At 37.2% G+C, this 72089-nt stretch overlaps 2 protein-coding genes and 1 long non-coding RNA gene across 3 annotated transcripts; all 3 read right to left on the bottom strand.

The window, feature by feature from the left end:
- Positions 1 to 34239: 34239 nt before the first annotated feature.
- Positions 34240 to 34998, bottom strand: LOC131632564 (eukaryotic translation initiation factor 3 subunit G-like). Its single transcript, XM_058903304.1, has one exon. The coding sequence runs from the start codon at positions 34996 to 34998 to the stop codon at positions 34240 to 34242; it is 759 nt and encodes a 252-aa protein (XP_058759287.1).
- A 1679-nt stretch (positions 34999 to 36677) lies between these two features.
- LOC131632574 (uncharacterized) lies at positions 36678 to 37050 on the bottom strand. Its single transcript, XR_009293047.1, has 3 exons — positions 37014 to 37050; positions 36838 to 36924; positions 36678 to 36731 (listed from the first exon to the last, which is right to left on the bottom strand). It is a non-coding gene; the product is annotated as an uncharacterized LOC131632574 (long non-coding RNA).
- Positions 37051 to 38439: 1389 nt separating this feature from the next.
- Positions 38440 to 40904, bottom strand: LOC131632573 (alanine--glyoxylate aminotransferase 2 homolog 2, mitochondrial-like). Its single transcript, XM_058903313.1, has 8 exons — positions 40652 to 40904; positions 40159 to 40560; positions 39929 to 40072; positions 39603 to 39782; positions 39303 to 39528; positions 39107 to 39220; positions 38917 to 39003; positions 38440 to 38810 (listed from the first exon to the last, which is right to left on the bottom strand). Exons 1-8 carry the CDS (start codon positions 40886 to 40888, stop codon positions 38767 to 38769), a joined length of 1434 nt encoding a protein of 477 aa, XP_058759296.1. The 5' UTR covers positions 40889 to 40904; the 3' UTR covers positions 38440 to 38766.
- Positions 40905 to 72089: the final 31185 nt, after the last annotated feature.

The following is a 72089-nucleotide window of genomic DNA, read 5'->3' as shown; positions in this document are numbered from 1 at the left end:
CTAATTGAAAGAAGTTAAGAGATGTCTTACAGAAGACTACCTAGAAAAGGTTCGTAGAAAAGAATATGTCTTAGAGAAGACTGTCTGAAAGGGTTTGAAAAATAGAAGGGATAGGAAAATGTGTCTTAAAAGACTATCTGAAAAAGTTCCTAGAAAGGGTAAGGAGTGTTTGAACATGTCTTAAAGAAGACTGCATGGATAGAATGAGAAATGCCCTATAAAGGTTCCTGGAAAGGATGTGAGAGCTGTATTGACCCCATCTGATACTGAGCGATCTTTGCAATGCCCCCAGGTGATGGACTTGCCCCATGGGCTATTCAGCGTCTTTGAGAGATTCTATGGATCTTGATCAGATTGCCCCATGTAAATGGGATAAATGACGAGTTATGCCCCGTGTGCATTTCAGCTATCTCAGTCATGTGTGAGAGATGCTTCTTCTTTTGACAAGCTTTTTAAAAGCTACTTCGTCAGTCAGTAGGATTTTTAGACATTAACCATGCCCCATGCAACTTCTCCCTGATGTTAACATTTAAATCTATATAGACAAGTGTACTTTATAATGAAATGCAAATGCATACGTCTGTCTTGAAAGTTTGAAAATATTTTTTTGAGTAAAACAAAGTTTTTTTTTTTTTTTTGTAAGAAAGTGATATCAACTCAAGAGTGATAGTAGACCTTAAGGAGTCAAGATACCTTTAGTAACGCTATGCTTTCGAACTAACCATGCTTCAGTTAGGACTTTTAAAGGTTGTAACGTGGCCTGGTTCACGGTTTAAAGAAACAAAAGATAGAGGCTCAAAGTTTATTTGTACCCATCCCAATCTTCGTGATGTTCTCCAGTCCTATGCTCAATTAGCTATGCATTTAGTCTCCAAAAGAATTTGGGAATTGTGACATTGACATTTGTGATGGTTCAAAAACCAAAGGTTTATCTGCAAAGGCAATCATTCTCCTTTTTTGTAGTATTTTCCTTTTGTCGAAGGTACATGGTAACCTTTTTCCGACTTTGTTATCCCTAACTTTTTTGGACTGTTTGTTTTTAAAATTACAGTCAGCGGGATGCCCCATTGTTGCCTAAGTCTCCTTAATAGGTTTTGACTCAGCAGGCTTTTGCATTGCTTTTTTTTCTTTGCGGATATTGACTGCCAGGCTTAATCATGACGGAGAACCATCGGTGGTTATGTTCAAAGGAACAGTTTGGAATAATTAAGTTAACTGAGCAGCTACCCTACCCCAGGTTATATATTAAGGGTTTTATTTTGTATGAAGGAAAACTCCTACTTCTTTGGGCTCATAGGGGTTGACGAGGGATTAACATCCTTATATATCCACTATTTTAGGGATTGAACAAATGCCTGTACATCGTCAACACGGTCTGTTCGAAAGCGTAGTGTATGAAATTGTGGTATCGTTTTCGTCATTCTCCCTCAAAAGGTGTAAAACTTTCCACTAGAGTTGAATATCACAAACGAGAAAATCGAGTAAAAACACAGTTTTAAATATAGTGAGAACACTAGGAATGAATCAAGACAAACGTAAGCAATGCATTAATGATTTTTTTGGAAAGTACATAGCATATGTCCTAAGACTAATGTTTAAACAAACGGAAAGAAATTGCAAATGGAAACAAAACTAATGATCTAAGAAATCCTCCTTCTAGCCACCTATGGTGTTAGACTTGCTAGGATCTTCGAACTCAATGAGCCCTTCTTCAATCAAATCTTGGATCTTGTGCTTCAGGGGGCCACAATCCTCTGTGTCATGACCAGGACTATCTGAATGATAAGCGCACCTAGCATGATGCTTGTACCCGGGAGCGGGGTTAGCCGGAGCTGAGTATGGAGGCAGCAGAGTTACCAAATTCTGACTGAGCAAATGTTGTAGAGCTTGAGACAGCGGCATGTGCAATGGGGTGAATGATCGTTTTGGCTTGGACCTCCAGGGGCGTTGGCCACCCTGTTGTTTTTGCTGATCCTTCTGTTGTAGTGTTGGTGTTTGATTAACCAAGATCGCTCCGACAGTGTTGGGTTCCTTTTTTCCGTCATATGACTTCTTTGTGTGATAGGAACCTGAGGGTGCCCCTTGTATCTTCCCATTTTTGATTCCATCTTCAATTCTCTCACCAATGACTACCAAGTCCGAGAACCCTGAAGATATGCTTCCGACCATCTTGTCGTAGTATGGTCCTTGCAAAGTGCTCATAAATATGTCCACCAGTTCTTTGTCCATTAGGGGAGGTTGGACTCGAGAAGCCATTTCCCTCCACCTTTGGGCATACTCCTTGAATGATTCATCCTTCTTATGTGACATGTTTTGTAATTGCATCCGATCGGGTGCCATGTCCAGGTTGTACTTGTAATGCTTTAAGAAGGTGTTGGCCAAATCATTCCAGCTTCGGACAGAAGACTTCTCTAGTTGCATGTACCAGTCAATAGACGCTCCGCTTAAACTTTCTTGAAAGAAATGTATCATCAGCTTTTGATCGTGGGCGTAAGCAGCCATTTTTCGTACATACATGCGCAAGTGATTCCTCGGACATGTGAGTCCTTTGTATTTCTCGAAATCGGGAATCTTGAATTTGTGAGGGATGGTCAAGTCTGAGACCAAACTCATTTCGAAGGCATCCACATCGAAGACATCGTATCCTTCTATCACTTTTAGTCTCTCCTCCAGCGCCTTGATTTGTTCACTACCCTTGGAGTCTTCCTTAGAGTTAGGAACAGACTGTTGTGTTTGAGGTGCTTGGTCTGTATTGTCCGCCTCTTGCACCCCGTATTGTTGCTCCAAGTAATCATCATCCTTAGGGACATTGCTAGCAGGAATGCGAACTGTGCGGGTTGCCCCTTTGGTTTGTGGAGGAGGGAGAAATCCTTCTTGAGAGGTCTCTCCTTTCTCTTGGAATTGGATAGCTCTCCTGACAGATCGGACTTGAGGTCTGTCCTTAGTAGGGCCAAAGCCTGGAACAAATCCTAGCAGCGGGTTTTCGTCGTTGGGGATCTCATCCTGAACCAGGGTATCCCTAGACTGAACCTCTTTTGCCTTTTCTTTGTTGTCCATGAGGGCCTTCATGAATTCTAGCATCTGAGCCATACCTCCTTTAACCTCTTCTATACTAACCTTTAGTTGATCCACGTCTTCACGAAGAGCGGTTTGATTCTGTTCTAGCTGCTCCATCGATTTCTTTTGCTGAAATCTGGTTTGATAAGACGGTCGGGATGTTAGGTTATACTTCCCAATGGTCCCTTGCTCTGGAGATAGAAGAGAAATCTTCTCTTAATGCCATGAAAATGATGCGTATGCCATGCGTGATATGCTTTGTTTGTATTGATGCCTTTACCCACATCTATGGATAAAATCTTTTTTTATATCTTTTTTGGATAAGACATGATGCAAGAATGCAGATGAGGAATGATGCATGAAAACACAAAGATGTAGCAACAGACAAACAAAACAAAAACAAATCATATAGGGCAAGAACGCAAATCAAATCATAATATTTCAAGAAATCCAGGTTCATAGGTTCGACGTAGCGGCTCTTGGGAGCCAACCTTTTCATAGGGGGTTCTAGAAGGTCTCATGGGGTCGTTCGTAACCTCCGAGACTTTTTGTCTCTTCGGATTTTAGAACAACTCACTTTATCCATGAGGTTCGAATTTTTGGGGTAGGTTCTCGGAGAGATCAGCCAAGTATCCAGTCCTGCCCTCAACAAAGTCAAGCCTCGTTTTGGACATTTCCGAATCCTCAACCCACTCCGAGTGGAGTTATCAATGAGACTCGTAGGAGATTCATACTCCCCTGTTGATCTCAAAGTTAACCCCCACACTTAGGGTTTTAACACAACATAATGCCAGCAGTGTATATAAAAATATAACAATTATGCAATTAAATGCAAATATATAAACATATATAATTAAATAATTTTAGGTAGAAATAAATAAAAATAAAATGAAACACAAACCATAAAAATGGCGAATTAGCCAAACCCTAAAAAGTTTGCCAAAAACTTAAATAGTTCGCCAAACCTAAACCCTGCCAAAACCTAAAACCTATAGGAGCATAGTATTCACCATTATAGTGTTATCCCCAGCAGAGTCGCCAGCTGTAGCAACCTGCCTAAAAATTAGCCTTTAGAGAGTCGCCACCTATTCTGAAGGGCGAATAGGAAACCCTACGCAGATGTGAGATTCAGGGTAAGTTACTATATTCAGGTCGAGGGAAGGTGTTAGGCACCCTCAACCCTTTCCTATTGGCTTTGAATCTAAGGCAAAGGTTTGATGGCTAAGAGTATTAAGGTAAGGTTTATGCTAAAGAATTGAATAAGGGGAAAATTGAGATTTTAGGGTGGGGGACTCGCCTTGTTGCCAAGTGCCTACGTATCTCCTTATGGAGAATCAGAGTCAACGTAGTTCGGGGGGCGGGTTGTACGCCCTTAAGGTTTGAAATTTGATTTGAAGGTTTGAAGGCTTTGAATAGCCTATCGTAGATAAACATCTGTATTTTTGAATTTGAAGTTTGAAAAGTGTTTTGAAATATGGGCGTACAACCCCGATTTAGTATGGCACTATTAACCGCAATGATCAATAGGTTTGAACACCATAGTCAAAAGATTGAAAGTTGTATCGTTACCAATTTTAATCAATTAATTTGATTATTACTAATAACGAATTATAGTATTTTAATAATTTAATAATTAATTTGTATCGTTACCCCTCGTAATCGATTGATTCGATTAAAAAGAATAACAAGTTAGAAATGAGGAAATTGAATAGTTAATCATCGCAACCAATGAGGATGGTTGAAACCATTTAACTAAATAGAAATTATTTGTATTTTAATTAAATAAACATTTTAATTAAAATTATTATTGCCCATAGCGATTAATCGATTTAATCGGCACGAACAATAAATTGCATTTTTAATATAAATATCATGTACTAATTTATTTATAAAAATAAATATTATTACACAAATAAATATATTAAAAGAGATTTAATCAAAATAAATATTTAATTAAAATTGGTATAGTTTAATAGAATTAAGATTCCATGTGGGTATTAATGTGGTACATGGTATAGGGACTGAACCTCTGGGTGTGTTGGATCCAGCTAGTGGATGAATCAAGGGCCAGATTGAGAGGGCGCATGGTGAGTCTCGTGGACATGCGCGCATTGGATCAAGAAAGACTCTTCAGTTAAAAAATAATGTTGGAGGAGGGATTCGAACCCACGTCCCCCCCCTCACATACGCTCCTCTTCACCACCCAACCAAACACGCTCATCTGTTTGTAACACGCGCCCACATTATCAAGTAAAAACATCCACTCTGAATGGAACAACGCGCGCCAAATTTTGAAAGACCCAATGGCGTGTTGCCACGTTATCGTCTTCCCCACCCAGCCTTGAAATTCTCTGCAAATTTAGCTACGATTTTGCTGCAAAACACTTCGTAGCAAAATGCCTATAAAAATAGCGAATAGCCCCTGCTTACAAATAAATATTTCGCACCCCACCAGAAACACTCGTCTCAACCATGCGAACGCGTCCCTGCCCTCAATTTGACCTAATTTTGCCTAGAACGTAAACCCCTAATTCTAACCCTAAAAACCTTGTTCGGTCATTAATGGCAACAAGTAATCAGATCACGCAAGCTTCAATTTAATCACCCAGAAACAATCACAAGCATCATATAAATCACAACACATCAACAATTTATCACATGGATGCTTCAAATATGCCAATCGAGCCAAAATTTAGAACGACTTACCTCGGTTTATAGGAGAATATTCTGGGGTTGTTGTTGCAGCGTAATGATCCCCACACGTTCAGAATGATCCAAGGAAGCTATAGCAATGCTTGAATCCCCTTAAAACCCCTCCAATCTTTGAAACCGAATTCCACTTTTGAAGGTCTTTTCTTGTTCTTGCTCGCGCCTCTTTTCTCCAGAAATTCGTCCCCTAGTCTGTTGCCCTCTCTTCTCTACTTATAGGTGAAGTAATTAGGTTAGAAATAAAGGCCCAAAGATTATTGAATCAAATCTTGCAAGTTTCAGGAAATATGATTTTATTCTTGATTCATAAGTTACCATATTTGGCAAATATTGTATCAATCCTCTCCATTTGTTTTATGCACGAAAATTAGATATATTTTGGTCATAAATGTTGATTGAAATCACACAAAATACATCTTTTACCAAATTATTTGATTTTCCATTTGATTTAATCATTTAAAAGTGAAATAAAAATCCTAAAAAATCAAATAATATGTTTAATTTCGTGGCATTTCATTTTGGGCATGCTAGTGACTTGTGGATCAAGTTTGTATCATAAAACCATAGGCCCATTTGCAGATTTTCTCAATTTGAACCTTCTTTTTTCATATTTGATCCTCCAAAATCACCCAACTTTGATCAATCATATCTCGCTCAATTTTTGAGCTATGAAGGAGTTCTAAGACTTTTTGGAAACCTCAAGAGGTCCTCTACAAGCCACTTTGGAATATATTTTTCATTTGGAGCTTTTATCTTGATCATATCCTCTTTGGGAAAAAACTGCTTTTGGAGGATGCCTGAAAATGACCTGTAATCTTTTGCGTTGTATCTCTCAAATGAATCATTTCTAGCCTTGGCTTGTGAGAGACAAAGTTGTAGGGAACACAATTTCCTTCAAAATAGGCTTTGAGTGGGGCATTTTTGATGTTCCATGTGAAAGTTATGCCCAGTCAAAGTTGGGTTGACTTTCTCCTAAGAAACCCTAATTTGAACCTTTGTGTATTTGTTCATCTCTGAGTTTCTATTAATGGAATCATGATCATTCTTTGATCAAATGATGGTTATACTTCACATGCTTGATGTTTGACCCATGGTCCTAATTTGAATCATGCTTTGATTGCAGTTGACCTTCAGGTTTGGATCAGTTGACTGTGAATCTTGGGGATTGTTTGAGCAAAGCTTTGGCATTGAATCTTGAATTCTGAATTATTGTGAATGGAACATGGAGGGAAAATTTTGGGGTATGACAATTGACACCAATCCCCGGCAACGGCGCCAATTTGTTGAAAGTATTTGTGGGTAAATATTTTCGGTAATATATCGTATCCACAGGGATTGGTTTAATATCACTGTCGTTCTATAGTTGATTATTTTGAGTGAGAAAAGTTAATTGGATTTGTTTTATGATTATAATATTATCAAATGTAAACAATAATTTAAATGCAAATAATGAACGTTTGTTAACGATTAAGGAAATATGTTGAGCTTTAGGGTTCATCAACCTATTCCTATACAATTTATCAATTAATTCACAATGGAACAATCTTTTGAATTACTATCTTCACTTATCCTCAAATATGATTCCATGTCTGCAAATCAAATTAGATAAACTTCTACCGGTATGAGATTTGATCTCTCCAAATATCAATAGCGATAAGAGTAATAAAGCACGATAATTATGAAAACTCAATCACAATTCCATCTCTGCAAATTGAGATTGAATCAATATAGTAACCTAGGGCAAAAGTAGAACCTTTTCTTTCGATCAAAGATTCCACGATAATTTAATATAAAAGCAAGGTTTCTTATTGATAATAAATTCAAATAATTGTTCATAAGAAAGAATCAATGGTATTGTATATTCATAGGTTGACTACTACCTTAAACTCAACAAGAGGAATTTAGCTCTCCATAGACATGAAGAACACACAAGAATTAATAGAGGGATTCATCTTCATCAACGGAATGTCTTCGATTGGTAAAGATTTGGCCTTCGATTGTTGTTCTCGGCTGCAAACTCAGAATGCTCTCCTAATTTCGCTCACAAAAGATCTGCCTTTTACTTAGAAGCTAGGGCTTTTATTTATAAGTTTTGGGATTTTAACGCCGCGGCCGCGGCGCGGCAACGGATGTGCGCGGCGCGATAAAAAACAGAGACTTTGGCGCGGCGCTGGCTAGAGCTCCCGCGGCGCGCCCTTGTCAACCTTCATCTTTTTGCTTTGCCTTTGAGATGTCCAGCTTTCTTTCCTCTTCATGTTTTCCTAAAGCTCCATTTCAGCTCTAAACCTGCATCAATAATACCCACAAGTGATTCGATTTGCTTTACACATGAACTAAACCTTTTCAGTTCAATTCTCACTAAAAACCTATGGATCTATCACAATTTGCATTAGTTTAGAAAAGAAATTACTTATATTTACACATGAATTTACCATTAATTCACTCCTAACAAACTCTCCCCAACTTAGAGCTTTGTTTGTCCCTAAACAAAATTACTTACCTCCAACACAAATACCGACGACCATGCAACAAGTTTTTCAAAAAGGTTTCTTTCAAGTGGTTCAATTCAGTAACCAAGTCAAATACTCCTCCTCTTCCTGCAAACTCAGAACATACACACGAAACAAATTTTGAAAGCAAATTACCTCCAGAAGTTCAAGACACTACACAATTGTAATTGAATCAGCACTAATCACTCTCATCAAAAAGTATGATGAATAAAAGAGGGGTTAAACACTCATCCAAACAATTAAATCAACAAGAATCCATATCATACGTTCACCAAATTGTTAGCATCAAGTCCTGTGGAATCTGAGAATCAGAAGGTCTTTCTAGGGTTGTATGTGGTTTAGATTCAAAGAAAAGAAGATAATCAAGGGTTGTTTCTAATCTAGGGAAGCATCCAAATCATAACTCATTCCTTCTTCTCTATAACTTTAGCTTTCTCACCCGTTCATCTTTTTCCATTCGTAGCTCGATGTTTCTTTCTCTATTTTATTTTCAACAACTGTTAGATTCAAACGTTGTTCTCTTTTTTTTTTTTCATATAATTTTTTTTTCTTTTTTTCAAGCTACAAATTTCTTTTGTCCTTCACAGATTACCACCTGTACTTACTCTTCTTTTGATTGTGATTCTCCCCAACTTGGAGATCAACCTGTATCTAGATTATATGAATGCTCCCCTACTTTCTAAAAAGGTCAACGAGAAAACACATCACCAAATTTTATGGTTGATGGTCCAAAACTTTTTATTGAGATCAAAACTCACCAGGTGTATTCCTTGGTGCATATTATGATGCTTATCTTGACCTCAGGCTCAAAGAATGGTTAGCAAGGGATCACACTCTCACAGAAGAAAATAAGTTTTAAGATGGAATTGGCTTAAAGAAACTCTCAGATTCAAACAAGTGCCTAAATCACTTTCACAGATTTCCACAAACGATGCGACAAACGGTTTAGCATGATACAAACAAGTCAAAACAATTGATGGTCTCCTGCATATAGTAAACAATGGAAAGCTTTCCTCACAATGGTTAAGGCTAAGCCGATCCAATAAAAAAATTAAGTACCATAAAGAACTTCTGTTAAGTATTTACTAACAACCTAAGTTTAATGCACACATCAGGAGTTTGAGTTCGAAAATTCATACCTGCCTCGTCACTTTTATTGAAAAAGAAAGGGAAAGATTTCCACTCACTACCACTTTCATGCATGTTGCTCCATTGTTGGTACTTTCACTGTCTTGCTTGAGATTTTCATTATGCTACAGAAACTACTCATTCTAAACTGAGGACAACTAACAAAAATTAAAAAGCAACAATGACATAAAATAAAAAACAGAATGACAAAAAAAATAAAAAATCATCACGACAATTATCATAAACATAACAGCTCACTATCCTCCTCTGGTCGCTTCAGGAACTCATCTGGTCGGGCACCTGCACCCCCCAAAAGAAGAGGGTTGGGCTCCGGCTAACCACAGTATGCAAGACGACTGAGGGCAGGTTAGAGGAAAAACTCTGCTTTTGCATCACCGCGGCGCGCGCAGATATTCCGCGATGCACGAAAGCTTTTGCCAACGTGTCGTGCCTCGGTATGAGGTCTCGCGGTGCGGTGCTGTATTTTGGTTAGGTTTCTGTTCCTGCTCAATCACACTGGTCTGATGATACATAAAACTAAAATTAAAAACGAGAAAACAATAAAAACTTACTGCGTTGAGTTGCCTCCCAACAAGCGCTTTGTTTAAAGTCGTTTGAGCTCGACGGTCAACGCTTTCAAGGAACTAAAAATGGTGCATGTTGCTCCACTCCCCCGAAGTAATCTTTCAACCGTTTTCCATTAACGGTCCAACTCTCATTTGTCTTAGGATTCTCTACCACAATGGCTCCATAATTGCATACCTCTTTTACCATAAATGGTCCCGACCATTTTGACTTCCCTTTATTCGGAAATAACTTGAGTCCTGATTTGCACAAGAGCACCCTTTTTCCAAATTGAATTTCTTTGTGGCTGATGTTTGTATCATGAGATGCTTTCATTTTGTCTTTTTGAACTTGATTTTTCAGCATCTTTGAGTTCTTCTTCGGTGGCATCGATTTGGAAACTATCCTTCTTGTTCTTAGGATGCTTCTTGGCTTCGAAAAGATTAAACTTTACCTCTTCATCTTGCACCCTTACTTTCATGATCCCCGCATCCATATCAATCATCATTCGGGTGGTTTTCATGAATGGTCTTCCAAGAATTAATGGTACCTCATGATCTTCCTCCATGTCAACTACCACAAAATCCACCGGGAAAAAGAATTTGTCTACTTTTACTAGCAAATCTTGAACCACTCCATATGGTGAGGTGATAGACTTGTCGGCTAATTGCAATGTCATCCTAGTAAGCTTCGTCACAATATTCCCTAATTTCTTGACAATGGATAAAGGGATTAAGTTGATGCTAGACCCCAGATCAATCAACCCGTCACCAGTGAAGTTACCTCCAATATTTAATGGCAAAGTGACTCGTCCCGGATCAGATTCCTTTCTTGGAGTAGTTCTTTGGATTATGGCACTACACTGGGCATCAAGCAACACAGTCTCCTCATCTGTGTACTTCTTTTTCTTTGTGATTATATTCTTCATGAATTTAGCATACTTGGGCATTTGCTCCAACGCTTCGGCAAATGGAATATTTATATGAAGTTGTTTAAATATGTCCATAAACCTTGCATGTTGCCTAGCATTATCTTTCTTTGATGGTGCATGTGGGTATGGGAGGTGTTGACTCGGTATCACCTTGCTTTCCATCTTGTCACATGCTTTCTTCCTTTTGGATTGATCTCTTTTTTTCACTTCTTTATTCACCTCAGTTGCAGCAATTTCATCTTCCTCATCTTCCGCTCCACGATTATCATCTTCCTTCTCAACATCCTTGTTTTCAACTTCCTCATCAAGCACTTTTGCACTCTTTATTGAAGTAGCATTGCAAGTTTCTACACAAGTCATAGGGTTTTGAAAAGTTGAGACTTGCCTTACGTTTTGCTCGGCGAAGAATTTGGTAAGTTGAACATCTTGCATTTCCCGGTTTTGTTGAATGGCTAAAGAGAATTGCATGAATTGATTCATGGTTTCCTCTAACTCAGTGGGTCCTCTTTGATAACCTTGATTATAGTGTGAAAACCCTTGTTGTTGGTATTCATAGTTAGCCATATGATACCCCATCGCATCTTCCGGTGTGCACCATCCAATATCATGAAACTCATTAACTTGAGGTGTGAACTGTGACACACTTTGAAGGAGATACTCCATTTGTTGAAATAGGATCTCGTTTTGAGCATGAATCGCAGCATTTATATTTGGATCGAACATGCCGACAAACAAAATTCTACAAAACTAGCAAACAAGTGAAATAACAGGATAAAAAAAATAATAATAAAAAAATAACAATTAAAAGACTATTGCAATAACAAAATCTAAAATAAAGCAACTAACTAAAAATCTAAAATAAAGGAACTAAACTAAAAATCTAAAATTAAGTAAACAAAAAATCTAAAATTAAGTAACTAAACAAAAAATCTAAAATTAAGTCAAAAACTCAAAATAAAAACTATTGCAATGCGTGCAATATTGACACCAATCCCCGACAACGGCGCCAATTTGTTGAAAGTATTTGTGGGTAAATATTTTCGGTAATATATCGTATCCACAGGGATTGGTTTAATATCACTGCCGTTCTATAGTTGATTATTTTGAGTGAGAAAAGTTAATTGGATTTGTTTTATGATTATAATACTATCAAATGTAACCAATAATTTAAATGCAAATAATGAACGTTTGTTAACGATTAAGGAAATATGTTGAGCTTTAGGGTTCATCAACCTATTCCTATACAATTTATCAATTAATTCACAATGGAACAATCTTTTGAATTACTATCTTCACTTATCCTCAAATATGATTCCATGTCTGCAAATCAAATTAGATAAACTTCTACCGGTATGAGATTTGATCTCTCCAAATATCAATAGCGATAAGAGTAATAAAGCACGATAATTATGAAAACTCAATCACAATTCCATCTCTGCAAATTGAGATTGAATCAATATAGTAACCTAGGGCAAAAGTAGAACCTTTTCTTTCGATCAAAGATTCCACGATAATTTAATATAAAAGCAAGGTTTCTTATTGATAATAAATTCAAATAATTATTCATAAGAAAGAATCAATGGTATTGTATATTCATAGGTTGACTACTACCTTAAACTCAACAAGAGGAATTTAGCTCTCCATAGACATGAAGAACACACAAGAATTAATAGAGGGATTCTTCTTCATCAACGGAATGTCTTCGATTGGTAAAGATTTGGCCTTCGATTGTTGTTCTCGGCTGCAAACTCAGAATGCTCTCCTAATTTCGCTCACAAAAGATCTGCCTTTTACTTGGAAGCTAGGGCTTTTATTTATAAGTTTTGGGATTTTAACGCCGCGGCCGCGGCGCGGCAACGGATGTGCGCGGCGCGATAAAAAACAGAGACTTTGGCGCGGCGCTGGCTAGAGCTCCCGCGGCGCGCCCTTGTCAACCTTCATCTTTTTGCTTTGCCTTTGAGACGTCCAGCTTTCTTTCCTCTTCATGTTTTCCTAAAGCTCCATTTCAGCTCTAAACCTGCATCAATAATACCCACAAGTGATTCGATTTGCTTTACACATGAACTAAACCTTTTCAGTTCAATTCTCACTAAAAACCTATGGATCTATCACAATTTGCATTAGTTTAGAAAAGAAATTACTTATATTAACACATGAATTTACCATTAATTCACTCCTAACAAACTCTCCCCAACTTAGAGCTTTGTTTGTCCCTAAACAAAATTACTTACCTCCAACACAAATACCGACGACCATGCAACAAGTTTTTCAAAAAGGTTTCTTTCAAGTGGTTCAATTCAGTAACCAAGTCAAATACTCCTCCTCTTCCTGCAAACTCAGAACATACACACGAAACAAATTTTGAAAGCAAATTACCTCCAGAAGTTCAAGACACTACACAATTGTAATTGAATCAGCACTAATCACTCTCATCAAAAAGTATGATGAATAAAAGAGGGGTTAAACACTCATCCAAACAATTAAATCAACAAGAATCCATATCATACGTTCACCAAATTGTTAGCATCAAGTCCTGTGGAATCTGAGAATCAAAAGGTCTTTCTAGGGTTGTAATGTGGTTTAGATTCAAAGAAAAGAAGATAATCAAGGGTTGTTCCTAATCTAGGGAAGCATCCAAATCATAACTCATTCCTTCTTCTCTATAACTTTAGCTTTCTCACCCGTTCATCTTTTTCCATTCGTAGCTCGATGTTTCTTTCTCTTTTTTATTTTCAACAACTGTTAGATTCAAACGTTGTTCTCTTTTTTTTTTTCATATAATTTTTTTTTCTTTTTTTCAAGCTACAAATTTCTTTTGTCCTTCACAGATTACCACCTGTGCTTACTCTTCTTTTGATTGTGATTCTCCCCAACTTGGAGATCAACCTGTATCTAGATTATATGAATGCTCCCTTACTTTCTAAAAAGGTCAACGAGAAAACACATCACCAAATTTTATGGTTGATGGTCCAAAACTTTTTATTGAGATCAAAACTCACCAGGTGTATTCCTTGGTGCATATTATGATGCTTATCTTGACCTCAGGCTCAAAGAATGGTTAGCAAGGGATCACACTCTCACAGAAGAAAATAAGTTTTAAGATGGAATTGGCTTAAAGAAACTCTCAGATTCAAACAAGTGTCTAAATCACTTTCACAGATTTCCACAAACGATGCGACAAACGGTTTAGCATGATACAAACAAGTCAAAACAATTGATGGTCTCCTGCATATAGTAAACAATGGAAAGCTTTCCTCACAATGGTTAAGGCTAAGCCGATCCAATAAAAAAATTAAGTACCATAAAGAACTTCTGTTAAGTATTTACTAACAACCTAAGTTTAATGCACACATCAGGAATTTGAGTTCGAAAATTCATACCTGCCTTGTCACTTTTATTGAAAAAGAAAGGGAAAGATTTCCACTCACTACCACTTTCATGCATGTTGCTCCATTGTTGGTACTTTCACTGTCTTGCTTGAGATTTTCATTATGCTACAGAAACTACTCATTCTAAACTGAGGACAACTAACAAAAATTAAAAAGCAACAATGACATAAAATAAAAAACAGAATGACAAAAAAAATAAAAAATCATCACGACAGTTATCATAAACATAACAGCTCACTATCCTCCTCTGGTCGCTTCAGGAACTCATCTGGTCGAGCACCTGCACCCCCCAAAAGAAGAGGGTTGGGCTCCGGCTAACCACAGTATGCAAGACGACTGAGGGCAGGTTAGAGGAAAAACTCTGCTTTTGCATCACCGCGGCACGTGCAGATATTCCGCGATGCGCGAAAGCTTCTGCCAACGTGTCGTGCCTCGGTATGAGGTCTCGCGGTGCGGTGCTGTATTTTGGTTAGGTTTCTGTTCCTGCTCAATCACACTGGTCTGATGAGACATAAAACTAAAATTAAAAACGAGAAAACAATAAAAACTTACTGCGTTGAGTTGCCTCCCAACAAGCGCTTTGTTTAATGTCGTTTGAGCTCGACGGTCAACGCTTTCAAGGAACTAAAAATGGTGCATGTTGCTCCACTCCCCCGAAGTAATCTTTCAACCGTTTTCCATTAACGGTCCAACTCTCATTTGTCTTAGGATTCTCTACCACAATGGCTCCATAATTGCATACCTCTTTTACCACAAATGGTCCCGACCATTTTGACTTCCCTTTATTCGGAAATAACTTGAGTCCTGATTTGCACAAGAGCACCCTTTTTCCAACTTGAATTTCTTTGTGGCTGATGTTTGTATCATGAGATGCTTTCATTTTGTCTTTTTGAACTTGACTTTTCAGCATCTTTGAGTTCTTCTTCGGTGGCATCGATTTGGAAACTATCCTTCTTGTTCTTAGGATGCTTCTTGGCTTCGAAAAGATTAAACTTTACCTCTTCATCTTACACCCTTACTTTCATGATCCCCGCATCCATATCAATCATCATTTGGGTGGTTTTCATGAATGGTCTTCCAAGAATTAATGGTACCTCATGATCTTCCTCCATGTCAACTACCACAAAATCCACCGGGAAAAAGAATTTGTCTACTTTTACTAGCAAATCTTGAACCACTCCATATGGTGAGGTGATAGACTTGTCGGCTAATTGCAATGTCATCCTAGTAAGCTTCGTCACAATATTCCCTAATTTCTTGACAATGGATAAAGGGATTAAGTTGATGCTAGACCCCAGATCAATCAACCCGTCACCAGTGAAGTTACCTCCAATATTTAATGGCAAAGTGACTCGTCCCGGATCAGATTCCTTTCTTGGAGTAGTTCTTTGGATTATGGCACTACACTGGGCATCAAGCAACACGGTCTCCTCATCTGTGTACTTCTTTTTCTTTGTGATTATATTCTTCATGAATTTAGCATACTTGGGCATTTGCTCCAACGCTTCGGCAAATGGAATATTTATATGAAGTTGTTTAAATATGTCCATAAACCTTGCATGTTGCCTAGCATTATCTTTCTTTGATGGTGCATGTGGGTATGGGAGGTGTTGACTCGGTATCACCTTGCTTTCCATCTTGTCACATGCTTTCTTCCTTTTGGATTGATCTCTTTTTTTCACTTCTTTATTCACCTCAGTTACAACAATTTCATCTTCCTCATCTTCCGCTCCACGATTATCATCTTCCTTCTCAACATCCTTGTTTTCAACTTCCTCATCAAGCACTTTTGCAATCTTTATTGAAGTAGCATTGCAAGTTTCTACACAAGTCATAGGGTTTTGAAAAGTTGAGACTTGCCTTACGTTTTGCTCGGCGAAGAATTTGGTAAGTTGAACATCTTGCGTTTCCCGGTTTTGGTGAATGGCTAAAGAGAATTGCATGAATTGATTCATGGTTTCCTCTAACTCAGTGGGTCCTCTTTGATAACCTTGATTATAGTGTGAAAACCCTTGTTGTTGGTATTCATGGTTAGCCATATGATACCCCATCGCATCTTCCGGTGTGCACCATCCAATATCATGAAACTCATTAACTTGAGGTGTGAACTGTGACACACTTTGAAGGAGATACTCCATTTGTTGAAATAGGATCTCGTTTTGAGCATGAATCGCAGCATTTATATTTGGATCGAACATGCCGACAAACAAAATTCTACAAAACTAGCAAACAAGTGAAATAACAGGATAAAAAAATAATAATAAAAAAATAACAATTAAAAGACTATTGCAATAACAAAATCTAAAATAAAGCAACTAACTAAAAATCTAAAATAAAGGAACTAAACTAAAAATCTAAAATTAAGTAAGTATACAAAAAATCTAAAATTAAGTAACTAAACAAAAAATCTAAAATTAAGTCAAAAACTCAAAATAAAAACTATTGCAATGCGTGCAATATTGACACCAATCCCCGGCAACGGCGCCAATTTGTTGAAAGTATTTGTGGGTAAATATTTTCGGTAATATATCGTATCCACAGGGATTGGTTTAATATCACTGCCGTTCTATAGTTGATTATTTTGAGTGAGAAAAGTTAATTGGATTTGTTTTATGATTATAATACTATCAAATGTAAACAATAATTTAAATGCAAATAATGAACGTTTGTTAACGATTAAGGAAATATGTTGAGCTTTAGGGTTCATCAACCTATTCCTATACAATTTATCAATTAATTCACAATGGAACAATCTTTTGAATTACTATCTTCACTTATCCTCAAATATGACTCCATGTCTGCAAATCAAATTAGATAAACTTCTACCGGTATGAGATTCGATCTCTCCAAATATCAATAGCGATAAGAATAATAAAGCACGATAATTATGAAAACTCAATCACAATTCCATCTCTGCAAATTGAGATTGAATCAATATAGTAACCTAGGGCAAAAGTAGAACCTTTTCTTTCGATCAAAGATTCCACGATAATTTAATATAAAAGCAAGGTTTCTTATTGATAATAAATTCAAATAATTGTTCATAAGAAAGAATCAATGGTATTGTATATTCATAGGTTGACTACTACCTTAAACTCAACAAGAGGAATTTAGCTCTCCATAGACATGAAGAACACACAAGAATTAATAGAGGGATTCATCTTCATCAACGGAATGTCTTCGATTGGTAAAGGTTTGGCCTTCGATTGTTGTTCTCGGCTGCAAACTCAGAATGCTCTCCTAATTTCGCTCACAAAAGATCTGCCTCTTACTTGGAAGCTAGGGCTTTTATTTATAAGTTTTGGGATTTTAACGCCGCGGCCGCGGCGCGGCAACGGATGTGCGCGGCGCGATCAAAAACAGAGACTTTGGCGCGGCGCTGGCTAGAGCTCCTGCGGCGCGCCCTTGTCAACCTTCATCTTTTTGCTTTGCCTTTGAGACGTCCAGCTTTCTTTCCTCTTCATGTTTTCCTAAAGCTCCATTTCAGCTCTAAACCTTCATCAATAATACCCACGAGTGATTCGATTTTCTTTACACATGAACTAAACCTTTTCAGTTCAATTCTCACTAAAAACCTATGGATCTATCACAATTTGCATTAGTTTAGAAAAGAAATTACTTATATTAACACATGAATTTACCATTAATTCACTCCTAACAACGAGCCACTTTGTTTACTCCGTATTTGTACCAGAAGTGAGAATAACCCCGAATCCATGGTGGATTCGCTCATTATTTGTATGATCCCTATAGATCCGAGCGGACTAATAGGATAGGCGGACTCACTAAGATTTAGTAATCTCATCCCATTCCAATTATTTATTTTCAGGTGGCTCGAGGCAAGATCGCGGTAAGGGAAAGATGGATTAGATCATTTTGGCGATGCTTGGATGTTCCTTTTAGTTCCTTATCGTGCTTACTATCTATTGTATTTTGGATATGTACTGATATGATGTACTTATATTTTGGCCATGATACATTCGGCTTATGTATTTGTGTACTTCTATTTCCGCTGCAAACATTATGTAATTGTTGTCTTATGAACCATTTTAATACTTTATGCATATTATTCTAGATATATATGTGTGGGGTGTTACAGTTGGTATCAGAGCAGGTCGATCCTCGACTTTGCTAAGACGCATCATAATGCCGTACAATTCTGCCTCATATGTGTATAATCAGTATGATTCCTTATGTCTTATTTATGGCATTGAGTCTGATCAACTTGATTCCATGTGTAAGACAGACAGGGAGATGGCTGAGCAACGCAGAGGTCCCGGAAGGCCCAGAACTAGGAATGTGGTGCCCGAGCAAACATCCGGAGGTGCAGGCGCGCCTTAGCAACAGATGATGCAGCAGATGATGCAGCAGATGATGCAGCAAAATCAGATGATGGCCCAAATGATGCAAGGCATGCAGGGACAACAACCTCCTACTCAAGTTCCCGTTCCTCAAGCTGCAGCTGGACCGGATTTTTGTGCCTTCTTCAGGATGGATCCTCCAGAGTTTGTTGGCGGACTTGATTCTCTTTTAGCTCATGACTGGTTAGCTGGTATGGAAAGGGTATTCCAAGCTATTCAGTGTATTGAAGAAGAAAAGGTGATCTTTGCTACCCAGAAGATGAAGGGACCGGCTCTTAGGTGGTGGAACACTGCATCTACCTATTTCACCACACAAGAGATTCCTAAGGATTGGCAGCACTTCAAGGTGGCATTCTTGGAGAAGTATTTCCCTAATAGTGTGAGGACTCAGAAGGAGCGTGAATTCCAGAACTTCAAGCAAGGTGACATGTCTGTTTCTGAATATGCAGAGAAGTTCGAAGACTTGGCTGATTACTCCCGACAAGCTGTTTATGCTCCAGATGAACTATGGAAGATTGACCAGTTTATGATGGGTTTAAGGGTCGACATTGCTCATAGTGTTTCCCAAAGAGAGTTCACTACTTATGCTGAATGTCTAAGACAATGCTATGTTGCTGAAAACAGCTTGAAGAGGGTTCAAGAAGAGAGGAATCAGAACAGGGCTAACTTTAGGGAACAAGGAAGATCTACTCAACACTTGAGGCCCCGTAATCCTCCACCAAAGAAGAAGCAGGCTTATGGTGACCAATCGGCTCAACCGCCCCATTGTCGCAAGTGTGGTAGGAAGCATACCGGAGAGTGCAAGTATGCTTCAGTGACTTGTTTTAGATGTGGCGAGCAGGGCCACATAGCCCCACAATGTCCACAAAAGAGGATTCCTGAGAAGACTGCAGGTCGTGTTTACACTTTGGATTCAAGAAAGGCCAAGGGAAACCATAATCTCATCGCGGGTACGTGTTATGTTAACAATCAGCCCCTATGTGTTTTAGTTGATTGTGGAGCCACTCATTCTTTTGTCTCTACCGAGTGTGTTTACCGACTTGGGTTGGAAGTTACTCCATTACTCAATCCTATGATTATTTCTTCGGCAACGGATGATACCGTGGAAGCGAGACTAATTTGTAAGGGTTGTTCGGTGTCCTTTAATGGTCGTGACTTCCCGATAGATCTAATTTGCTTACCCCTCAAGAGGCTTGATATTATACTAGGGATGGATTGGTTGTCTCTTAACTCGGTGTACATTGGTTGCAAAGAGAAGGCCATATTCATTCCTACTGAAGAGACTTCTTCCGACGATGCAATTACCAAGTTGATAGAAGGTACGATCAGCGTGGTTAATTATCTCTTTTCTCAAGAAAGATCCTTTCTTTTAGTTCTTTCCAAGGAACCTTCCGTGAGAGTTGAATTGTCAGAGATTCCGGTGGTGTGTGAATTCCCTGATGTGTTTCCTGAGGATATCACTTCTCTTCCTCCGGAAAGGGAAGCGGAATTCTCAATTGATCTTGTTCCTGGAACAGCCCCAGTTTCCATCACTCCTTATAGGATGTCTCCTATTGAACTCAGAGAACTGAAGAGCCAATTGGAAGAGCTTCTTGCTAAGAATTTTATCCAACCCAGTGTTTCTCCATGGGGAGCTCCTGTTCTTTTGGTAAAGAAGAAAGACGGAAGTATGCGTCTGTGCATCGATTACCGTCAGCTGAACAAAGTTACCATAAAGAACAAATATCCTTTACCACGGATTGATGACCTCCTAGATCAGTTGAAAGGAGCCAGTGTGTTCTCGAAGATTGATCTTAGGTCAGGATACCATCAAATCCGAGTGAAGAGCTCAGATGTGCCTAAGACTGCATTCAGGACTCGATATGGTCACTATGAGTTTTTAGTTATGCCATTTGGTGTGACTAATGCTCCGGCAGTTTTCATGGATTACATGAATCGAATTTTTCAACCATATCTGGACCAGTTTGTGGTGATTTTCATTGATGATATTCTTGTGTATTCCCGTTCTCCCGAAGATCATGAGGAGCACTTGCGGATTGTGTTATCTACTCTTCGAGAGAAGCAATTGTATGCCAAGTTCAGTAAGTGTGAATTTTGGCTATCCGAAATTAGTTTCCTCGGTCATGTCATCTCAGGAGGAGGCGTGGCAGTGGATCCTTCTAAAGTAGAAGCAGTGGTGAATTGGGATCGACCAAAGAGTGTGACTGAAGTCAGAAGCTTCCTAGGTTTGGCAGGTTATTACCGAAGATTTATTATGGGGTTTGCTAAGTTAGCCTTACCGTTGACAAAGCTTACGCGAAAGGAGATTGCTTTTGAATGGAATTCCGAGTGTGAGCAGAGTTTCCAGAAACTTAAGAAGAAGTTGACTACTGCACCCGTATTAGTGATTCCGGATCCAAACCGATCCTATGAAGTGTTCTGCGACGCTTCTAAGAAAGGTTTAGGCGGAGTATTGATGCAAGATGGACAGGTGGTAGCTTATGCGTCTCGGCAGTTGAGGTCTCATGAGGAGAATTACCCGACCCACGATCCTGAGCTTGCTGCAATAGTTTTTGCACTCAAGGTGTGGCGACATTATCTATATGGCGTTCACTTTGAGATGTTCAGTGATCATAAAAGCTTGAGATATCTTTTCGACCAGAAGGAGTTGAATATGCGACAAAGGAGATGGATGGAGTACCTTAAAGATTATGACTTTGAAATGAAGTATCATCCAGGAAAGGCTAACAAGGTGGCAGATGCCTTAAGTAGGAAGGAATTTCGAGTTGCGGAGTTGATGATGTTAGAACACGGATTATTGGAAAGGTTTTGAAATCTTAACCTTCAGTTTGAATGGATGCCCAATGGTGTGTTGATTAGTAACTTGAGCATCCAGAATGAACTGCGAGAAAGAATTCGGATATCACAGGGGTTTGATGAGCAATTGCAAGCAAGCGGAGGCATGTCTGATTTTGTGAGAGCACCTGATGAAGTAATCTTGTTTAAGCAACGAATGTGTATACCGAACGATTCTGAGTTGAAGCGTTTGATTCTTGATGAAGCACACAAGAGTAGATTTTCTATTCATCCTGGATCGACCAAAATGTATCAAGACTTGAGGAAGGACTTTTGGTGGCTAGGAATGAAGAAGGAGATTGCAGAATATGTAGCACAATGTCCCATTTGTCAACAAGTTAAGATTGAGCATCAGAGACCAGGAGGAATGTTACAACCACTGGAGATACCGATGTGGAAATGGGATTCTATCTCCATGGATTTCATTGTGGGATTACCTCGTACTCGAGGCGGACATGATTCTATATGGATCATAGTGGACAGGTTGACTAAGTCTGCTCACTTTTTACCTGTAAAGACAACTCACAAGGTGATTCATCTCGCAAGGCTTTTCATAGCGGAGATTGTACGGTTGCATGGTGTGCCATCTAGTATAGTGTCCGATCATGATCCAAAATTCACTTCAAGATTTTGGAAGATGTTTCATAAGGAATTGGGGACTAGACTAGATATGAGTACGTCTAACCATCCTCAATCCGATGGACAGACGGAGGGGACAATTCAAACAATAGAAGATATGTTGAGAGCTTGCATTCTAGAAGAAGGTGGGAGTTGGAAGGATCATTTACCGTTGGTAGAGTTCGCATATAATAACAGTTACCATGCTAGTTTGGGTATGGCTCCCTATGAGGCTCTATACGGGAGGAAGTGTCGATCACCTCTATGTTGGGCCGAAGTAGGGGAGAAGAGTATTCTTGGACCGAAGATTATACAAGAAACTACCGAGAAAGTTAAGATGATTCGGAATAACCTCAAAAAAGCCCAAGACCGACAAAAGAATTATGCGGACAAACTGAGGAGGCCTTTAGAATTTGAAGTTGGTGATCATGTGTATTTGAAGGTCACTCCAAGATTGAGGTTGGGAGGACCGTTCAAAACACGAAAGCTCAGTCTGAGGTATGTGGGACCATATCAGATTATGAGCCGGGTAGGTGAAATGGCTTATCAGTTAGCATTACCGCCTTCACTATACGGGCTGCATGACGTATTCCACGTATCTCAGCTCCGAAAGTTTGTGCCCGATACTTTCCATCCTATTCTTCCAAATTCTGTTGAAGTAGAACCAGATCTTTCCTATGATCCTCAACCTTGCCGTATTTTAGAGTGTGCTAGCAAGTCTCTACGGAGCAAGGAGATACCTATTGTGAAGGTGATGTGGGATGAGACGCGTCCTGAGGAAGCTACTTGGGAGCTTGAGTCAGAGATGCAGGAATCCTATCCTCACTTGTTTTGGTAAGTTTTCGAATTCGAGGACGAATTCTATTTAAGGGGGGAGAATGTAATACCCGATATTATATGTATTCACTCTTTATTATTACTAATGGGATTGGTATAAAATGAGATGGATAAATATGATATATATTTCTACTAATTGGACTTTTGTGCTAACTAAACCTATTAGTGGCAATAGAAGGGGTATAATGGTACTTTCACTCTTAAATAGAACTTAGGACATGTTTGGTTGATCACTCTCTTCTTTCCAAAACCAGAATTTTGTTTTAGTAGAGGAAGAAGAAACAAAACGTGGAAAGGGAGAGGAAGAGGAGAAAGTTCCAAACTTGGTCCAAAGCTCACTTGCATGTAGCAGATTCTGTCCAACCCTCGCTTCTATCATCATCTCTATCTTGCTTTTAGCTCTATCATCATCTTCATCTCCTCCCAAGGTGAGTCCCTAGTTAGTAGACTTGGGATTTGCATGTGGGGATTCAATTGGGGTTTAGGGATTGTGAATGAACCTATGAATCAATGATGCTAAATCTGTTTGCTTTGCTCTAATCATTGCATGCTGATGTTCTTAATGGTATTTGTATGATGAAATTTCGTTTGGACTGTTATACAAGTGTAGAGGATCAACTATAGGTTATTTGGGACTGGTTTAGAGCTCCTAAAATGCAGAAGAAATGGTTCTGGTACAGTGTAACCGGTTACGGGTTTTGGTGTAACCGGTTACGCTGTTGAAAATTGGGAAATCTGGGCATTTTGCGTGTCCATAACCGGTTACGGGTTCTGGTGTAACCGGTTACACTGGGCAAAATAGGAAAAATCAGCAATCTTTGGAAATTCATAACTCCCGTTTCGTGTATCCGTTTGACGCGTACCATATATCGTTAGAAAGCTAATTAAGTGTACTATCTAGGAAAATTAGCCTTAGTGTCTAAATAATATTCTTCGATATATCTGACGCACCTTCAGTTAAGTGCGACACTGATAACATGTGAAGTATGTGTATTTAGACCGAATTTTCTACATTATTCTTGATAGTTGTGTTATGTCATTGCGTACTATGCTGGAAATATGAAAACTCAGTCGTTTTGGTTAAACGATTGGATTGTTTGCCTTGTTTGTGACCTTGACATTATGTCATATTTCTGTATGCTTGAATCGAAGTGGCCGGAAGGCTAGATTGGGATGCTGCTCCGACTATGTAGTCTATGAGCCCTCCCGGACCGTGTAGTCCAATGGAATGACCCGTTCATGTGTATTGTTCGATATGGTGTGCATCTGAGCTACCGTTGTAGTGTGCTCGTGAGTTTCCGTACGGGGTTCTACTCACTTGGCGTTAACACACTCGCGTGCTCGGTATGGTGGGGTTATGCGGCCATGTAGGCTAATGCATAATGTGGTAACTCACTCTAGTGAAGTCACGTAGACTAATACTAGGCTTTCGCCCGATGGGCTCAGGCGTCAAGGCGGCGGTTTGTACTCGGCGTAACTCACTAGCGTGAAGAAGGTTAACGGGGCAATTACGCCAATTAGGCTAAGGTCATCTCGCGGCTATTTAGGCTTGTGTGAACCCCCGTTTAACCATCTTGCAGTGTGCTTGTACAAGTCCCTTGACAATAGGCAGGAGGTTACTCATCGAGGATGCATTTATTCCATAATATAGCCGAGGTTTATTTACATTTCTGGATTCCCCGTGTGTGGATGCGGGTTTGCATACTTGTTTGCTATGCAGTGTGTATTTGTTTGAGGCAAGTCCAATGGTGGACGAGCCACTTTGTTTACTCCGTATTTGTACCGGAAGTGAGAATAACCCCGAATCCATGGTGGATTCGCTCATTATTTGTATGATCCCTATAGATCCGAGCGGACTAATAGGATAGGCGGACTCACTGAGATTTAGTAATCTCATCCCATTCCAATTATTTCTTTTCAGGTGGCTCGAGGCAAGATCGCGGTAAGGGAAAGATGGATTAGATCATTTTGGCGATGCTTGGATGTTCCTTTTAGTTCCTTATCGTGCTTACTATCTATTGTATTTTGGATATGTACTGATATGATGTACTTATATTTTGGCCATGATACATTCGGCTTATGTATTTGTGTACTTCTATTTCTGCTGCAAACATTATGTAATTGTTGTCTTATGAACTATTTTAATACTTTATGCATATTATTCTAGATATATATGTGTGGGGTGTTACATCATGAGTTGTTTCTCTGTTTGTTATCTTCTCATACTCAACATGAGAGATAGCATTTAACAATATGGTCCTTGACTTGTGATGATTCTTGAATTCTTTCTTTTGGTCATCACTCATAGCTTGTCTTGTAATCTTGACTCCACGAGTGTTTACAGGATGTCTGTAACCATCCAACACCAAGTCCCATAAGTCACCATCTTGACAAAGAAAGTAGCTTTCAAGTCTATCCTTCCAATACTCAAAATTCTCACCATCAAAGACTGGTGGCCTATTGTAACCATTGAACCTACTGCTTCCATTGTTACCCTTGTTTTGCTCAGGAGTAGAAGTAGAAGTAGTTGTTTCAACCATTTTGATTTGTGTTTTTCTCCCTGAATCTTTTGTCTAATACGGTTAAGTGCTTGCACCTAGAACTGGCGCTCTGATGCCAATTGAAGGAGTGAAAAACACTTAGAAAGGGGGGATTGAATAAGTTTAACTTCTCAAAAATGGTAGATAAAAATAAAGAACACAATTATTTTTATCCTGGTTCGTTGCTAACCAAACTACTCCAGTCCAACCCTGACAAGGTGATTTACCTCAACTGAGGATTTAATCCACTAATCAAACTTGATTACAATGGTTTTCCACTTAGAAACACTCTAAGTCTTCTAGAGTTTCCTGATCACAACTTGATCAATCTAGGAAATCCTTTTACAATCAATGTAAAATAAATTATACAAGATTTTAGATTGCTTCTAATAAAGCTGTAATCACCAAGTGATATTTCTCTTAAGTTCTAGTTCATAACACTCACTAAAATATTACAAAGAGTTGTGAGGTTGAAGATGAAGTTCTTCTTTGCTTTTCTTGAAATTCAGTTTGACAGCATTTTGGTATTTTTGCACAAGAGTGTTGTTGCTGCTTCTAAATCAGAACTTCTATATATAGGCACTGAGAGGAAATGACCGTTGGGAGCATTTAATTCTTTGCGAGAATAGTACAATGCTACATTTAATGTTTCACACTTTTGTCAACTACCTCGAGCCATGCTTTCACTGCTTTTACTGACTTTTCCTTTTGTCGCTTCTAACGTTCCTTTTGTCAGTCAGAGATTTGACGTTATAGCCTTTTGTACTTGTAATTTCTTCTGGACTCAGAATGTGTAGAATAGACGTTTGAATATCAGAGTCTTCAGCTTTGGTGCAGATTGCAGCTTCTTTCTTCAGACTTTGAACTGCTTTGAGCGTGATACCATCAGAGCTTCAGAGCTTTGCTTCTGACTGCCATCTTCTGATGCTTTCTAGATCATGTTCTGATACTGCATCACCATCTTCTGATGTCTTTCCAGACCATGTGCTGATGAAGCCATCCAGAACTTCTGGGTCAGTGCTTCTGAATGTTGATTTGTGCATACTCTTTTATACTTTTCTTGAAATGGAAAACGTGAATAATTAGAGTACCACATTATCTTATACAAAATTCATACATAATGTTATCATCAAAACTAAGAATATTGATCAGAACATTTCTTATTCTAACACTCATGTGAAAGAGTCAAGAGAAGCATAGCGTTTGAAATATCCCAATATAAAAAAGAATACCATTCCTATGGGAAGGTTGATATCAGACATTCTGACAGAGAGTGGTCTGATTGATACTCTGAGAGCAGGTGGCACTTTTCAAGATCTGACTACTGTTTGTGGGAGTACTCTAACTGCCCACACTCTAAGGAGAATGCATCTGATTGGAAAGGTGACTTCTAATCCAAAGGTGATTTATGATATTTTGACCAGAAGAACTTCAGTTGCCGATTTCCCTCTGATCTTCAAGGAAGAATTATCAGTATCTGTGCAACTCTATCTGGAGTCATGTGTAAGAGACCAATCAGAAGTTGATCCTGCATGGATTCGTGGAAGAACTCTTCCATCTTTGGATTTGTTAAATAAAAAGGATAAGAATAAGAAACAGAAGAAGTTGAAGAGAAAGGTTACTGATGAAGGTCCTGCTGCAAAGAAAGCTAAGAAGCAGAAGAAACCTTCAGGTATTGTTATCTCTGATTCTGTACCTAATAATAATTCTGAACAAGTATCAACAGAATCCCTGAAAATACCCAGAACTTCTGAACAGTTTCAGAAGCTCATAAAAGATATTGATAATGTAGACACCTCTAGTTTATATTCTCCCTCTGACCTTCCTCCTCAGAAAATACCACCATCTTCTGAACTTCCATCTTCTCCACCACCTCAAAAAGAAATCGTCCAATTCATTCTGAATCTATTCTAACCCCCCAACCTCTAAATGTTATCTTCCTACCAATTCCATCAGAAAATATTTTCTCTACTAATCAACCAACCTCCTCTATTCCTAAACCAATCTCACCCATTGCTGACCGTTCATCACCATCCACTTTTTCTGACCCTCTTGTTGTTGTCACTGACTCTGACAATGAAGCAGAATCTTCACCCCCTCCTTCCTCTTCAAACACTTCCTTGTTTGATAGAGTTTCCGAACCATATTCTGTTTCCAACCCCTTTGATCCAATAACCATTCTCAGATACAACCCTTCAAAACCCTCTACTGATATACGTTTTGAATCATTAAAATACAAGGTTAGAACAGGTTTAGACAGCCTGAAGGTTGCTCATGATTCCATGTTGGATCATGTAGTTGCTAGAAAGCTTTGGAAAGCTTTTGCTGATGAAGTGCAAGTAGAGTTTCTGGATCTCCAGAAGGATTGCCTAGCTGCTTCTCCTGGTCCTGCTGGACTATGCTTGGAGTACATTCCTGGCGTCTACTCTCATCCAATCACTGACTGGAAGCCTCTGGAAGAGAAGCCTTTCATTGATGAAATGGAAGTGGATAATTCCTTGGCTATGGTTGTCTGGAATCCTTTTCCATATAAAGTTCTAACTGGAGATTTTTAGTTTCTATTCAACTGGTTCAGGGAGAACCCTTTGGAAGAGAATCCTGACATGGTGTATCTAGTGGTTGAGTATCCTGCTGAAGAAGAAGAAGAATCTGAAGAAGAGAAACAAGTTGAACAACATCATGCTGAAGAAATTCAAGTTCTCGTTGAAGAGGAACCAGTTGCTGAAAATCAGATGATTCAAGCTTCTGATATTCCTACCTCTTCTGCTGGTCCTTCTACTTCTGTGCTAATGAACACTCTGAAGGATCTTCAAGTGAACCAAGCTTTAGTGTTCAGTCGCCTGGACAAGCAAGATGAGACTAATGAAGAATTCAGAACTTGGATGAATAGACAAGAAGAAACCTCCAAGAAGCAAGCTGAAGATACTGCTGAGATTAAGAACCTTTTGGCAGCTTTGGCCTCCAAGCTAACCCAGTCGTAGTCTGTGTCTTTGTGTCTTAGTTAGCTTTCTTTGTTTTTGCATATGTTTGTTTTGCATCTGCTTTGTACTCTCCTTCTGATCAATCAACGAAATCATTTCTTTCTTCACTCTATATGTCTTTTCATCTGAATCTTTTATATCTTTTTGATGTTATGACAAAATGGGGGAGAAGCGTGCTAATTGAATTGATTTATAATATCAGTTGCTGGGCTTAAGTCTCAACATTCCTAACTATTATTTGCAAGTTTTCTGTCTCTAATAGTTTTTGCAGGAATGTGATACTCTGAACAAGCTCAATATAGAAAGAAGCAAAAATGAGGAGAAGCAAATTTGAGAAAGAAGCATATCTGAAGAAAATCTCTCAAAGAGTTGAAGCAATCAAGCCAAATCTCTCAATACAGATCTTGCTCTGATTGCTCCCATACAAGAAGTTTCAAGATCAGAAAGAAGTTATGCTCTTATTCAAGTTATGATCTGATACAAAAAGCAATGAAGCTATGATTCAAGCAAGCCTTCTTAAAGCTCTGATAGAGCAAAGTGGTCTCAAAGAGAAATTCAAAGCTCTGAAGCTGTCGAATGGAAACTCTAAATTATTTAAAGTTCAAAGTTCAACGTGAAAGTCTCAAATGAAATGGAAAAATACTCAGCGAAGTCTTTTATTTATAAAATCTTCTAGTATTAATTTCACGGGGAGATTGTTAATCTCAGAGGGAGACATATTCACACACTCTGATTAATATGCTTTATGCTAAATCTGTGTATTGTCTTTTTCATCTGATATTCTGGATACAAATTCATATCAATTCTGTATGTTTTTGTCATCATCAAAAAGGGAGAGATTGTTAGAACAAGAAATGTTCTGATCAATATTCTTAGTTTTGATGATAACATTATATATGAATTTTGTATAAGAGAATGTGGTACTCTAATCATTCACGTTTTCCATTTCAGGAAAAGTATAAAAGAGTATGCACAAATCAGCGCGTTCAGAAGCTCTGACCCAGAAGTTCTGGATGGCTTCATCAGCACATGGTCTGGCAAGACATCAGAAGATGGTCCTGCAGAATCAGAACATGAACTGAAAAGCATTAGAAGATGGCAGTCAGAAGGAAAGCTCTGATGGTATAACGCTCAAAGCACTTCAAAGTCTGAAGACAGAAGTTGTATCTGCACCAAAGCTGAAGACTTTGATATTCAAACGTCTATTCTACACATTCCGAGACCATAAGAAATTACAAGATGAAAAGGCTATAACATCAAATCTCTGACTGACAAAAGGAACGTTAGAAGCTACAAAAGGCAAAGTCAGTAAATGCAGTGAAAGCATGGCTCGAGGTAGTTGACAAAAGTGTGAAACATTAAATGCAGCATTGTACTATTCATGCAATGCATTAAATGCTCCCAACGGTCATTTCTCCTCAACGCCTATATATAGAAGTTCTGATTCAGAAGCAGCTAGAACTCTTGAACAACTCTTGTGCAAAAGAACTAAAACGCTGTCAAACTGAAATCAAACAAAAGAAAAGAAGAATTTCTTCTTCAACCTCACAACTTTGTAATATCTTAGTGAGTGTTAGATCTTAAACTTAAGAGAAAAATCACTTTGTGATTATAGCTTATTAAGAAGCATTTGAATCTCTTGTAATATTATTTTTTACATTGATTGTAAAAGGATTTCCTAGGGTGATCAAGTTGTGACCAGAATACTCTAGAAGACTTAGAGGGTATCTAAGTGGAGAACCATTGTAATCAGTTTGATTAGTGGATTAAATCCTCAGTTGAGGTAAATCACCTTGTCAGGGGTGGACCGGAGTAGTTTAGTTAACAAGGAACCAGGATAAAAATAATTGTGTTATTTATTTTTATCTACCATTTTGAGAAAGAACCCTTATTCAATCCCGCCCCTTTCTAAGTGTTTTTCACTCCTTCAATGATGATTGAGGATGATGATTTTGTGATTGTGAGATTGTTTATTTTATGTTATTTCTTTTGTCATGCTACTTTTAGTTTATGTTGATCTAGACTTAGGAAGTTTTAGTTTAAGTATGTTAAAATATTTTGTTCCACTCGTATGTGGATGATATTTTTTGTATTTTGGTGGCCATGGGTGCCACTCGAACATATTTTGTAGGCAACTTATGCCTTTGTTTAATTAAGTTGAATGTTTTAAGTATTATGTTCTTTTATGGGTAATTTATGCCCTTGTTGTTTATTTTAAGTATTATTTTTAGTTGTTGTTTATTATAGTATTTTGTCTTTAGTATTGTCATTTAGCTTGTTTAGGTATTATTATTATTATTATTATTATTATTATTATTATTATTATTATTATTATTATTATTATTATTATGTATAGTGTATATAAATAAGATTTCTTTTATGTCAAGTTAGTTTAGTTATAGTTTTGGTTAATTATAGGTTAAATTGTACATATATTGTATATAGTATGTATATAAGATTTTTGTGTTTGTCTTTGAAATAGAGTTATGCTCTAAAGAAGTAAAGTTGTGCCAAGGTGTGTCAACATCAATTTTGGATGGTGATGATAATACTCTTGATGATGTACATACTAATGTAAGGATTTTCTTTTCTTTGTAGATTAGAATATGACTATGGATTAGGAACTTTACACAAAATTTTGAGTCACATTGCATTTTGTAAATCTTGTTTATGTTTGAATCAATCTTAGGACAAAACTGGAAATGTGAGAGGACTTCCACTTTGTACAAAATTACGAGTGTTCTAGTATTTGGTGTTAACTCAAATGATTCATGTTTAATCTTGCTTTTCTATGAGACATTAGAAATTAGAAGGGATCGAGGCATATTTGTTGAGCAATACGAGAAAAACCACCATAAAAGAAAAAAAGCTACCCGTGAGTGGGTGATCAATTGTAACCGATTTTGAGCTTTGAATTTTTTTTGTCAAGTGAATCAAAGAACAATACGAAAAAATTTTGATGAAAAAGAAAGAAAAATCTTGATTCACTTGAGAAATTTCTTTGGTAAACACTTAACCCAATAACAATTGAACCTTGAATGGAAAGCATTGATGTCTTGATAGATAGAAATGTTTAAAGTTGGGGAGAGAGTCTTACTAAAGATAAAAAAATGGTGGTACAATGCATTCTAAAAAAAAAAAGAGAAAGAAAGAGAAAGATGAAAAAGAAAACAAAAATTAAAATGTAAAAATCATGAAAAATAAAGAATGCATTGTATGAATGAGGAACAAAAGGGTAACAAGTACATTGTAGTTGTGTAAGTAAAAAAATGCTTTCTATGATCATTCACCCTTTTAGTTTCAATGGCCGTGTACATATATTATCACTTGTTTGGAACCCAGGCCAAGTTACAACTGATTAAAGCCCTCAGTGATCTTTATTTCTATTGTCTCGTGTGCAGAGTATAGATGAATTTATGAATTGTTTTGGATGTGCACCATTGCTAGTGAGTGTGATAAGTCCCTTATGTTACCATTGCATTTGTCCTTCATATTTTTTAAAGTGAAACTTAGGAGATTCATTCATGAACATTATTTCCTTAATGCAATTGTGTTGAAATGTTTTGTGTTTAGAATTTGGTTCATAGTCATATTGGAATCTTGTACAAGCAAGGGAGAATTATCTTGTAGGTATGTAATTCAAGTTTGAACCATTCAATTTGTGTTGCTAACCTTTTGTGAATATTATTTTTGTGCTTGTGAGCTAGCTTTGTTTGAGGACAAACAAAGGTTAAAGTTGGGGAGAGTTGTTAGAATCCTATTTGTAAATATTTTGTTCATAGATTTTGTGGTATTTCTCAACTCTTTTACCAAGTTTTGATTCCTTTTAGTTATGATCTTATGTAAATAAATAACATTTTGTTTGATTTGTACATAGTTATGTTTGATGACTTTTCTTTAATCTTTTTATAGGTATTGATGCTTTTGGCAAGCTTGAATTGAAATGTATTGATGGAATGAGCTTGGAAGGAAGTTTGGAGGCTAAAAGAGGGATTTTTGTATCAGTTGGTCCGCTTAGCGGGGCTTGGACGCGCTTATGCAATCAAATTCAATAACCCAGCTGCAAGCGGACAAAAACAGAGGCGAACCAACTTTTTGAGTCCGCTTAGCGGAGCCATCTCGCTAAGCGGATGCTGAAGACAAATCAGATATTTTGGAGCCTCCGCTTAGCGGACCTACTTTTTAGGCACTTGTGATTAGCTACTTAAGATGATATTTTTGGGATGTTTACCTACTTTTTAACATAACACACTTTTGTAATACAAGTTAGAGCAAAGGAGAAGAGAAGAGAAAACCATTTCAAGTGTTAATTTCAAGATTTCTAAGCATCTTTCTTCATCTTTCTTGAGTTGGATGCTACTAAATCTTGGTTTGTTGCTTGTTTGTGAAGCTTCCATGGCTATAGAAAGCTAAGTTTTATCCTGTGTCAATATTAGTGGTAGTTAGTTTGTAAATATGTATTTCTTTTAATCTTTTGTTTATTTACTTTTCATGCTCTTTACATCTAAAGTTACCAAACTGTTACCCAACCTTAGCTCAAAATACACTAAATTGTAGAACGGCGGTAGTATCACACCAATTCCTGTGGAAACGATAAAGGAAGTACTTACCCTTTCTAACACCTAGCTAACACTTTTTAGAGAAGAGTGAAACGTTTGGTACACCTCTAGCTCAAGAATCTTGGTCTATGATGGATGCAGGTAAAATATAACTTTTTTTTATAAGTTTTTATAAATATACTTTATTTTTTAAATATAACTAATAATTTTTTCTTTACTTAAAAGCTCAATGGTAGGAATATCATGGTTCATGTGCTCCTGAACTTCAACATTTAGCTATGATAGTTCTCAGTCAAACAACCTCTGCCACAAACTGTGAGGGAAATTGGAGTACATTTAGCTATATTCACACAAAGACAAGAAATAGATTGAAGTACAAAAAATTGCATAAGCTTGTCTTCACACATTACAACATGAAGTTGAGAATGAGGGATAAATTAAGGAAGATCCGCGAAGAAATAGAAGCAAGTTTTGATCCGATAAATCTTGACTATCTATTTCAAGAAGATCTGTTATCTCAATGGATAGAAGAGAGGGAAAATCCATTATTGGATGGAGTTCAAAATGCATAATGGTTGTCAATAGTTGATACAAATGATGAAAATGTTGATGATAATAGTGAATCTAATGATAAAGGTGGTTTAAGTCCACCATGCAGTAATAGTGGTGATGGGGGTGGTAATGAAGTGGATAATGAATGTGAAAACGAATGTTGAAGTGGGGCGGTGATGATGAAGGAGAAGATGGAGAGTAATTAGAACTTGATCCATATCATAAAATACCACCTAGTTATAGGAACTTGAATGATATAGATCGTTCTGACAACTCACTACTTGACACAAGAGGAAATTTGTCACAATCTGGAAGAAAGGGGAAAAGAAAAAAAATGCTCCACTTGAAGATTCCCCCTCTTCTAGTATTGCTCATAGTTTTAGTGATTTTGGGATTGGTGATTCTTCACAAAGTAGTCAATAATCGTATCCTCCTGTTTATCAGTATCCTTATTTCAACTCCTATACATATACATGTACAGGTTCTTAGTATGTACTTCCTAATTGTCGGTCTCTCTTTCGAATCAATGGTGTTTGTGTTGCATTGAAAAACTAAACATTATTATATTGAAAGATCACTCATCGTAAAAGAAAAAGAAAGTATAAATTTAGTATTTGGTTTGTCTTTTTTCTTCAGTTTATAAGCAGAAATTTGTAGACTAGGACCTTCTAGGTAGGGGTGGCCCATTCAACTCTCAGAATGAGACTATCGTAGCCATATCCGTTGAGTTTGTTAATAGCCCTCTGAGAATATTCCCTGCTGACAAAGTTAAAAAAGCCAAAGCCTCTACAAATGCCAGTCTCTTGATCTATGTCAACATAGACCCTGACCACTGTACCAAAGTAACTGAAAAGCTCAAACAAATCACCCTCGCTTGTGTCCTCCGAGAGGTTGGTTACCCGAAGAGAATTCTTATAGTTCCTCCAACTCAGGTATGGCTCATCTACTAGCCTTGGAGGTATATCAACAAACCTTTCAACAGATATATATGGACAGCTTTCACTCCAATGATCAGCGTTCTTCCCACAAGCCGTGCATACCATATAAACAGCACCTTCATTGAACTTGAACAGAGCAGATGTGACAATATTCTTTGCACCCTCCTTGCTGGAACCAACAGGTTTGGGGCGTTCCAGTATGATTTCTTCCGTGGAAACCATCGTGAGGCATGCATCATCATCTTCTTCAACGGCATCTCCAAACTTCAGCCACGAACGGCGTTCGACGGCGCATTTGTTGAGACGCGCGGTGCCGAGTTTTCGGATGCGAGTGGTTGTCGTGATCTTAACCTTATTACCATCATCACCGAATTGGTACTCAATAACCTTCTTGATTCCATTTTCGTCAGGACCTATGACCTGACGCGGAGGTAAAAGAAAATCGAGATCTTCACCGTCTTTTTCTTCCAATTCTCGCTTCGACGCCATTTTTTTCTCGATTGGGATATTTGGGTTTAACCTAGTTCTCTTACTTTTTTTTTTTTTTAATTAAAGTATGTAACAAAATAATTTTACACATGAGTTTTTAAATATTACTTTTTATTAGACTAATTAACTATTATCATTTTTAATTCAATTGCATTTAAATTGTAAAATTTGGAATCGAATGAACTTTTCATTGTCTCATTGCTAAAATTATTTTGTTACGTTCTACATTTTTGTTTAAAAATAAAATAAGAGTAACATTTGTTTGATAAATATATATCTTATAATATTTTTTAGATTATTATAAATATATTTTATAATATTTTTTAAAATATTATTATTATTTTATAATATTTTTTATATTAATTTATATGATCTCTAAATTAATATAAAATATTCTAATGTATCAATTAATCGAACCGACCAAATTCGTAACCGTAAATCGCTAGATTTTCGACAATCTTAAAATATATTTTCATTTTCTTCATCAACAAAGATTTTAAAATATATTTCAATATATATATATATATATATATATATATATATATATATATATATATATATATATATATATATATATATATATATATATATAGGGTTTAATGGATATGCACTTACAGTGTAAAACAGTTTTACACTGCCATCCAATAGAAAACAAACAATTTGCCATGTCATTAAAATTTTTTAAAGATAAAAGTGTGGTGGAATTGGATATATGGTTGTGATTGGTTGACAGTGTAAAACTATTTTACACTGTCAGTGCATCACCCATTTTCTCATATATATATATATATATATATATATATATATATATATATATATATATATATATATATATATATATATATATATATATATATTTATTTAGGGATGTGCATGGGTAACAAACTAATGGGAACCATGGTTATGGTTTATAAACCAAACCTGTTGTCACAAAAGCCACGTTGGAATTTATAACAAGTTTCGAATCCGTTTAAAATAGGTTCTTAATGGGTTTTAATTTTAATCTAAATTATTTAATTAAATCAAAATTTTATTCTCTTAAATTTAATATAAACTTTTACATTTAACAACTTAAAACAAATTATATGAGAGTATAATCAAACACGTTTAATTAAGTTAACATTAATTTCATTAATTTGGAATGATCAAAATATAGTTTTTATTTATTATAAGTATCAATCTATTATTTTCTTATATGGAATACAATAGTATTTATTTACTAAAAATATGCACATTTTTCCTAGAAGCACATCTTTAACCAAATAAATAACAGAAGCAGCATATCATATCACCTAGTCTACTATATCAATCAACAAATTTCTGCTTATAAACAGAAGAAAAAAGGCAAACCAAATATCAAATTTATACTTTCTTTTTCTTTTACTATGAGTGATCTTTCAATAGTAATGTTTGCTTTTCAATGCAACAAAAACACCATTGATTAAAAAGAAAGACCGCTAATTAGCAAGTACTAGGAACTACTGCAAGAGTCTTTAACAATTGATCAATCATTGTAGAAAAAAAGAGTTGTCAGATAACAAGACACAGATAATAAGAAGACACCCAAGAAAATAAAAAGTGTACAAACACATACGATGATAACTTTTTTATTTTATTGATTTCTCTTTTACATTACATTTTCACGTATGTTAGGCTTACATAAGGCATGGAATCAGAACTGCATATGCTTTACATCCTTGACATTGTGTAGTCCATCACATCTACAAGAAAATCTACAATTATGAAGAAAATAGTCTGAATTAGCAAACAAAACAAGAACAAAATAGAGTATCATGAATCAAAAGAAAATTGTGATGCTGCTAAATTATAACAACCAACCTGCATCTTCCGTAGTGAAGCAAAGTGGAGGTGTAATCCTTAAAACATTTCCATAAAATCCACCTTTCCCAACTAGTATTCCCATATCTGAAAAATAGAAAAAACACGAGAACGAGATATAACAAGTTGAGTCAAGCGCAAAGTGCCTAAAAAAGATAGAACCATTAGAACTAGACCTTTCATTTGTTCAAGGATATGCAGACTTTCATTTTTTCACAGGAACTGACGGCGATGATCCAAGGGATAAATCCCGTTGTGAATTCTAACGATATTATTATCTGGCCCTTTGATATTTCTAGAATCTTTTCTGTTAGGTCCTGCTATGCCAACTGTAATCAGCCCGTCGAAGAGAATGAAATAGGAGCAGCGACGAAACTTGGATTAAGCATTATTTGGGGAGCTCACATTCCTTCGAAATTGAACATTTTCGGCTGGAGACTCTTGCAGAACAGATTGGCTACTAGGAAGTAGCTTTTGAGAAGAGATATTATAACTCAAAACAATGATGCGGTTTGTGTTTTCTGCCTAATGCAGGAGGAGGATTTAACTCACATTATGCTTAACTGTCATAAGTTGAAGTCTTTTTGGAGGAAAATCCATATTTGGCTGAATGTGGATATTCTGGTTATGCAAGACTGCTGCTGCCACTTACTGAAGTGTATTGATTTGCTTAGGGGTAACATGTCTGGCTGCAGAATTTGAGCTATTTGGTTGACAATTTGCTGGTGTATTTGGAAAGTCAGAAATGATATCGTGTTTAATAACGCAGTTTTGGACTAAGAAGAACTGTTTTTTGCGACTTTGTGGTTTTCATGGTGGTGGCTTGCTATTGAATCAATGGATAGAATTTCTTGTAACTTTTACGAATGGTTTAAAAATCCGACGGTTTGTATTTAATTTCCCTGCTTTTATTTGTTTCGGTTCTCCTCTTGTAAGGGTTGCGGTACCCCTAGTACCTTTTATCTCAATACAAGTGTTGCTTAATAAAAGAAAATGGAACACTAAGAATAAATCTTTTGTTGCTTGATCTAGCACTAAGGCAAAATATCATGCTTTGGCTATCACCACTTTATAGCTACTCTAGATGGAATCTCTTCTCATTGAGCTTGCACTGCCTTTCTCTCTTCTTACTCTTCTTTGTAAAATCATAGTGCGCTTTTGTCACATAATTCAATTTTTCATGCCATAACGAATCATATTAAGGTCCACATTCATTTCGTCTAAGAGAGAGTCATACAAGAAGTTGAAGATCAGCCGTGTATAAGTTTAGCCACTCTCACTAAGCCTCTTGGTATGGGAGTTTTCAGTGACCTTCTCACCATGCTCAAAGATGCTTCCTAGATCCCTCCTTGAACTTGTGGAGGAATACTAAAAAATTTCTCAAGTTACACCATTTTATTTTATGCATGCATAGAGTTGCATCATATATGTGCAGTAGAAATTCAATAAAGTGCAGTGCACCATGCATGTGTATGTGTAGTAGAGAAGCATGATTGCATCTCTTGAATAAATACAAGTGCCATGGCTTTATAATAGACCAAATCATTAAGCATAATGCAATAAAGTTCACAAATTTGTCATTTGAGAAATAAAACGACATTTACAATTTTAGATAACTTGGGTACCCCGGTCCTCTTAGACAATAACACCGACAAATAGCATTGACATGGCTACCAAGTTTAGAGGTAGGAATTTTATGAAAACAATTTTTTTTCTCTCATTGTTAAGATTGAATAAGAAAAGACCCTTATCTTTTCCAACTACTACAAGAGTTTTTGACAATTGATCAATCATTGTAGAAAAAAAGAGTAGCCAGGTGAAGATATTTTTTCTGATTTTGCTTTTACATTACATTTGCACAGATGATAATTAGGCTTACACAAGGTATCACTTTGATCCTACAAATATGGAATCAGAATTGCATATGCTTCACATCTTTGACATTGTGTAGTCCATCACATCTACTAGAAAATCTACAATTATGGAGAAAATAGTCTGAATTAGCAAACAAAACAAGAACAAAAAAGAGTATCAAAAATCAAAAGAAAATAGTGATGCTGATGAGTTATGAGAATCAACCTGCATCTTCCTTAGTGAAGCAAAGTGGAGGTGTAATCCTTAAAACATTTCCATAAAATCCACCTTTCCCAACTAGTACTCCCATATCTGAAATACAAAAAACACGAGAACGAGGTATAACAACTTGAGTCAAGCGCAAGTGGTTGGTGCGTGGAGTGTCTTAAAAAAGATAGAACCATTAGAGCTAGACCTTTCATTTGTTCAAGGATATGCAGATTTTCGTCTTTCGCAGGAGTTTTGAGCTGCCGATCTTTCACAAGTTCAACCCCTAGCAACATTCCCCTTCCCCTTACATCTCCAATTACTACCATAAAAAAATCATGTTAGTAGTACTAAAAGTATTGATAATCCAAACAAACAAAAGATGAAAGAGAAAAGAACCTTACTCTCGTGCTTTTCCTTTAGTGAGTTAAGACGGTCCTTTAAATACGATCCAACAACATGTGTATTTTGCTGAAGTTTATCCTTCTCAATAACATTGAGAACAGCTAATCCAGCAGCAGAACAAACAGGATTTCCTCCAAATGTGCTAAAATAGTACGCGTATTTCAGAACTTTTGCAATCTCAGGAGTTGTTACCACTGCTCCAATAGGCGCACCGTTTCCAATTCCCTGATAGAACGTAGATAATAATGTTAGCATTTTCTTCAAACCAATGCTGCTTAATCCTAAAGAAACGCGTTTACCTTTGCCATCGTAACAATGTCAGGGAGAACTCCGTGCGCCTCAAAGCCCCAAAAATGGCTACCAGTTCGACCAAAGCCTGACTGAACCTCATCAGCTATAAAGAGTCCTCCTGCTTTTTTGATCATGCTATAAACTGCAGGCAAGTAACCTGGTGCCAATTCTATCCCTCCACCCACTCCCTGTGTCAAGCATCAACCTTTCACTATATAATATGCACTCTTTTATGTCATAGTTTATTATCAGTTCTCACGTGTTTGTGTCTGAGTCTGTGTTTGTGTCATTATCCTATCGTGGTTTGTATCAGTACTTCATATAGTAGTATTACCTGAATGGCCTCAGCAACAAAGCCAGCGACACGACCACAAGTTCCATAATCAATTATATCTTGAACATCATTTGCATATTTTGCTCCATCCAAACCAAAAACTCCTCGGTACGGATCGGGGTTAAGGACATGGTGAATTCCAGTCTACTACCATATACACAATAACAAGGATAAGAGATAACAATTCACAACAAAATACCACAACTATAATAAGAGACGAAAATCGGCACCTGTACAACATTAAACTTATGAAAAAACTGAGCAGTGACACCCATAGTTGAGGTTGCATTTCCATGGTAACCATTTCTTATGGAAATCACATCATGGTAGCCAGTGTACAGCCTTGCCATCATCAAAGCCAACTCATTGGCTTCTGTCCCGGAATTTGTGAAGAAAACAACCTTAAGTTCTCCAGGCATTTTAGCAGCAAGTGCTTCAGCAAAATCAACAACAGCATGATTCAAATAAAGAACAGTAGTGTGCTGTAAAAGCCTAGTTTGGTTAACAATTGCTTCAACAACATCAGGGTGACAATGACCACACAAAACAGTAGCAATTCCACCGAATGCATCAAGGTATCTTCTTCCATTTTCATCATACACATATTGCATTTTACCCTCCACCAGATTTAACTGCATGTAACCATTGAAACCAAAATAAGTATAGTTTTTTGTGCAAAAACATTTGATTAAAGAACACTCTTCTGAGTACGAAACTGCTTACTGGGTGAGTGTAATAGGTGCCAACGAAGGTCGGGAGATACTGTTTTCTTCTTTTGGAGAGATCGGATGCTGAAGGGCCATTGTAGGGAGCAGGAGTGTGACTAAAGTGGGGGATTTTGGGAAGAGATTCGACACCATCTTCATTGCTTCGAGTTCGTGTTACGGTGGTGAACATACGACGTTGCCACCTGCTAATTTTGTCCCACGTTATTTGTTTAGTAAGTTGTCGTAGTTGCATCCTTAGCAATATTCCGTGTCGTGTGTTCAGACTTAATATATTATGTCTGGCAAGAGTGATGAAGCCTTTTTCACACTTCAATTTAGGATTTGTTTTGTTTTGGAGTGAAAAAAATTTGATTTCAAGTTAATTAATGTTGTAAAATTTATTCTTATAGAGTTGAATTTAAAGTGAATCTACAATATAAAAAAATAAGCTGGTCTGGAAAGTTCCATATTGCCACTGCTGCTGTTTTGTGCTGCCGCTTGGGATATTCTGCAACCAGCTTCGCTTCAGCTCTAAATAACTCTTCCAACATTCTAATGTTCCAATGCATGCTCCTTTTTTTTCTCCTATTATACCTAATTTTTACTATTTAGATATAAAAAATTATCATATAAACTAATTTATTTTGCTAATTTTTGAGAGAGAGAAAAGACATCTATATAGAAAATAAATTTTGATGAAATCTTCATATTTAACTAAGTTTCTATAATATTTTTAAGAAAAAATTTTCATTTTCAAAAAAACATTATTATAATATACCTAAATTATTTATCTTTTATTTATGAAGTTAAGAACAAAATTATAATTTATTTTTTATAAACCAACTAAAAATTTTTTTTTTTTTTTTATATTTTTAGATTTTTAAAAATATTAGCAGAGAGGACTCAACAGTTATCTAATTTATTTCAGTTTTACGGGTATCATACATTTTTTTTATTCATTTAATTATTATTTTTTACAGGAATCGGATATTTTTCTATATATTTAGATTATTATTTTTTCACGGGTACCAAACATTTTTCTAAACATTCAATTATTATTTTTTCACGGGTACCGAACATTTTTCTATATAATTATTATTTTTTCACGGGTACCAGACATTTTTCTAAACATTCAATTATTATTTTTTTCACGGGTACCAGACATTTTTCTTTACATTCAATTATTATTTTTTCACGGGCACCAGATATTTTTTCAAACATTCAATTATTATTTTTTTACGGGTACCAGACATTTTTCTAAACATTCAATTATTATTTTTTCACAGGTACCAAAATTTTTTCTATGCATTCAATTATTTTTTTTTTTACGGGTACTAGACATTTTTCTATACATTCAATTATTATATTTTTACGGGTACCAGACATTTTTTCAAACATTCAATTATTATTTTTTTACGGATACCAGACATTTTTTTAAACATTCAATTATTATTTTTTCACAGATAACGAAATTTTTTCTATGCATTCAATTATTATTTTTTTTCACAGGTACCAGACATTTTTCTATACATTCAATTTTTTTTCACGGGTACCAGACATTTTTCTATACATTCTATTGTTATTTTTTCACATGTACCAAATATTTTTCTAATAAAAAAAATATACATTTGTAACAGAACCCGTGCGCACGCACGGGTTTGTTACTAGTTATATTTGAATTAGGGATGACAATGGGTCGGGTCGGGTGCGGGTTTCACACTACCCAAACCCGCACCCGAACCCAAACCCAAACCCAAATGCTGTTCGGGTGGCAAAATAACACTCACGCCCACACCCGTTGTGATAGACTATGCTAAGCTAAATTTAGATCTATGTGACATAAGAGATAAAAATGATAAAACAACTTTTTCTGCATAACATTCTACAGCCAGCACATAACAATATATAGCTAGGGTTCAGCAACACTAAATGGGCCATGGGCCCTTACACAACCAAAAACTTAAAAATAACAATACTTAAAATAACAATAATAATACTAACTGCACCCCTATTTCGTAATAAAATCTTTCAATAGTACTGATTTCTTCTTTTCCCTAATGGGCCTAATTATCTTCTTAACAATACTCCCGGGCCCATGGAGAACCTTGTCCTCAAGGTTCGTAGTTGAAGAAGGGAGGTGTGAACATGCTGAAGATGGGCTGGAGCTGTAAGGACGATTGGGCCTTGAGGTTTGTGGTAGTGAGGTCCGGTCCATGTGTGGCTTAGGATAAACAGACAAAGGAGATAAGGGCAAATCTAGAATGGTAGATTTTGTGGCAGAGGAAGTGATAAGATTTGGTGAGTTGGTACCTTCTAGAGCCACGTGCTGTGTCTTGGAAGTTGAGGAAGGGAAAGCGTGTATTGGGAAGCGAGAAAACGCATGCGGGCCAGCTGTATTGAAAGAGACGTTAGATTGCGTGGAAACCGAGTGAATGGGGTTAAGTGGGGAACTTGTAACTTTTTTCAGATACGCTCTTTCATTTGCTTCCAACTCTTTAGTTGAACTCTCCTCTTGCTTTCTCAGAGAGTCTTCCTCAGATTCATAAAACCTCTTACGTTCTTCTTCCCCTAAGGCAACCATAGTGTCTTCCTTGTCCCCTGTTGGTTCTGAGTCCCGTAAATAAACGTCCTGAGCGAGAAAACGGAGATCCTTTTGTGAGAGAGGGTGAAGATCGGAGGGCATGATGTCTCCATGAAAGGGTCTCAGAAGGGAGACGTGAATAACCGGGTGAACACGCGATGAGGAAGGAAGATCGAGCATGTAGGCTACCGATCCAACACGCTTGATGACGCGGAAGGGGCCAAAGAATCTTGGTGAAAGCTTTTGTGATACACGGCGGTAGACGGTGTTTTGCCGATAGGGTTTGAGCTTCAGCAACACCAAGTCACCAACACCAAAGGTACAATCTCTTCTGGTTATGTTGGCCTGTTTTTCCATCTGCAATCTACTTTTTTTTAGATGTTGTTTAAGCCGTGTAGTAATCTGTTCTCTTTGTTCCATGGAGAGACGCAGGGAATCATCTGTGGCTGATTTGGGCAAGTAAGTTTGGAGAGAAGGTGGATCGCGACCATATAAAGCCCGGAAAGGAGTCATTTGTATGGCGGTGTGAAACGATGTGTTATACCAGTACTCTGCCAGATGCAAAAACTTAAACCATTGATGGGGGTGATCGCTGGCCAGACAACGTAGGTAAGTTTCCACCGATCTGTTTACTACTTCCGTTTGTCCGTCGGTTTCAGGATGATAAGCCGTGCTGAATTTCAGGGTGGTACCTTGTAGCCGGAAAAACTCCTTCCAAAAGTGGCTAAGGAAGATGGGATCGCGGTCAGAAACTATGGACTTAGGGGTGCCATGGAGCCGGAAAATTTCTGTTGTGAAACAAGCTGCGATATCTTTGGCCGAAAACTTTGAAGGAAGACCAATGAAGTGCACAAACTTAGAGAGTCGGTCGCAAATGACCCAAATGACCGTGTGACCGAAGGAGTTGGGCAGATGAGTGATGAAATCCATCGTCAAATCCTCCCATACTTCATTCGGGATTGGTAAAGGTTGTAAGAGTCCTCTCTTCTTTTGTGTTTCATTTTTGTTATGTTGACAGGTGCTGCAGTGTTTAATGAAGGTCTTGACTTGTAGGTAAATTCCTGGCCAACAAAAAGAAGACTCTATTCGAGCTAAGGTAGCTTTAACACCAGAATGTCCCCCAGTTGGTGTAGAATGATACTCTGTAACAATGCTGTGACGCAACTGTGGTAAATCAGGTATATAGACTCTGTTTTTGTAGTAAAGTAACCTGTTAGCCACATGATACAAATTAGTTGGTGTACTATTCTTGAACAGCCACTGACCTACACTGTCATTTTGATAAAATGTTCTGAGCGTGGCTAGGAGATCTGGAACTGGTGAAGACAGAGCAAGCAAAAGAAGACCAGTAGATCTGATTTTTTCATCCTCAAACTGCCGACTCAGAGCATCAGCTACTCGATTTGAACTACCAGGTTTGTAAAAAATGTCAAAGTTAAATCCCTGCAACTTAGAAGTCCATTTTTGCTGTTCTGGAGTCTGGATCTTTTGTAACAATAGGTTTCTTAGGCTTTTTTGATCTGTGTAGATGATGAACTTTTGCCCAATAAGATATTGACGCCACTTTTTGACAGCTTCTGTTATGGCGAACATCTCACGGACGTAGACTGAAGATGATTGCATTCTGGGGCACATCTTTTTACTGAAGAAGGCAATTGGATGACCGCTTTGGGACAAGACTGCACCGATGGCCACTCCCGACGCGTCTGTTTCAATTATAAATTCTTTTGTAAAATCTGGTAGAATTAGCACCGGCATGTCGGTCATATGTTTCTTCAATTCTGTAAAGGCAGCATGGGCCTCTGAACTCCATGTAAACTTAGTGGAACTCAGCAAATCGGTGAGAGGAGCGGCGAGAGAGGCGTAATTTCGAACAAACCTTCGATAAAAACCGGTGAGGCCTAAGAAACCACGGAGGGTCGTGAGTGAACGAGGAGGTGGCCAATCCAAAATGGCCTTTACTTTTTCAGGATCAGGTGAAACACCACCAACTGATATGATGTGCCCAAGATAATCAATTTTGTTAACAGCAAAGACACACTTAGACAACTTCACATAAAAAGAATGGGAGTGTAACAAATCAAAAATCACCTGCAAATGAATTAGATGATCATTAAAGTTAGGGCTGTAAATAAGAATGTCATCAAAGAAAACCAACACAAATTTGCGTAAATAAGGTCTTAATAAGTCGTTCATTGCTGATTGAAAGGTAGACGGGGCATTTGTAAGGCCAAAAGGCATTACTAAAAATTCATAATGCCCATCAAAAGTGCGAAAAGCTGTTTTATACGTATCTTCCGATGCCACACGGATCTGGTGATAGCCAGAGCATAAGTCTATCTTGGTGAAAATAGTAGCAGAACCTAGCTCGTCGAGTAGTTCATCGATAGTTGGAATTGGGAATCTGTCTTTGATTGTCACTGCGTTTAGGGCTCTATAGTCAACACAAAAACGCCATGTCCCATCTTTCTTTTTGACCAGTAAAACGGGTGAGGAGAAGGGGCTAGTGCTTGGGGTGATAATGCCATTTGTTAACATTTCTTGTATTAATGTTGTCATAGCATCCTTTTTTGAGTGTGGGTAGCGGTAAGGTTTCACGTTGACTGGGGGGGTGTTTGGTAGTAAATTTATGTGGTGATCATGGGCTCTTTGTGGAGGTAGGCCATTTGGTTGTTGAAAGATAGGCTGATATGTGGTTAAAAGCTGAACAATTTTTGGGTGAAGGGTTGCTGAAGGTAAAACTTCAGTTGTGGTTGGGGTTTCGGTTGGCTGCATGATAAGGAGGTGGAATGAGGAAATGGCTTTAGTATGGACAAGTTGACATATTTGGTGAAAGGAAGTGGAAGTTGGGTGGGTTGAAGAGTCGCCGTTTAAAGTTATGGGTTGATGTTGATGGTTAAATGTGATAGATGGAATTGAAAAATCAGCTTGTATAGGACCTAAAGTGCGCAGCCATGCCATACCTAATACCACATCTGCGCCTTCAATTGGTAAAAGATAAAAAGGAACTGTAAAGGTCTGTTTTTGGAGGGTGAGAGGCACATTGTGGCAGATTCCCTCACAATGTAAGTGAGACCCATTTCCCACCATAACAGAAAATTGAGAGATTGGTGTAGTTGGTAGATTTAGGTGATGAGCAATTCTGGGCTGCATGATGTTATGAGTGCTGCCCGTATCCACTAAAACCATAACTGGCACTCCTCCAATACTGCCTTTGAACTTTAGAGCTTGGGGGGAAAATTGTCCTGTTATTGCTTGAGTAGACAGCTGGAAATATGTATCTGGCAGTTCTGTTTCTTCCTTAAATTCAACATTATCCGTAGCTGTCATCTCCTCATTTATATCTTCATCCGCTAGTAACAATAAGAAGCGGCTGGAAGTACACTTATGACCGATAACAAATTTTTCATCGCAATTAAAACACAATCCTTGGGCTCTTCTTTCTTGTAATTGGGCTTGTGAAAGGCGTCTAATGGGAAATTTAGATGGGGGGTTTGTTAGGGAATTGGATTGGGAAGGTTGATATGGTGTAGAGGGGTTGGCTGATTTGGAAATTGTGGGGTTTGGGGCTGCTGTAGCTGGTTTTTGTGATGAATAGGAAAACTGTTTGAAAGGTTTGGGTTTGGAATCCTTAAGTTTGGATTCGATAAGCTTGGCCAGACCAATGGCTTGGTAAATTGTTGTAGGTTTAAGTATGGCTATCTCATTTCTAATTTCTGATTTAAGGCCAGAAATAAAACAATTTAAAATAGCATCCGGAGATAAACCAAAAACCTTGGTGCCTAACTTTTCAAAATGAGTTTGGTATTCCACTACTGACCCTTCTTGCCTCAATTTAAATAATTCAGCTTGGTGATTTTCATAGGAAGAAGGACCAAAACGTAATTCAAGTGCTCGAATGAATGAATGCCAATCAGTCAATAAATTAGTTTGGTGCATCCACTTAAACCAAGATAATGCATCTCCTTTCATGTAAAAAGAAATCAATGACAACCTATGTTCAGGTGGTAAATTGTAGAAACTAAAGAATTGGTCGGCTTGAAATAACCAATCTAAAGGGTTGGAACCGTCAAACAAGGGAAGTTCAAGTTTTGGGCTTCTTAATGGGGGTAAAGGGGGAATATTCGTGTAAGGGGGTGTGGTAAAAAGGGGGGTACATAATTCTGGGCAGAGGGTGTACCGTGTGGTGTAGAGGTGTAGGGTGGAAAGGGGGGCGGTGGTGGTTCTGAGTGAAAATGAGATGCAGGAATAGTAGGTTGTGGGGGGTTAATAGTGACTGTAGCAGAATGTCTAAAAGGGGTGTGTGTGGGGGTTATAACATGTGTAACAGGTGCTGTTACCATGGAATGAAAAGGTGAGGTTTGTGTGATACCTGATGGTGTGGCTGCAGAATTCGCAGGAGCTGTGTGAGGCTGCTCCATTTGAGTAGTAATCTTGGTTAGGATGGACATGAGGGATTCATGTCTAGAGTCAGCAACATGCCTTTCTTTATCAAATCTGCCATGAATTTGCCCTACTTGTTGAGCTAGTTCTTCAGCAGCCAAGCCAAATCTTTCATCCATTTGATGTTGAATATCTTGCATTGAGTTGTCCAAATGGAGATGAGCTATTTGCACCGCCTCTTCCACAATCTCTTTAGAAGAGGGGTTTGGGGGTTTTGGGGGAGCCATGAGTGTAGGTGAATGAAAGCACCAATGATAGACTATGCTAAGCTAAATTTAGATCTATGTGACATAAGAGATAAAAATGATAAAACAACTTTTTCTGCATAACATTCTACAGCCAGCACATAACAATATATAGCTAGGGTTCAGCAACACTAAATGGGCCATGGGCCCTTACACAACCAAAAACTTAAAAATAACAATACTTAAAATAACAATAATAATACTAACTGCACCCCTATTTCGTAATAAAATCTTTCAATAGTACTGATTTCTTCTTTTCCCTAATGGGCCTAATTATCTTCTTAACACGTTGGGTTCGGGTTTTTCACCCAAACCCGAACCCGCAGTAAAATACATAAAAAAAATACATTTTTCCTACAACTTTCCACAATATTATATATATATATATAAATATATATATATTATATATATATATAATATATATATATATATATATATATATATATATGTATATATATATATATATGTATATATTTATATATATACATATATATATTTATATATATTTATATATATATATATATATATATATATATATATATATATATATATATATATATATATATATATATATATATATATATAAGCGAGTGTGATTTCGGGTTTTAGGTGCGGGTTTCACACTACCCAAACCCGCACCCGAAATAACGGGTGGCACCTGAACCCGAAACCAAACCCAGTCAACTCGGGTTTTCACCCGTTGACTCGGGTTCGGGTGCGGGTTTGCTTGCCATCCCTAATTTGGATGCTATTATGATTTGATGCATTGATGGCAAGTCTCACATACAAAGGCCATTCACAATCATAGTATAGAATGCACGAGAATTAGGTAAGACCTCACTCGAGCACGTGAATTTGGCCTCAGTCTACCTCTCACTATTGAATCTAATTTAACAATGATTTGCACGATGCAACGGGTGAGACATAAATGGTTTTAACTATTCACTCTATATAATCTTTGCACGCGCTAGTTTCGGGTATTCATTTCATTCTTGTTGAGAATATATAGCAAGTGTGAGTAGTGAAGAAATAGTCTCGCATTGGATAAGAATGTGGTGACTTGAGCATTTATAAGCGGGAGAACCCATTCACGAATCACCTTAAAGTTTTTAGTAAGTAAGTGGTGTGTCTCTCACAAAGATGTCTAGTCCAATACTATATATCAATGTTCTCTAGTGAAAAACTCAGAGGAAAGTAGACTTTCCTCTTATAAATTTTGTTTTCAAAATCAGAGTTAAAAAATGCGGGAGCAAAAATTTTTTATAAGAGTTTTTGAAGAATTAAGTGATAAAAGGAATGTACAAAAAAATTAAAAATTTACAAGATGATAATGAATTAACTAATAAAAAATAGTGCATTTAATTCAATTAAATACAAACATGGAGGTTTGAATATAATTTGATTAAGTTATACAGCAATCTAATATTAAAGTTTTCTAGAATAATCACCAAAAGAAATGATTAGTAAACTAGATCTATCTTAGACCTATGCTTAAACTCTAAAAAATTGTAAACAACATAAACTAACCACATGCGAACTAAAAAGCAAAAAAAAACCTACATACATGCAAAGTCTATAAAAAAATTAAAACAATAAGAGATAAAGAAAATGTAAGCTGAGATTTATACTAGTAGAAAATTTACAAGTGTCTTTTTGTATAACTCATAATCACTCATACTTAAAATTTAGATCTAACAACGAAGCTATCCATATGTTAATATTGATTCTCCTTCAGCTGCACATAACTCACTAGGCTACAAATTCATTGAGATCTACAATCTAGAATTGATCCACCTTCTTAAATCAAAGCACTCCAAGATTCCATCTACAATGATCTTCACACGTTCCTACTTGAATTCCCTTGTCCGAGTCTTTGAACTTGTTGAAGGAGCATGAAACTCCTAAGACCTCTTGGAGAATAACTTCTTCTTTTAGATGTAAATCTCCATAAATCCATATCTTGATTCTTCCATCTGAAAAGTAATGTTCACAAGAACATTAGAACACCTAATGAATCTTATAGTAAAATATATAGATTTTTGAATTTGGAGTCTAATGTAATTATTAAATCTCGAGGTGTGAATTCTTTGAGAACCTTATCACAAAGGACGAGTTCCACGGGTTGTTGAAACACAAACCAAAAGTTCTTAACAAATTGTTCAAACATAACTCAAGCATGGGATTAGAAAAAGAGTCTGAAAATGATAAGAACCCAGGACCGTATGAAATTGATTCTCGAATTGTTTCGTTTTATATAGTAGAAGGAAAGAGTGATAATTTTGTTCACAATACTCCTATTATTCTTTAAGTAGAAGATGATTCCAAAAATTATAAAGAAACAATAGCTTTAAAGGGACTTCTCTTTTAAAAGGATGTTATCCAAGACGAAATAGATTCAACTATATCAAACCACACTTGGGAACTTGTCAATCTACCTAAAGGATCAAGATCCATTTGATACAAATGGGTGTTTAGAAGTAAGTATCACATTGATGATACACTAAACACCTACAAAGATAGATCAGTCATAGAGGGTTTTATAAAAAGGAAGGTGTAGCAAGGATGAGGACAATTAGAGTATTATTTGTATTTGATTCTTTACATGAACTTATAGTTCGTCAAATGGATGTTAAAACAACATTTCTAAATGGATATCTCGATAACGAGAACTACATGGAACAACCAGAAGGTAACATGCTTCTTGGTAATGAACAAAAGGTGTGCAAGCTTTTTATATCCCTGTATGGATTAAAATAAGCACAGAAACATTGGCATCAAAATTTTGACTCTATCATACTTTCAAATTAATTTGTTCCTAATTCTTGTGACACGTATATGTACATAAAAATGTGTGAGAACAATGTAATATTCCTTTTTGTCTATATAGATGACATGTTTATCATTAGCAAAAAGATGAGTGAAATTTTAGGAATAAATAAGTTTCTAATTTCTACATTCAAGATGAAAGATCTTGAACTAGTTAACACTATTTTAGGGATCAAAGTAAAGTGAAACAGTGGGGGTTATGAACTTGATCAAACACATTATGTTGAGAATTTTTTGATAAGTTCAATCACTTATGTTTCAAGGAAGTGAATTCCCCATTTGATCCTAGTGTCAAGCTTTAAAATAATGATGGACGAGTTGTGGCTCAATCAAAATATGCAAGTGCAATTCGTTGTCTAATGTACTTAATGCAATATACTAGATCCGACATAGCATTTGAAGTTAGTAATATGAGTATATTGACTAGAAATCCAAATAGTGAGAATTGGAAGGCCATCACAAGGATTTTTGGTTATCTTTTGAAAAACAAAAATATTGGCCTCCATTATGGAAGTGTTAGCTTGAGGATTTTTGTTCAGCATTTTGACATGAGATTTAAGATATATATATATATATATATATATATATATATAAATGCTAAGTGCAAATAGTTAAGTCTTGATTTTGACACCAAGGAGGTTTTTCAAAAATTCGACAAGTGAAATTTTTTACGGACATGGTAGGGTGACTCGAGGGCAGTTTCAACAATAAGAACGGTTTAAAGATACATGTCGAATTATGGAGATTTAACCGTTGTTGACAATTATTGATGTATATCGTATATAAGTAGATTTCTTTTCTAAAATGGGGGTTCGCATTTTCATTCTTTTTTCTTTAGAATTCACACATCCGAGTCACAGAGATAAATAATTTGTGAGAAATGTATGAACTTGTGTCCCACTTTTAATTTAAACATTTTTATCCAATTTCTTTACCATTGTTCTTTATTTTCCTTTATCCCTTTTTGTACTTCTGCATTTACCTCTCTTAACTTTTATTAAATTACTCTAAAACACCTTTAAGTATTAATACATTTTCTCAAACATTTCACACAAATTGTACTTTAGGATTTTTCGATTTTGATCCTGCAAGTGAACTAAAAGTCATGATTTGTTTACCAAAATCCCCAATAAACAAATTGGAATCCCAGTAGGACCCTTTCATGTGAAACTTAAATCTTTTTGCAAAGAGAATATGTGTTTTTATGTTTGTTTTTGTTCTTCGCATCTAAATATTATCCATTGTTGAGTGTTTATGCATTCGAGGAGTGATAAATTTGTTAGTATGTCCAGACCATCAAGAAATTTATTCCCCCAAGGAGTTCTTCCTCCCAAGAACAATTGTCCAAATATACAAGAACAACCAATCGGAATGACAGTGGGTGGTAAAAGCACTTCAACAACGGTTGGAATAGCTGCTCCTATTGTGAGTCAGATGTCATTTTCGACTATGACGCCAAAAATAGTGATACCACCACCAACTAGTTTTGTGTGGTAATCCCATGGTTACACAAACCACTCTAGGAGGTAGTAGGACTTCATTCCTTTTAGGTTTTACACTTCCCCTAGTGGTAGGGAGTATTTGTATGACATACCAACTACAATGATGGAAGACCTACAAACTAATGCGTCAATGTACGTAGAAAATGTAATGGATGTTGCATCCCCTTTTCATCCATACATGACAACAGGGTATGCTATAAACATTCCTTGTGGAATAGGCCAATTGTAACACCCCAATTCTATCCTCAGTAAATAATCAAATAATCAGAGTATAATAATTAAAACATAAAAAATAAGATGTCACATTTTTCTTCGAAACAACAAAACACGCTCAAGTTAAACAAATTGATACATAACACTTATCTTGGGGTTGAACCAAAGTACCTTCATAAATATCAACGTCACATTTTAATGCACAGCGGAAAATATTCTTGTTCTATTATCAAAACATTTTACATCCAACATACACAACATGTATCTCATTTATAAGCCAACATGGCAACTACGTTCAACACTACTCAAAATCATCCTTTAGAAATACTTTAACAGTAATTAAGATTCAATGATGAAACAACCAAACGTTCATACCTCCCCGAGTTTTACATATCATAGCATGACCCGGCTCGACGTAAGCAACGGAAGATTAATATCTTCCAAGCCACTTCAAAAGCGTACTAATCTTCTTAAGCTGTGTGTTACCAACATAGGGGTGACATTCTAACAGAAGGGATGAGATATCTACCAATATAATTGAGATTATGATAAATAATATATTAGAGTTAGATCGAATAAAACTACCACTTCACGGTATTATCATCACAAATCACTTCACATCATTATATTCAATAACCATTTCAATTCACGATTCAAGTCACAACACTTCACATAAATTCACACTCATGCAATTTAGAATAAGACACTAACAATGCACATGCATGTGGTACCTAGGGCTTCAGCCCCCAACGCTAATTGCCAACTAATAGAGGAATCAAACAAGGCATAAGCCTTCATCACAGTTTTCCAATCTAGGCCGTCACAAAATATGCAAATGTATGTGACTCGATGAATGCAACATCACACACTCAACATCAACAAAACTCGTCGCGAGGCATACGCCTATATCACTGTTTTTACCAATAAATAGAGGTAAATTATCAACATCACATTGTCGCAGGTTTATTATTATAAACTCTTTCATCTTCGTCGTAACATCATTACAACAACAGCATAATATAATAGCAACAATAACTCAACAGCAACTCAATAAGTCAACACAAATAATTCAATGACAATTTGACGACAAATCAACATTGGCTATCAAGCCTACAATTTTATATTGCCAATAATTAGAGGCAATTCAACTAAATTCATCACCTCCTGCAAATTCACATTTTCAGCAAAAACACAATGTAACGAATTCAACCAAAACAACATACACACGTTTCGTAATTGTCAGACAGTTTTCGACTCAAATCGGTTAATTAATTTATCAGTTAGAATTAATAATATTTATACGCGGTACTGTTTTCATCAATTTCCTATTATTAATTCTAGTCCTCTGCTATTATCATTGACTCTGCTACAAGAATTGTTATCTATTATTATTTCTACTGTCATCAAAGTGATTTTTACTGCTAAGTAAATTTCCTGTCATTCAATTCTCTGTTATCTTAGTTAGGCTTATTACCAATATATTATCATGCTACTAATATACTACTCCTGCTAATCTTGCATTACTCTGTTATTTATCATTACTAAAGGTGTCCTTACTAAATATTATTTCTGGGATAATTTTACCAATTCTTCAATTATTCACTTTCCAAATCATTTCAAAGTATGCCCTAAATTGTATATGTTACCTACATTATTATTAGGCTAAAAAAACAATTAAGGGAAAAGGAAACTAAGTGGCCCCCGCCACCCCTTTAAGGACGCCCGCCCCTTCCCTTTTTGAGGTCTGGGGCGCCCACCTTGGCTTGTGGCGTGCCCGCCCCTTATCCCTGGTGGCTCCCGCCATATCTTCATCTTCTTCCTTTAAACAATTTTTTTCATTTCTTCTTATTTGTTTTACTAATTTCCAGACTTCATCTGATTCATAATTTTATCGATCCCAATTATTACTACACTCGATATTATATTACAGAGACTTCAATTGGTACTAAATCGACATGGAACAATTTCCTTTTTGCCACAACATTTAATTAACAGAACTAGTTTCTTATCAATTTCTAAAAAGAACATCACAATAACAACAGTAACACAGATAATCACAACACCAACACAAACAACATCAGTACCAATCACAGTATAAATTTCAACAATTTTCTCTTGCAACAACATTTCATTGGCAGAACCGGAATCAATTTCTTATCGATTTCAAAAACATCACGATAAACAACACTAAATACAAACAACAAACAACACCAGAAACAGTAATGATTTTAACAACCTAAAACCCCACATATCATCCATAATATTCCCGGTTATAGAGTTAGAACCCTACCCTTACCTTGGATTGAAGACCACTCTATAATTCTCCGATCGAATCCGAGCTTCGCCATAGATTCCAACCTTTGCCTCTTCTGCAACTTTTCCTCTCTTTGATTGCAACTCTACGTAGCCTCCAAATTCTCTAATTTTTCTCCAAAACTTCTCTCATTAACCTAATTTATTACTTATAACCAAACCTTCACAACTTTATTATTTCCTTTTGGGCTTACCTTAACAATTCTAGTTGGGCTCAACTTACACCCCCAATATTACTACTGTCCACCACCACAACAAACCCAATTAAACAATCACTTTATTCTTTTTCCATCACTAATTAATTAATTAATTCCAATTAAAATACTTAAACTCCAATAATTTACAAACTCCGAAATCCATCAATAAATAACCCGAAAATATTTAATTAAATAATTAATTAAATAAACGGGCGTTACACTAATCCTAGGGGAGGATTGGGATACATCCCTCATGTTATGCCACCTTTAACTAATAATTCTCTTTTGGTTGTAAGGAAACAAATGGATGATAGTAACCATGATATGGTTATTATATTACTCAACAAATTGGTACAATATTCAATCCTTTGATCCAAAATACCAATCATAGTTACTAACAATTAGCACATCAAATAAGTCGAGTTACTAACTTCTTTAGTGCTCCTCAAGCATTCATTCAGCCAATTCCTAATAATCGAGTGCAATAACAAGTTGTGCCCTAACCGATCAGACAATCTAGACCCAGGTTGGTCAAAGATGTGGTGTTGGTAAATAGGAACGAAGTAATTTGGGGGGGGGATAACATAACCAATATAGTTGAACAAATTCTAACTCAAAATGGTATAAATGTTGGTCTTCATAGGCCAAATTTCACTTCTACATTATCTTAATATGTCTTGCAAATTAAACTCTCCCTGGGTTGGAAAACCCCCAAAGTTCATTAAATTTGCAGATGACATTATTGAGTCTACTGTCGAGCACATTTCTTGAGAAGTCGATGATATGGTTAATAATGAGAATCTAAAGATTAAATATTTTCCAAATTCTTTGGCCAAGAATGTTTTCACATGGTTCACTACTCTTCTTACAAATTTCATACATAACAAAAATCAACTAGAAAGAGTGTCCCATAAGCAGTTATATATGGGTCAGTCGAAAATTAGCCTAAAAGAATTAGCCTGTGTGAAATAAAAACCGTTTGAACCAATAGATGATTATCTCAATAGGTTCATACTAATGAAGTCAAGGTTCTTCACTCAAGTTCCTGAACATGAGTTAGCCGAAAGGGCTGCATGTCGCCTAGATTATTCCATTAGGAAGAAGTTAGATACCCAAGAACTAAGGGTATTTTGCCTAGTTAGAAGATAGGGTTAGACAAGTCGAACACCTGAGGAAGAAAAGGCTAAATTAGAGAAGGCTAGAATAAATCGACACCCTAGGAAAGAAAAGGTTGCTTATATAGAGGCAGATGGTAGTAATATAGAACTTAACATAGTTTTTTGAATATTTTAAATAAAACGAGATTAATCTAGCAGAGTTGTAACCAGGACCTCCATATGTTTGTATGGTCTTAAGACCTTCTAATGGAAAGAACCCCGTTAAACCAAGTAGAAATGAAAATTTTATTACAAAAACATATACATTTCATGTAACTAAATATGATGAATTTTTTATCTTTTTATTGTTGATGGTCAAATCATAGTTCCGAAAGGCCTAAAGAGGTTTTTGTAAATATCATAATTTTCTTGGTTATAAAACTTCTTAATGTGTATTTCAGGGACTTAGTGCAATACGCTTTAAAGGATGGAAGATTGAAGTTTGGGGATAAACCCAAGCCGAGGATGCAAATTTACTCAGATCACTTACATGTCAAGGAGGCACAACTCGTTGAGCATATGGAAATCATGATGGTCGAAAATGTTTAAGGTCTCCACATGCATGTCGAAGAAGTGAGTATGGAGCATTAGATCGAGAAAATCAAGGCGGTATACCTATAAGCTAAGGATGAGTTAATTGACTTCTTGAACAAGTGCTGAAAATTCTAGTAACTCACACGCGATGTCTTACTGGATGTTATGACATCCACAATAACACATAACAATACTTTAAAACAGGAAAGCATAAAACAGTAAAGAACACAGAGAATTGTTTACCCAGTTCTGTATACAAAAATACCTACTCTGGGGGATACCAAGCCAGGGAGGGAATCCAATATAAGTAGTATTAATTCAGAGCTAAACTCCCTCGTTTACAACTCCTCACTTAAGACCTACCCAATGCAATTCCAGTCTAGCCCTATACCTGAGTATCTCCATTCACTCCCCCTCAATCACAACAATGATTACAAACAGAATTTAATCAAAAAGAAGAAGATACACTTCAAAAACACACCTTGATCTTGCTTAAAATCTTCAATCAAGAGACACACACTCGTGCTTAAAAGCTTAGAGTGACAAAATACAAAAATAACCTATTCCAATACAATCATCAAAAGACAATTGCTTGGAGTACAAGAGACTAAACACACAGACACAGAACTACGGTTCTTCACAATAAAAAATCTCTGTGTTCCAAATTAGGATTGTAGTCTTCTTATATGCAGCTCTTGGGCCTCGGGCTTTCCAAGAAACAAATTAGGGTTAACCAAGTTAACATAATTCACACATCATCAGGTTATTACAAAATATGCTGTATACGAAATCTTCAAAGAGAAATATTCATCACACAATAAAATGTTTCCTAAATTGTATATTGAGAGGAATCATGAAATATAATCGTAAAACATAACAGCTCTTGCTGTCAAACATGGATGTCATGACATCGGTCATGACATTCACTAAAAAACCTGTATTAGCTTAAACATATGCAACCTATATAACACCATATAAAGCATGTCATGACATTTGTCAAGACATTAAACACCCAAGTATGTTTTACCACAAATGCAGCCAACTTGAAAACATCTACAATCTCCCCCTTTGGCAAATTTTTGGCTAAAACATCCTATCACACTACATCGGATAAACACTTGCAGTAGAAAACATACAACCACACACAATCAAAGCTCAGAGCTAATACAGTACAGCATACCACACAAACATGCAATGACTACTACTACCATTAGCATGCATACATCAACCACAGTTACGGCTACTTCTATAGCAAACATCAAAGCACATAATCATGGCTATACTCCCACTACAACCATACCATATGAGCAGCTGTCAAGTATAACAGAAATAAACTGCTATACTACACACAATCAAACAAATAAACACACAATAAGCTATTAGAATTTTGTTGATCACACACACACACACTTGTTGTTATGGGGTGACATTACTACTCCTCTTGTTTAGCCATAAAATTTGCCAAAACAAACATCCTCCATCTCTCTCTTTTTTAAGGGGACCTATGGTTCCTCATAGATACAGATTCCTAACTTGCTTCGCAAGTTTTCAAACTGTGTTGCATCAAGAGCTTTGGTGAATATGTCAGCTAGCTGAAGTTCAGTGGATACATGTTCCAAGCAGATCACTTTGTCTTCTACAAGTTCTCTAATAAAGTGATGTCTAATATCAATATGTTTGGTTCTGCTATGCTGAATTGGATTCTTGGAGATGTTGATAGCACTGAAATTGTCACAGTACAAAGTCATGACATTCTATGTAACATTGTATTCAGTCAGCATTTGTTTCATCCAAACCAGTTGAGAGTAACTACTACCAGCTGCTATGTATTCTGCTTCATCAGTTGATAACGAGACATAATTCTGCTTCTTGCTAAACCATCATATGATATTTTTTCCTAAGAAGAAACACCTTCCAAATGTGCTTTTTCTATCATCAGCACTTCTAGCCCAGTCAGCATCACAATACCCAGACAGGATAGGGTCACACCCTTGAGTGTATAATATGCCATAGTCAGAAGTTTCTTTTACATATTTGAAGATTCTCTTGACTTGGTTTATGTGACTTACCTTGGGTTCTGCTTGATATCTAGCACATACTCCTACTGCGAATGCAATATTTGGTCTGTTGGCTGTTAGATATAGTACACTTCCAATCATGCTCCTGTACAAACTCTGGTCAACATTTGTGCCACCTTCATCCTTAGATAACTTTAAGTGTGTTGGTGCAGGAGTTCTTTTGTGACTAGAATTATCCATCCCAAACTTTTTGACAATGTTCTTGGCATATTTGCTTTGAGATAGAAAGATGGACTCTTCCATTTGCTTAATTTGTAATCCAAGGAAGTATGTCAACTCTCCAACCATACTCATTTCAAACTCAGTCTGCATTTGACTGACAAAGTGTTTTACCATTCCATCTGACATTCCACCAAACACTATGTCATCCACATATATCTAAGCAATCATGATTCTTCCATCTTCATTCTTTACAAAGAGGGTTTTGTCTATTCCTCTTTTCCTATATCCATTTGTGGTAAAAAAAATTCAATCAATCTCTCATACCAAGCTCTGGGAGCTTGTTTCAAACCATAGAGAGCCTTTCTTAGTTTGTAGACATGGTTAGGCAGATTTGGATCAGTAAAGCCTTTAGGTTGTTCCACATATACTTCCTCATTCAAGTATCCGTTCAAAAAGGCACTTTTTACATCCATCTGATATAGCTTGAACTTCAAGATACAGTGTACTCCTAGAAGTAATCTGATTGACTCAAGTCTTGCCACAGGGGCAAAGGTCTCATCAAAGTCTACTCCTTCAACTTGAGTGTATCCTTGAGCTACCAGTCTTGCTTTGTTTCTAGTTATGACTCCTTGTTCATCAGACTTGTTCTTGTATATCCAATTGGTACCAATAATATTGGTTCCTTTAGGTCTGGGCACCAGTTCCCATACTTCATTTCTTTTGAACTGCTCAAGTTCATCTTGCATGGCACTGATTCAAAACTCATCTATCAAGGCTTCCTTCACATTCTTTGGTTCAATCTTGGATACAAAGCATGAGTTGGCAATGGTTCCTCTTGATCTGGTCATTATGCCACTGTTGAGATCACCTATGATAAGTTCCTTGGGATGATCTTTCTGAATAGATGGATCTTTGTTGATTGCTTCAGGTTCAGGTTCTGAGGGAGAATCATTACTGTCTTCAGGTTGGTCTGACTTCTTAGCTTGAATTTCAAGGAATGTTCCAACATCCTCTCTGACATCGAATTCTCCATGTTGGTCATCAATAATAACATTGATAGATTCCATCAAGACTTGTGTTCTGGTGTTGAATACTCTATATGCTCTTCTGTTTGTGGAGTATCCCAGGAATATACCTCCATCACTTTTGGAATCCATTTTCCTTCTTTGTTCACGATCTATCAAGATATAGCACTTCTTTCCAAATACATGAAAGTACTTAACAATTGGTTTCTTTCCTCTCCACAGTTCATACAGAGTGGAGGAAGTTCATTTCCTCAATGTGACTCTGTTATGGACATAGCAGGCTGTGTTCATTGCTTCAGCCCAAAAGTACATAGGAAGCTTCTTTGCATGGATCATAGCTCTGGCCGATTCTTGTATGGTCCTATTTTTTCCTTTCTACTACTCCATTTTTTTGAGGTGTAATAGGTGAGTAAAATTCATGACTGATTCCTTCAAAAGAGCATAATTCACCAAATTTGGCATTCTCAAACTCCTTTCCATGATCACTCCTTATTCTAATTGCAGCACTTTCCTTTTCTCTTTGCAGTCTTGTGTAAAGGTCCTTGAACACCTCAAACACATCTGATTTTTCTCTGATGAAGCTTATCCATGTGTATATGGAGTAATCATCAATCACCACATAGGCATACCTTTTCCCTCCAAGACTTTCTACCTGCATTGGTCCCATTAGATCCATAAGTAACAGTTCCAGAGTTTTGGAAGTAGTGAGTTGATTAATCTTTTGATGAGGCATCTTGGTTTGTTTGCCAACCTAACATTCTCCGCATACTTTACCTTCATCAATCTGTAGCTTTAGAATTCCTCTCATAGCCTCCCTGTTTATGATCTTCTTCATTCCTCTCAGATGTAGATGACCTAGTTTTTGATGCCACAGTCTTACCTCTTTTTCTTCTTTTGCCAATGAGCATATAGATGAATGACTTGTGGTTTTAGGTTCCCACAAGTAACAGTTGTATTTGGATCTGTCTCCTTTCATGAGCTCCACATTTTCTTCATTAGTGACTACACATTCATCTTTGGTAAGTCTGACTTTTAGACCTTGATCGCACAGTTGACTGATGCTGATTAAATTTGCAGCTAGTCCTTTTACCAGCAGAACACTGTTCAGTTGGGGAGCCCCAGAACATCCTAGTCTTCCTACCCCTTTGATCTCTCCTCTGGCTCCATCACCAAAAGTCACATAGCTAGTGGAATGAGGCTTGTTATCTTCTAACATGTTCTTCATTCCAGTCATGTGTTTTGAACATCCACTATCAAAATACCAGTCTCCTTTGTTTGACACCCTCAAAGAGGTGTGTGAAATTAAGGCACAAGCTTTAGCAACCCATTGTTGTTTCTTGATAGGATCATGCTGATTGGGCTTGTCCTGAGCTGTTTGACAAGGATAACCATATAGTTTGAAGCAAAAAGGTTTTAGGTGACCAAACCTTCCACAGCAGTGGCATCTCCATCTTTGAAATTTCTTCTTTGTTTGGTTCCTGTTTCTTTTTCCATGATGTCGTGACATAGGTCCTGACATCTGGTTTACCAGGTGAGCTTCAGGTTTTGACCTTTTGAATCCTAAATTGGATTCAGCCTTTCCCATAAATCCTAATCCAGATATGTTTCCTGCTTTCTGTCCAAGCTACAATTTTTTTCCAAGGAGTCAGTTCCATTGTTCAGCATTCTGATCGATCTTGACATCTGATCTAGTTTGAAGTTTAGCATGTTGACTTCACCATTGAAATGGACTATGGTTGCCCGGTGTTCTTTCTTCTCAGCTTCCAACTCTTCTGTAAGTTTCCTTTGCTTCTCCCTTATTTTGCATACTTCATCACTCTTGACACATAGCTCATTGTATGAGGTTGCAAGTTCTTCAAAGGTAGGCTCATCTTTATTGGATTTGTAATCAGGTATACAAAAGCTAGTTAGTGCTGCACATTTCTCTTCAGTATCACTCTCAGAATCTCCATCAGACCAAGTGACAGACAATCCTTTCTTATGCTCCTTGAGGTAGGTAGGACATTCAGCTCTAATATGTCCATATCCTTCACATCCATGAAACTGAACCCCTTTTCCTGGATTGGGCTTCTCTTCAGCTTTAGATCTTCTGCTAGGGTCATAGGTCTTGCTGATGTCATAGGAAGTGTTCTTGACATTGGGTCTGGACTTCTGATAAACCCTTTTAATGAACCTGTTGAATTGTTTTCCAAGCATGGCTATGGATTCTGATAAATTTTCATCACATCCACCATTGCTTTCTCTTGAATTATCTTCAGTGTTGGAAACAAAAGCTATGCTCTTGTTCTTCTTTTCAATAGTGTCACAAATACTCATCTCAAAAGTTTGTAGAGAACCAATGAGTTCATCCACCTTCATGTTGCTGATGTCTTGAGCTTCTTCTATAGAAGTCAGCTTCATAGCAAATCTCTTAGGCATTGATCTGAGGATCTTTCTTACTAGCTTTTCTTCAGACATTTTTTCTCCTAAGGCTCCTGAGCTATTTGAAATCTCAAGGATATTCATGTAGAACTCATGAATGGTTTCATCCTCTTTCATCTTGAGATTTTCAAACTTAGTGGTAAGCATTTGAAGTTTAAACATCATCACTTTGGATGTGCCGTCATGAGTTGTTTTGAGAATACCCCAAACTTCTTTAGCTAGTTCACAGTGATGCACAAGTTTGAATATGTTATTGTCTATTCCATTGAACAAAGCATTTAGTGCCTTGGAATTTCCCAAAGCCAGCTCTTCCTTAGTCTTGCTCCATTGTTCTTCAGGAATTAGAACAGTTGTTCCATCTTCCACTACCTTCTCAGGATGTTTCCATCCATTTTCCACAACTCTCCAGGCCTTGCTGTCCACAGACTTTAGAACAGCTACCATACGAGGTTTCTAGTAGTCATAGTTAGAGCCATCCAGAATGGGTGGTCTATTCCCAAACACTAACAATTCCTTCTCCATAGTACCAGAATTTTGTTGACCCTATATCTCACCCAAATATAGACAGGCAGGGTGCCTCCTCTGATGCCAATTGAAAATTCTAGTAACTCACACGCGATGTGTTACTGGATGTTATAACATCCACAATAACACAGAACAATACTTTAAAACAGAAAAGCATAAAACACTAAAGAACACAGAGAATTATTTACCCAATTCGGTATACAACAATACCTACTGTAGGGGCTACCAAGCCAGGGAGAGAATCCAATATAAGTAGTATTAATTCAGAGCTAAACTCCCCGGTTTACAACTCCTCACTTATGACCTACCCAATGCAATTCCAATCTAGTCCTAGACCTGAGTATCTTCACTCAGCCCCCCTCAATCACAACAGTGATTACAAACAGACTTTAATAAAAAAGGAGAAGACACACTTCAAAAACACACCTTGATCTTGCTTAAAAGCTTCAATCAAGAGACACACACTCGTGCTTAAAAGCTTAGAGTGACAAAATACAAAAACAACCTATTCTAATACAATCATCAAAAGACAATTGCTTGGAGCACAAGAGACTAAACACACAGATACAAAACTATGGTTCTTCACAATAAAAAATATCTGCGTTCCAAATTAGAATTTCAGTCTTCTTATATGCAGCTCTTGAGCCTCGGGCTTTCCAAGAAACAAATTAGGGTTAACCAAGTTAACCTAATTCACACATCATCAGGCTGTTACAGAATTTGCTGTATACGAAATCTTCAAGAAGAAATATTCAGCACACAATAAAATGTTTCCTAAATTGTAGATTGAGAGAAATCAGGAAACATAATCGTAAAACATAACAGCTCTTGCTGTCAAACATGGATGTCATGAAATCGTTAATGACATTCACTAAAAAACATGTATTAGCTTAAACATATGCAACCTGTATAATACCATATAAAGCATGTCATAACATTTGTCAAGACATTAAACACCCAGTTATGTTTTACCATAAATGCAGCCAACTTGAAAACATCTACAGGTGCAAAATCAAAGGTTCTGAGGTATTGATGTGTACTCACTACAACTAGTGATCGACAAAGAGGCAACCATGGGCCTCGAAAATATCAAGCCTCAGCAATCGATGAAGAACACTCGAGATGATAGAAAGCCCTAATTTTCTTTTTAAAAAGAGGATGACCTTACAAGAAGTATCAAGAACCTTCATGCTATGGGAGAGGTCACAATAAGATTTATGTTCCACCTGTCAATGTTTCTCTTGGTGAATGAATTCGATTTACTGGAAAACATAATGCTGATCAACAAAATGGAAGGTGATTGAAGTTGGTGCGGGGTCATCTTATCGCGACATTTCCCAGGTGTCAAAAAATTACTCACATGCTTCTAAGAATTACTTGGGTAAAAATCCCATGACCATAACAAAATGGAGAAGTAACCAAAGGGAAAAAAAGCTGCTCTCAAGACTGAAGAGTCAAGTGACTATGGAAAATCTCCAACAAAGACAAAGGATATAGTGGAGAAGAGACCCGTGAAGGAAAGACTTTTTCATTGTTCTGACTCATGAGATTTTAAGAAAAGAGTTAAGTATTGTGTTTAGTTAAAAGCTTTTAAGCAAAACTAAGTATTATTTATTGGAAGTTTAATCTTATATTTTGGTTCTTGTCACAAGTTTGTGATTTCTTTTAGCATTGAGGTGATTATAGGAAGTGAGAGGGGGTTCTCATATCTAGGAGGTTCCTAGGTAGAAATTGTATAGGGTAGTGATTAGGTGAAAAGTTGTAAAATGGGATTGTTTAAACTTTGAACTAATACTGTTATAGTGGATTTCCTTCTTGGCTTAGTAGCCCCCAGAGTAGGTGACGTTGCACCAATTTGGGTTAACAATTGATTGTGTTGTTTTACCTTCTACAATCTAATTCTGCATATTTTATATTTTGGTCAAAATGTTTTCTGTCAACAGATGATGTTATAACATCTGTCTTAACATTATGTTTTGTGTTGAGGCATCAGTCTTAACATCTGTATTGCAAGTGCCAAAATTTTAATATATGTTGTCAAAACCTATTTTACATAGTTGAATTGGGAAATGAGATTTATCTCTGACTGAATATTCTTTAACATATACACCTTTAAAGGCTGTGAAAAGCCAAGTTAGTGTTAACTTTATTGTTGATCATGCAATAGTTCAAGTAAATCAAGGTTATGTCGGTCAGAAACCTTAAAAATTATATTTTGACAGTTCCAAGCATAAAAATGGAACTGGTATTGGAATTATAATAATTTCCCTTAAAAGAATCACAACTAAGTTCAAATTCAAAATTACAAGTTGTTGCTGAAATAACGAGGTTAAGTATGAAGCATTGATTGCAAACCTCAAGATTCCTTTGGACTTAGGCGCAAAAAGAGTTGAAATAAGAGGTGGTTCAGAATTGGTTGTGAAGCATTTGACAAAAGAATACAAATGTACCAAAGATAATATGCTGACGTATTTTGTCAAGGCCAATTTGTTATTAAGAAGATTCGATGAGTTCAACATCAAACATCTTCCTCGAGTTGAAAACAAAAAAGCAAATAATTTAGCACAAATTACTTCTAGCAACAGAGTTTCTAAGAAAAGGTTAGGAGAATTAATTCAGGTAAAAGAGAAGTTGATTTCGAACAATCCTTTCCCTTTTGAGTTGTCAAATTCAAAAATGTGGGGGTACAAGGGTTTGATGAATTTAAAAACTATGTAGAAATTTTATCCACTGACAACCTGTTGACAAATGATAGGAGAAAACCAATTGTTATTTTTTGGAAAATCCAACAAAGGGTTACAGATCGAAAAAATCAAATAAAAGGCATTAAATTATGTGATTATTGGGAATGAATTGTTTAGAAAAACTCATGATAGAAACTTGCTTAAATGCCATAGTGAGATTGATGCCTATTTGGCAACTTCTATTATCCATAGTGGCACTTGTGGTGCTCATCAAGTAGGCCACAAGATGAATTGACTTTTGTTTCGACAAGGTTTGTACTTGCCAATTATGTTAAGAGACTATATTGAACTTGTGAAGGGTTATCAAGAGTGTCAAAAGCATGTAGATATTCAACATGTTCATGCGAGTGAATTGCCTTTTATTATCAATCCTTGGCCATTTAGAGGTTGAGATTTATATTAAATTGGTGAAATTTGACCTACATCCTCCAAGGGTCATATGTACATTTTGGTTAGTATAGATTGCTTTACCAAATGGGTAGAGGTCGTTCCTTTGATCAATATCGATTAGGAAGCAATGATTATTTTGTTCAAAATCACATTATCTATGGTTTGGGATTTCAGAAACATTAACCTCTGAACAAGGCACAATTTTCATTGGTCACAAGATGGTTTAGTTTGCTTCAAACTCAAGAATCAAACTTTTAACTTCTACTCCTTATTATGCTTAGGCAAATGGCCAAATCGAAGCAGCTAACAAAATTATAATTGGTTTGATTAAAAAGCATGAGGGTCAAAATCCAAGGAATTCGCATAAGACTTTAGACCAAATATTATGAGCTTGTTGAAATTCCCCTAAAGAGACAACTAATTCTACTCCCTTTCAACTAACATTTGGTCATGATGCAGTTTTGCATGTCGAAATTTATTTACAGTCTACAAGAAAAAATGAATTTAAGAGTGCTTATATGAAATAGAAAGTTATAAAAAGCATCTGATATGTATATGTTGGGCCTTAGGTCTTTAAATCTTCCATTTATACCGTTGGTTTTTATTGAATATTTTGGCGTTTTATAAAACTTCCACTTTTTTCGTGTATTATGGAAGTTTAACATATCCACCATATTAAAACGGCCATAATTTACCTGATGTTTTATAGTGTTTAAGCCCATTATGATGCTAATTAAGATTAAGATTAGATATTGATGATAAAAGATCCACCATGGGTTACAATGTTTACTTGGACAACAATCTTGTCTCTTGGTTCTCTAAAATGCAGCCAGTGGTTTCTAGATCAAGTATTAAGGATGAATACCGTAGTCTTGTAGGTGTCTCATCTGAAATTTTTTGGCTTCAATCTCTTTTTGTATGAGCTTCATCTCATATCCTCCACACCACCTATAATCTACTATGACAACATAAGTGATGTCATACTTGCTTTGAATCCTATTTTCCACTCTTGCACTAAACATTTTGGACTAGATCTATAACTGTTATGGAAATTTCAATTGTCATAACTTAATTCTATTACTCACAATTATAACTTAATTCTATTTCTCACAATTATACACATTGTATCAGCTATAAACTCAATTAAACAAGACTCTAATAAAATGCATATTCTATTGTTTCAATTCATTATTATTTTTCAAAAGTAAATTTTTTATGTCACAAAAATCAATAATGGGTTGGTCACGGGTTAGTCACATTTCTTACATATAGGAATATAGTGCGCGTGGATAATGGGGTTGAATTGAATGTGTAAGATTATATTAATGTGTTTATATGTTAACTTTATGTTAACTGTGTTTTGATTAATATTAATATGTTTGGTTTTTTGTAACAAGAATCATGTATTTATATTTACCCCAACAGGTTGGATCAGTGCATGTGCATTATTTTTTTCTTAGGATTGTCTTTCCGAGAGACCATGTGACATTGAAGACATATGACAGTACATTAATTTTGTGGTCCAAACATCTGCTTGTGTGTTAAGAGTAAAATAGCCTTGAGTTATAGGACAAGGTAACCTCCTGAACAATGCTAAACTATGAAATATTTCTTATTCATTTCCTCATTCTTCTGCTCTTTAAATAGCAGACTGATACAATCAAGATAGATTCTAACAATTGATCCAATGGGTAGCCTAGAATGTAGGGATTTGAAGATATATTCTAACAAGATTTTCTAACGGAATGAAAACAAAAACAAGTTTATTTGCTGAGCTGTGCTGCTTCTAGAATCCTAGGAAAGTATAGCTGTCAATTATTTTATTCATAGTTGCTGAGATATTTTGGCCTTGTCTTGATGCGTATGGGCCTTTGTGTGTTATTGGGCTGGGCTGCAGCAGCTGGACTGGTATCTGTTTCAGCATTATTGTTATTGGCAGTAGATGTGTTATCAGTGCTAACATCACCGCGGGCAGGGAAAACCACCTTGTCCTTAAGGTGATATGTATCCGAAATATGTTTTCAAGATTCCCAGCTAGTATCTTCTGGTGTAAGACCCTGCCACTGAAACAGGACCATGCGAACAGGGGGAGATGTGGATTCATCCCATTTGGAGTCAAATATTGATAAAGGTGTTACAATTGGGTGATTGTTGAAGGAAGTAGGAGGTAAAGAGACTGTGTTGGGCTCAACAGGGCCAAGATGAGGTTTGAGGAGGGAGCAATGAAAAACAGGGTGAATTTTGGAGGTGGGTGGAAGTTCTAGACGGTATGCAACGGTTCCAATTCGTTCCAGGATTTTGAAGGGACCGTAGTAGCGCTGAGACAGTTTGGTGTATGAATTTTGAACTGATTTCTGGCGGTATGAACGGAGTTTCACATAAACCCAAGAATCAACCGAAAATGAAACTTCACGCCGTTTAGTGTCAGCATACTGTTTCATTCAGGTTTGTGCCTTGGACAGTGTTGTTTGGAATTTTTGTATGAGAAGTTGTCTAGAGGTGATGAGAGAGTCCACGGCTTCAATGTTAGAAGAGCCAAGTAAGTACTGTGGGATGCTAGGAGGGGGTTTTCCAAAAATGATTTCGAAAGGGAAATAGCCAGTAGAAGAATGGATGGAAGTATTATAGGACCATTCAGCAAGGTTAAGATAAGTGTGCCATTGATTGGGATGTTTGTGTACGAAGGCTCTGAGGTATTGTTCTAGAATTATGTTGAAAACTTCGGTTTGTCCGTCGATTTGTGGGTGATACGCGGTGCTCATTCTGAGTTTTGTGGGTGCAGAATGGGCTGTGCTTATCAATCCAAATCCAGTTTTTGTAGAGAATAAGACCTTGGTGTATTTTGTGGTGTGGGTAAGATGAAGGGTGGTTTTGGATGTTTTGCAGTAGTGTGTGGAAAGGTTGGCTAGTTTGTATTGATTGGCGGAGGTGATCAAGAAAAAGAAAGTGAGGGATAGAGAAAGAGAGATGCGTACCTGGGCCTTCTGAAGCACGAGAGAGAGCATCGGCGACTACATTACTTTTTCCAGATTTGTATTGGATTGAGTAATCGTAGCCGAGAAGTTTAGCAATATATTTGTGTTGTTCAGTTTGAATAACTTGTGATAGGAGATCCTTGAGGCTTTTGTGATCGGTGAAGATGGTGAATCGATGTCCCAATAAATATTGGCGCCATTTCTTGACGGCAGATATGATGGCATGAAGTTCTCTAACGTATGTGGATGATCTTTGGAGTGTCTTGCAGAAGGGTTGGCTGAAAAAAGCAATTGGGTGTGAGTTTTGCATCAGAACGGCGCCCATGGCCGTGCCGGAAGCACCTGTCTCGATATCAAAAGGGATAGAGAAGTTGGGTAAGGCTAGGGTAGGTGTTTGTGTCATTGCTAACTTGAGTTGGTCAAATGATGTTTGGGCTTCTGGTGACCACTGAAATGCGTCATTGCGCAGAAGTGCAGTGAGTGGGGCAGCGATGGAAGCATAGCCTTTTACAAATTTTCTGTAAAATCCAGTGAGACCAAGGAATCCACGAAGTGCTTTAATGGATTTTGGAGTTCGCCAATCAACCATAGCCTGGATTTTGGAAGGTTCAGGTTGAACACCATTGACAGATATGATATGGCCTAAATACACCAGATGTCGTTGAGCAAAAGAGCACTTTGATTGTTTGAGGAAAAACTTTCCCTCCAGCAGCCTAGAGAAAACTTGTTCTAAGTGACTGAGGTGAAGTTCAAGGGATACGCTATACACCAGGATATCGTCGAAGAAAACGGCGACGAAACGACGGAGAAAAGGTTGGAGCAATTCATTCATTGCGGCTTTGAATGTGGACGGGGCGTTACAGAGCCCAAAGGGCATCACACGGTATTCGTAGTGAGTAGTGACCCTGGTGAGTTCTAAAAGCTGTTTTTTGGATATCATCTTCGTGCATTCTGATCTGGTGGAATCCTTGCCGTAAATCGAGTTTAGAAAACCATGAAGCACCACCTAATTCGTTAAAGTTCATCTATGGTCGGCATTGGGAAGCGGTCGCGTATGGTGATTGCGTTAAGAGCTCTGTAGTCTACGCAGAATCGCCATGTTCCATCTTTCTTCTTAACAAGAAGAACTGGAGAAGAGAAGGGGCTGCGGCTGGGGCGTATGAGTTGGTGTTGTGACATCTCGATGACTTGTTTTTCTATTTCATTTTTTTGTGAAAAGGGATAACGGTAGGGTTTGACTGATACGGGGGAGGAAGATGGTTGGAGAGTGATATGGTGGTCAGAATTGCGCGGTGGGGGAAGCATAGGATTAGGGTCAAAGATTGAAGAGTGTTGGGTAATTAGTTTGGTGATAACAGGGATATGGTGTGGATCGGGTATAGGATTAGGTTGGAGTATCTGGATATGAAAAAACTCAGAAGTTGAGTTGGTCTGGACGCAACGCTTAAGTTGTTGGGCCGAAATTGCTGTTGGGCCAGTGTTGGCATATGCTTTGAGGGTGATTTGGTGGGTATTGAAAGTGAAAGAGAGGGTGAGAGCTGAATAGTCCATAATAACTGGGCCCAAGGACTTGAGCCATGGGGCCCCAAGAACAACATCCGCCCCACTAGGAGGAAGGACATAGAAATCGACGGTGAAGGGGTGTGATTGGAGAGTCAACGCCACGTTAGCACAAAGTTTTTGACATTCCAAGAGGTGACCGTTGCCAACCATGACCTTAAGAGTGTTAACAGGGGAAGATGGTAAATTCAGAAATTTCGCAACACGACTCTAGATGAAGTTGTGAGTACTTCCGCCGTCAATGAGTACTGTAACAGCCTGATTCGCGATTTGTCCAATGATGCAGATTGTGGCTGTAGTAGAGGAGCCGGTGAGCGCGTGAAAACTAATTTGTCCATCCGATTGGGAATCGGTGGTGGAATGAGAAGCTAGCTCAATTTGTGGAGTTAGGGTTTGAACTGGATCTGGTGGTTCGGTGTCGGAGTCGTCGGAGACAAGAAGGAAGAAGCGTCCTTTACATTTGTGTCCGGGAATAAAAGTCTCTTCGCAATTGTAGCAGAGGCCTTTTACACGGCGGGAAGCCATCTCCTCTGAGGACAATTTGCAGTACTGCAAACGTGGTTGGGTGGTGGTGGTGGGTTGCGGGGTGGTGGTTGTAAGGGCGATGGAAGATTGGACGGTGTGCACAGCAGGTTTGGGTTTGAAGCCGCGGTGGCGTTCATCGATCTTATCTTCCTGAATCTTGGCTAAAGCGGTGGCTTGGGAGAGATTATAGGGTTGTAATGCTTGTACTTCGCGGCGTATTTCTGGGGAGAGGCCGGAAATAAAGCAGCTGAGGACGAAAGGAGGGGGTAAACCAACGATGCGATTGGCCAAACGTTCAAAGTCCGTAAGGTACTGGTTGAGGGTGCCTCGTTGGGTGAGTTTGAAAAGAGTTTGGCTTGGATCGTCGTAGTAGCTAGGGGCAAAACGAGTTTCAAGGGTCTGCAATAGTTCAAACCAGGTGGTGACAAGGCCGTTGCGGAACATGTATTGGTACCAGCTTAGTGCAGGACCTTCCATGTAAAAGGATGCAACAGTGAGACGTTCCTCATCAGGGGTTCGATGATAGTCAAAAAACTGGTTGATTTTGAAGATCCAGCCCATAGCATCTGTGCCATTAAAGCGTGGAACCTCAAGCTTGATATGGGGTCGTGGGTGTGGGGGGTGGGTGGTGGTGGTGGTGTGGGTGGCTGAGTTGAGTTGATGGTGGCAAGTAGAGCAAGAATAAGGTCGACTTTCTCAGAGAGATCATCAAACCTTTCTGCATTTGTGGGTCTTCCAGCCATGGTTTGGATATTAGGGAGGATCAATGAGAGCACCAAGTTGTTAAGAGTAAAATAGCCTTGAGTTATAGGACAAGGTAACCTCCCGAACAATGATAAACTATGAAATATTTCTTATTCATTTCCTCATTCTTCTGCTCTTTAAATAGCAGACTGATACAATCAAGATAGATTCTAACAATTGATCCAATGGCTAGCCTAGAATGTAGGGATTTGAAGATATATTCTAACAAGATTTTCTAACGGAATGAAAACAAAAGCAAGTTTATTTGCTGAGCTGTGTTGCTTCTAGAATCCT

The sequence above is a fragment of the Vicia villosa genome, unplaced genomic scaffold, assembly GCF_029867415.1.
Source record: "Vicia villosa cultivar HV-30 ecotype Madison, WI unplaced genomic scaffold, Vvil1.0 ctg.000966F_1_1, whole genome shotgun sequence".
Lineage (NCBI taxonomy): Eukaryota > Viridiplantae > Streptophyta > Magnoliopsida > Fabales > Fabaceae > Vicia > Vicia villosa.
The sequence above is the reverse complement of the archived record's forward strand: the minus strand, read 5'-3'. Positions and strand labels throughout refer to the sequence as shown.

Bases quoted from the DNA above. Each gene is read 5' to 3' on its own strand.
- LOC131632564 (XM_058903304.1), bottom strand. From the start codon at position 34,998: ATGGCGTCGAAGCGAGAATTGGAAGAAAAAGACGGTGAAGATCTCGAT.
- LOC131632573 (XM_058903313.1), bottom strand. From the start codon at position 40,888: ATGCAACTACGACAACTTACTAAACAAATAACGTGGGACAAAATTAGC. The intron at 40,561-40,651 runs GTAAGCAGTTTC...GGTTACATGCAG, and splicing joins GCACCTATTACACTCACCCA to TTAAATCTGGTGGAGGGTAA. The intron at 39,529-39,602 runs GTAAACGCGTTT...ACGTTCTATCAG, and splicing joins ACATTGTTACGATGGCAAAG to GGAATTGGAAACGGTGCGCC.